At 44.1% G+C, this 61,595-nt stretch overlaps 4 protein-coding genes across 6 annotated transcripts; 1 reads left to right on the forward strand and 3 right to left on the reverse strand.

Annotated features, from left to right (window-relative positions):
- Nucleotides 1–24,136: 24,136 nt before the first annotated feature.
- Nucleotides 24,137–35,732, reverse strand: apeh2 (acylaminoacyl-peptide hydrolase 2). 2 transcript variants are annotated; one of them, XM_021615682.3, is made up of 22 exons: nt 35,583–35,732; nt 35,184–35,316; nt 34,533–34,665; nt 34,265–34,352; nt 34,075–34,150; nt 33,755–33,906; nt 33,424–33,558; nt 33,142–33,233; nt 32,973–33,010; nt 32,724–32,845; nt 32,147–32,207; nt 31,885–31,979; nt 31,750–31,801; nt 31,541–31,629; nt 27,083–27,218; nt 26,902–26,985; nt 26,619–26,699; nt 26,445–26,533; nt 26,077–26,285; nt 25,763–25,865; nt 25,564–25,670; nt 24,137–24,414 (listed from the first exon to the last, which is right to left on the reverse strand). In XM_021615682.3, exons 1-22 carry the CDS (start codon nt 35,592–35,594, stop codon nt 24,306–24,308), a joined length of 2,196 nt encoding a protein of 731 aa, XP_021471357.1. In that variant the 5' UTR covers nt 35,595–35,732; the 3' UTR covers nt 24,137–24,305. The 2 variants fall into 2 exon arrangements, with proteins under 2 accessions (XP_021471357.1, XP_090040433.1); XM_090184307.1 differs by lacking the exon at nt 35,184–35,316 and having other exon boundaries at nt 35,583–35,651.
- A 2,015-nt stretch (nt 35,733–37,747) lies between these two features.
- Nucleotides 37,748–51,059, reverse strand: LOC110532074 (interferon-related developmental regulator 2). Of its 2 annotated transcripts, XM_021615684.3 has the most exons (13): nt 50,567–51,059; nt 49,196–49,258; nt 44,616–44,732; nt 44,442–44,532; nt 41,805–41,929; nt 41,299–41,456; nt 41,127–41,180; nt 40,791–40,969; nt 40,474–40,582; nt 40,075–40,209; nt 39,772–39,900; nt 39,494–39,586; nt 37,748–38,539 (listed from the first exon to the last, which is right to left on the reverse strand). In XM_021615684.3, the coding sequence occupies exons 1-13, from the start codon at nt 50,604–50,606 to the stop codon at nt 38,459–38,461; spliced, it is 1,374 nt and encodes a 457-aa protein (XP_021471359.1). In that variant the 5' UTR covers nt 50,607–51,059; the 3' UTR covers nt 37,748–38,458. The 2 variants fall into 2 exon arrangements, with proteins under 2 accessions (XP_021471359.1, XP_021471360.1); XM_021615685.3 differs by lacking the exon at nt 49,196–49,258 and having other exon boundaries at nt 50,567–51,056.
- Nucleotides 51,060–52,647: 1,588 nt separating this feature from the next.
- LOC118965936 (aminomethyltransferase, mitochondrial) lies at nt 52,648–54,527 on the reverse strand. Its single transcript, XM_036986943.2, has 7 exons — nt 54,480–54,527; nt 54,236–54,367; nt 54,082–54,127; nt 53,636–53,781; nt 53,286–53,466; nt 53,019–53,146; nt 52,648–52,719 (listed from the first exon to the last, which is right to left on the reverse strand). Exons 1-7 carry the CDS (start codon nt 54,525–54,527, stop codon nt 52,648–52,650), a joined length of 753 nt encoding a protein of 250 aa, XP_036842838.2.
- Nucleotides 54,528–58,375: 3,848 nt separating this feature from the next.
- LOC110532075 (uncharacterized) lies at nt 58,376–60,672 on the forward strand. The gene is made up of 4 exons (XM_090184308.1): nt 58,376–58,682; nt 59,235–59,399; nt 59,521–59,724; nt 59,839–60,672. The coding sequence occupies exons 2-4, from the start codon at nt 59,240–59,242 to the stop codon at nt 59,973–59,975; spliced, it is 501 nt and encodes a 166-aa protein (XP_090040434.1). The 5' UTR covers nt 58,376–58,682; nt 59,235–59,239; the 3' UTR covers nt 59,976–60,672.
- Nucleotides 60,673–61,595: the final 923 nt, after the last annotated feature.

Below are 61,595 nucleotides of genomic sequence, written 5' to 3' on the forward strand. Positions count from 1 at the left end.
ATTGCGCCTTTGAAAAATAACACTGAATGAAAGATGGAGAGAAGGGTGGAGGGTGAAGGGAAAATGACATGGTATTGAAAGGAGTTGACAGAGACAACGTAGCAACCGTCAGAGTTTCAGTTGTTGAACTGATGGCTCAGTGTGTCACACACATTCGCACACACAAACAGACTCGCTCGCGCGCACACACACACACGCACTCGTGAAGTCTTCTGTTTGAGCATTCAAGAGAAAGCCCGACAGGCCTCTCTTTAGAAAGCAGATGCTCTTTTTTTTTAAACTCAGCCAGGTCTTTTGACAGTCCCCAACTTTGTAAATTAAATCATTACCAGCTTTAAAAAAGCATGCCTGGGGCCCAAGCTCATCACAACATGGAAACCAGCCCTTTTCTTTTTCCTCTCTTCCCTTCTTCTCTGCTCTCCTTTCATAATCCTTCCTTTTTCATGTCAGTTTCTGTGAAGCACATTGTGCTGACGTTAAAGGGGCTTTATAAAAAATACATCTGACTTGATTCAGTAGGTCTAGCCCCCCTGTCTGTTTTCCAGAGCTCTGTTTCTGACGGAGTCTGCTAATTGAGAACACATTCCGAGCTTCTTGCTGTCTTATTTTCTCCTCTCCACAGATTTCTTTTGCTGATGAAGTCCTTGTCGGGGCACTACGTGAAACGCCAGGTGTTTGTATGGGTTTTGTGGATGGAGGGTAACAATGATTACTGTTTTGTAATAGAGGGGAATGCTTAGGTGGCCTCAGAGTCGTTCCTCCACTGAACCCCCCCATTCTGCACTCTCCCCTGGGCAGCAGTCTTCCCCTCTCCCCCTCTCTCTGGTGGGGCCCAGACATCCTGTGTGGTGCAGGTTTAACCAGGTTACCTGAACCCGAACGTGTCCCTGCGTCACAGAGAGGTTGGAGTGTGTGTACCCAGAGGGGACATAGTCTGGGACGTAAAAGAGGGGGTCGAGCCTCACACACACAACTTCCTGGCCAGGTCCAGCGGGTGAGTGAGTGGCGAGGAGGAGAACAGCACACCCCGAGCTAAAAGTGGAGTGCTCAGCAGTCTAATCGAGCGTTTAATCATGTCCAATTCCTCCTCTGACACAGACAGGAGTTAAAGCCCCCTCAGGCCTTATGCAGGCCCTCCCCAGAGACACATACACTCGTCAAGTCATCACTAACATTTCCCTTCCCCTGCCGAGTACAGAGAAACAGAGCAGCAGAGGAGAGCACCGCACGCTAAAGAGCGCCCTGGACACCAGTAAATCCAGACCAGTTAAACAAGCCCCCATTTCAGGGACCCGTGCAGCCCACACAGGATAGGAGGAGCGGATAGCTGCTGGCTGCTCGGCTCGTCATACTTAGCGATGGAGACAGGGGAGGGCGGGTTGTGATTTCCTGGTTTTGTAATGATAAGGGAAACCACGAAGTCTACTCATCGCCTTCAGTCAGAAACATGACGCTACACAGCCTCAGGAGCCTCATTGGTTAAGCTCACGAGAGCTCATTCCGGAATGTGTGGGGTGATACACACACATACTGACATAGGGATGTATGGAGTGGGGGTGAGGTGTCTGATAGGGGGGGACTATGATTTGGAGGTTGGTGAATAGTGGTTGGTTCTCATATTAGGGGGTGAATGATGCATGATGTGATAGGACTGATATTGAGCGGTTAATGAGAAGAGGCCCACATGGATGATGTAAGCACAGATTGAAGGCAGAACACAAGGCGCAGCATAAGGCAGAACGTTTTCAACTAATGCAGCGGCTTCAATCAACGGTCCAACATTCCAATAGCCACTTCATTTAGACACCTTTACAGACACACCTTTACAGACACACCTTTACAGACACACCTTTACAGACACACCTTTACAGACACACCTTTACAGACACACCTTTGCACGGATAGGATTGAGAGTGTTGTTCTTGGTTGCAACTAAAAAAACATGAGCTATTTACTCACAACGACGCCCAGGGTTGTAACACAATGCCATTGTTGGTGGATTTTAAAGCAAACATGGAATCTAGGTAAGCATCGAAAGGGCCCAATGGTATTGATGGCAAGCAGACTCAAAATGATACACAACTTATAAGGGAAAAGTAGATGAATAGCTTTCAATCAAATAGTCAATCCAAAGACATAAATGCACAATATGAAATGGTATAAACGGCATTGGAACGAGGGTTGGAAACAAAGAAGGAGCAGCGGTCTAAGGCATTGCATCTCAGTGCAATCTCAGTTTGAATCCAGCGTTGTCTGGGTTTTGCCGGGGTAGGCAGTCATTGTAAATAAAAAATGTGTTCTTAATAGGGATAGCCCCCTTTTTTTCAATTTTCTCCTAAAATGACATACCCAAATCTAACTGCCTGTAGCTCAGTCCCTGAAGCAAGGATATGCATATTATTGGTACCATTTGAAAGGAAACACTTTGAAGTTTGTGGAAATGCAAATTGAATGTAGGAGAATATAACACAATAGATCTGGTAGAAGAAAATAAAACATTTCTACCACCATCTTTGAGATGGAACAGAAAGGCCCCAAATCTAGCCATCACTATGGTTAATTCCGATAGTGTCCACAAGATGGAAGCAGTGTATGGGAAAAGTTGCAGACGGATAACTTGAAGTATGAGCAAACTACATGACTTTTAGTGTGAAGTCACCCAGGTACATTAGGGTAAATTGTAAAGGAGACGTTCACATTCACATTATATTTTTTTCTGCAAGAATGTCGTCAAATCTGTATACTTGGACTTTGATTTAGCTTTTCCAGTATTAGTAGCAATATTATAAGTTCAAACACACAGTTTTCATAGCTCTCCATATTCTTATAATTTTTGTCCAAGGTTAGCAGCTACATTTGACGACAGATACAGGGTTTCCAGATACTCCTGTAAAGTCCAGCTCATTGGCTATCTAGATAGCTTTGTTTGACCCCGATTAGTGCTTATTTGACAAAGATACAGTCAATCAAGTCATCGGCGTGCCATGAAGGCGTCGCTCTCTGACCAAATTTGGTGTCCTATAGGATATAATACACCCCTAATGACATAGTGAAGTCTGGTTACGTTCTAGGATCTCTGAGGAATAAATACAAACGTGATTTGACTGGTTGAAACAACGTTTAGAGTTAGATTTTCACAGATTCCTTTCTTTGTAAATTGAATGAGTGGGAATACAAAATCGATTGTGCATGCTATATGGACCATTTCAGGATATGAAAAGGGATTTTATCTAACAAAACGACACTTCATGTTATCTCTGGGACCCTTTGGATGATAAATCAGAGCAAGATTTCAAAATGTAAGTACACATTTCACCTTCTGAGGTGAATTTATCAAACCTATCGCTGTGAAAAAAAAAAAATTGTTGTTAAGAGCTCTCCTCAAACAATAGCATGCCATTTTTTCACAGTAATAGCTACTATAAATTGGACAGTGCAGTTATATTAACAAGAATTTAAGCTTTCAGCCGATATAAGACACTTATATGTACCGACATTTGTTTCTCTAAAATCTGCGATCGTGGCACAAGGCGCTGCATGACTGTCCCGTTAACGGGACGCCTATCCCTAATGAACTGGCTTGCCTATTTAAATAAAGCTTAAATAAAAATAAAAACAATAGTATCATTAGGTATTTTCCAATAGAAAGCTCCTAACACCTGTTCTAATCAAGCTCAACTGAAGTCTGATGCCATCTTTTGAACTTCAACCCATTTACAGTATATGTCATTCTAATAGCAAACCCATAATTAGCCACGTAGGTGTCATTATAGCAATAATACACATTTCCATACACAGTACAATAAACAGTTTCTATACAATAATAAATTAACCAAAAACATTTGATTTGAACATACAAAATGTCACAAACAACTCCCATACAGTGCTTTACATGTGTAAACAACGTAGTGGGGCCAGAAATGAGGAAAAATACAAGCCAACAAAGAACAATGAATGAATGTACTCTCTCTAATATCCCAATCAAGCGCTACATCTAAATATCTGTACATCTCCAAAACACTTAATATGACACAGATATGACATCCACAAGTATATCAACTGCAGCTACAGGCCTTAAAACCAAGACGTGGGCTTGAAACCAAGACGTGGGCTTGAAACCAAGACGTGGGCTTGAAACCAAGACGCTTCTGTTCCAATTCAGCGCTGCAACGTCCAAGAAAAGCTCAGGTTGACAAATGATTCCAACACAACGTCAGCTGGTTGAATGAAATACCACATAAAAGGCTTGGGGTGCAGAGTGTGTCTGAACGTGTCATGTTTTTCTTCCTCTCCTTCCATGTGTCATGGAGAAACGCTGGCCCGGTGAACGAAACCTCATCTCAGCTACTAATTATCTCAATCCCAACCATCTTCCACTCTCCAACCAAAACAAAGCTCATGGTACTCAGCTGTCAAACCCGTGTCTGTTTCCATTGACTCAGTGAGTCTGTCTCGGAAAATGATTATTCATCGATCTAGGTTCTTCTGATGTGGTGTGGCTGGACGGACGTGTTTATTAAGAATCTGACTCTGATTCTTCATCTTGGGAGTTAAAGAACCCCCGAGGCATAATCTACCAATTACAGGTTGGATACTGCAACGTTACCAGGCAGACTGACAGTGTGAAGATTAGACCTTCAACATGGGTGGTCAGCCACGTAGTGTCTCTCTCTCTGTCTCTCTAAGGGGAATTATTGGCATGGGAAACATATGTTTACATTGCCAAAGCAAGTGAAATAGATAATAAACGATCTATTCCAAAATAATAAAGACATTTCAAATGTCATATTATGTCTATATTATGCAGTGTTGTAACGATGAGCAAATAGTTCAAGTAAAAAAGGGAAAATGAATCAAAATAAATATGGGTTGTATTTACAATGGGGTTTGTTCTTCACTGGTTGCCCTTTTCTTGAGACAACAAGTCACAAATCTTGCTTCTGTGATTGCACACTGTGCTATTTCACCCAATAGATATATGTGGCTAATATGGTCATACATCTGGCAGGAGGTTAGGAAGTACAGCTCAGTTTCCACCTCATTTTGTGGGCAGTGTGCACATAGCCTGTCTTCTCTTGAGAGCCAGGTCTGCCTACGGCAACCTTTCTCAATGGCAAGGCTGTGCTTACTGAGTGTGTACATGGTCAAAGCTTTCCTTAAGTTTGGGTCAGTCACGGTGGTCAGGTATTCTGCCACTGTGTACTCTCTGTTTAGGTCCAAATAGCAGTCTAGTTTGCTCTGTTTTTTTGTTAATTCTTTCCAATGTGTCAAGTAATTATCGTTTTGTTTTCTCATGATTTGGTTGGGTCTAATTGTGTTGCTGTCCTGGGGCTCTGTGGGGTCTGTTTGTGTTTGTGAACAGAGCCCCAGGACCAGCTTGCTTAGGGGACTCTTCTCCAGGTTCATCTCTCTGTAGGTGATGGCATTGTCATGGAAGGTTTGGGAATTGCTTCCTTTAAGTTGGTTGAAGAATTTAACGTCTCTTTTCTGGATTTTGATATTTAGTGGGTATCGGCCTAATTCTGCTCTGCATGCATTATTTGGTGTTTTACGTTGTACACAGAATATGTTTTTGCAGAATTCTGCATGCCATCTCAATTTGATGTTGTCCCATTTGGAGAATTAGTGGTTGGTGAGCGGACCCCAGACCTCACAACCATAAAGGGAAATGGGTTCTATAACTGATTCAAGTACTTTTTGCCAAATCCTAAATGGTATGTCAAATTTTATGTTCCTTTTGATGGCTTGTCTCTCAGATCGTTCACAGCTTTGTGGAAGTTACCTGTGGCGCTGATGTTTAGGCCGAAGTATGTATAGTTTTTTGTGTGCTCTAGGGCAACGGTGTCTAGATGGAATTTGTATTTGTGGTCCTGGAAACTGGACCTTTTTTGGAACACCATTATTTTTGTCTGTGCAGAAGATCTAGGTGCTGCTGCAGGCCTTCCTTGGTTGGGGACAGAAGCACCAGATCATCAGCAAAAAGTTGACATTTGACTTCAGATTCTAGTAAGGTGAGACCGGGTGTTTCAGACTGTTCTAGTGCCAATTCGTTGATATATATGTTGGGGGTTAAGCTGCATCCCTGTCTCACCCCGAGTCTGGTGTTAATGTCACGCCCTGATCTGTTTCACCTGTTCCTGTGATTGTCTCCACCCCCTCCAGGTGTCACTTATTTTCCCCAGTGTATTTATCCCTGTGTTTCCTGACTCTCTGTGCCAGTTCATCTTGTATGTTTATGTCAAGTCAACCAGTGTGTTTTTCCCGTACTCCTTTTGCTATTCTCTTTTTCTAGTCCTCCCGGTTTTGACCCTTGCCTGTTTCTGGACTTTGTTCCCGCCTTCCTGACTATTCTGCCTGCCTTGACCACGAACCTGTGTGCCACTCTGTACCTCCTGGACTCTGATCTGGTTTTGACCTTTAACCTGTCCACGACCATTCTCTTGCCTACCCCTTTTGGATTATTTAACATTGTAAGACTCCAACCATCTGCCTCCTGTGTCTGCATCTGGGTCTCGCCTTGTGTCTTGATAGTTAATGATAATGCAGAGGATTTTCCCACGGTTGCTGTTGACGCATATCCAACAGTAGTTATCGCGATTCAATTTGTCTTCACTTTTGTGGATTGGGGTGATCAGTCCTTTGTTCTAAATATTGGGGAAGATGCCAGAGCTGAGGATGGTGTTAAAAAGTTTAAGTATAGCCGATTGGAATTTGTTGTCTGTCTATTTGATCAATTCATTTAGGATACAATCAACAGGGTTTGTATTTTGTCCTGTACTTCCTTCAATGTAACTGGAGAATCTAGTGGGTTCTGGTAGTTAATAGTTCATTTTAAGATTTGTATTTCATCCCGTATATGTTTTTGCTGTTTGTTCTCTGTTACAGGGTCACAAAGATTGGAGAAGTGGTTTATCCATACATCTCCATTTTGGATAGATAACTCTTTGTTAGTGTGTTCCAATTTTCCTAGAAGTGGTTAGATTCTATTGAATCTTCAATTACATTGAGCTGATTTCTGATGTGCTGGTCCTTTTTCCGTAGAGTTTTTCTGCATTGTTTTGGTGATTCACCATAGTGAAGGCGTAGACTCAGGTTTTCTGGGTCTCTGTTTTTGGTTGGATAGGTTTCTCAATTTCTTTGTTAGGTTTTTGCATTCTTCATCAAACCATATGTCATTGTTTTTCATTTTCTTAGGTTGTCTGCGTTACATTTTTAGATTTGATAGGGAAGCTCAAAGGTCAAATATATTGTTTAGGCTTTCTACTGCCAAGTTTGCACCTTCACTATTACAGTCAATCAATTATATGTATTTATAAAGCCCTTCATACATCAGCTGATGTCACAAAGTGCTGTACAGAAACCCAGCCTAAAACCCCAAACAGCAAGCAATGCAGGTGTAGAAGCACGGTGGCTAGGAAAAACTCCCTAGAAAGGCCAGAACCTAGGAAGAAACCTAGAGAGGAACCAGGCTATGAGGGGTGGACAGTCCTCCTCTGGCTGTGCCGGGTGGAGATTATAACAGAACATGGCCAATATGTTCAAACGTTCATAGATGACCAGCAGGGTCAAATAATAATAATCACAGTGGTTGTAGAGGATGCAACAGGTCAGCACCTCAGGAGTAAATGCAGTTGGCTTTTCATAGCCAATCATTCAGAGTATCTCTACTGCTCCTGCTGTCTCTAGAGAGTTGGAAACAGCAGATCTGGGACAGGAAGCACGTCCGGTGAACAGGTCAGGGTTCCATAGCCGCAGGCAAAACAGTTGAAACTGGAGTAGCAGCACGACCAGGTGGACTGGGGACAGAAAGTAGTCATCAGGCCAGGTAGTCCTGAGGCATGGTCATAGGGCTCAGGTCCTCCGAGAGAGAGAAAGAAAGAGAGAGCATACTTAAATTCACACAGGACACCGGATAAGACAGGAGAAATACTCCAGATATAACAGACTGACCCTAGCCCTCCGACACATAAACTATTGCAGCATAAATACTGGAGGCTGAGACCGGAGGGGTTGGGAGACACTGTGGCCCTTTCCGACGATACCCCCAGACAGGACCAAACAGGCAGGATATAACCCCACCCACTTTGCCAAAGCACAGCCCCCACACCACTAGATATATATCTTCAACCACCAACCTACCATCCTGAGACAGGGCCGAGTATAGCCCACAAAGATCTCCCCCACGGCACAACCCAAGGGGGGGTGCCAACCCAGACAGGAAGATCACGTCAGTGATCCAACCCACTCAAGTGATGCACCGCTCCTAGGGACGGCATGGAAGAGCACCAGTAAGCCAGTGACTCAGCCCCTGTAATAGGGTTTGAGGCAGAGAATCCCAGTGGAAAGAGGGGAACCGGCCAGGCAGAGACAGCAAGGGCTGTTCGTTGCTCCAGTGCCTTTCCGTTCACCTTCACACTCCTGGGCCAGACAACACTCAATCATAGGACCTACTGAAGAGATGAGTCTTCAATAAAGACTTAAAGGTTGAGACAGAGTCTGTCTCTCACATGTGTAGGCAGACCATTCCATAAAAATGGAGCTCTACAGAAGAAAGCCCTGCCTCCAGCTGTTTGCTTAGAAATTCTAGGGACAATAAGGAGGCCTGCGTCTTGTGAATGTAGCGTATGTGTAGGTATGTACGGCAGGACCAAATCGGAAAGATAGGTAGGAGCAAGTCCATGTGATGCTTAGCAGTAAAACCTCGAAATCAGCCCTAGTCTTAACAGGAAGCCAGTGTAGAGAGGCTAGCACTAGAGTAATATGATCACATTTTTGGTTCTAGTCAAGATTCTAGCAACCGTGTTTGGCACTAACTGAAGTTTATTTAGTGCTTTATCCGGGTAGCCGGAAAGTAGAGCATTGCAGTAGTCTAACCTAGAAGTGACAAAAGCATGGATTCATTTTTCTGCATAATTTTTGGACAGAAAGTTTACGATTTTTGCAATGTTACTTAGATGGAAAAAAGCTATCCTTGAAACATTCTTGATATGTTCGTCAAAAGAGAGATCAGGGTCCAGAGTAACGCCGACTGTACAACCATCAAGATTAATTGGCAGATTCAACAGAAGATCTCTCTGTTTAGTCCAAGTTTAAAAGTAGAACATTTGCCGCCATCCACTTCCTTATGACTGAAACACAGGCTTCCAGAGAGAGCAATTTTGGGGCTTCACCATGTTTCATTGAAATGTACAGCTGTGTGTCGTCCGCATAGCAGTGAAAGTTAACATTATGTTTCCAAATGACATCACCAAGAGGTAAAATATATAGTGAAAACAATAGTGGTCCTAAAACGGAGCCTTGAGCAACACCGAAATTTACAGTTGATTTGTCAGAGGACAAAACAACCACAGAGACAAACTGATATCTTACAGTGAAATGTTTTGTCCAGGAAGTTGTCTAAAATGACTTGAATTTGTTGTTGCCTAATAATATTTTGGTAGGTTTCTACACGGCTTTCTTTCCATCTATAGCATTTCTTAATATTGTGCAGTTGCTTTGGCTTTGATGCCTAATGACTGAGTATTGCTCTGTTCAGGTAACCTGTGATTTTGCTGTGATCTGATAGGGGTGTTAATGGGCGGACTGTGGACGCTCTGATAGAGTCTGGGTTGAGGTCAGTGATAAAGTAATCTACAGTACTACTGCCAAGGGATGAGCTGTAGGTGTCCCTACCAGTCTCCTTAAAGCCTACCGTTGACTATGTACAGACCCAGCGTACAAAAGAGCTACAGGAGTTGTGACCCATTTTTGTTGGTTGTTTTGTCATAGTTGTGTCTAGGGGGGCATATTTGGGGGGGAATACTGACACCTCCATGTAGGTGTTTGTCCCCCTGTGTGCTGAGAGTGTCAGGTTCTTGTCCAATTCTGACATTTAGGTCACCACAGACTACTGTAGTACATGTCCCTGGGCCTGGAAATGGTTGATCTCCCCATCTAGGATGGAGAAGCTGTCATCGTTTAAGTATGGGGATTCTATTTGGAGGATAATAGGTAGCACAAGTGAGGACATTTTTCTCTGAGTTAATTTCCTTATTAATTTCTAGCCAGATGTAAAATGTTAATGTTTTGACTAATTGAATAGAGTGGGTTAGGTTTGTTCTATAATTAGCATACCCCCTGAGTCTCTTCCTTGTTTCACACCTATAGTTTGGTGGATGGGACTACCAGCTCTCTGTAAGCTAGAGGGCAACCAGTGGGTCTCTCTCTCGCTCTGTCTCTCGCTCTCTCATTGAATCATTTATTGTGTCTTTCACCACTCTGATTGACTATTATTGCTGTTATCCACCTCACAGACCAACACGCCTCATCACTGTGAAAGAGGAGAGAAAAACAGAGACATGAGATGAGCACTTGTTTAGCTGTCTCTAACCTATTCCATTCCAGACAGGTGCCGGGTTGATATACTGTCAGACCATAAACACACGCAACACATACATACACGCACACCAGTGGGCAGCTATCACAAATACTTACCACACACACACACACACTAAACCAGTCAGGAGGAAAGGTGGGACAGGGTGTCTAGGGTGTTTGAACTACGATTTGGCCTCTGTGCTGATGTGTTGGATTGGAGGTGTTCAAATGTGCTCTGCAGTTGGTTAGTTATTCCTCTCCTCATCTCTCATCTTTGCCATCTTTCAACGCTTCCATCTCCTCCTACAATCTCCTTCCTAATATTTCCCTAATTTGTACCTCTTCACCCCATGGTACAGTAACAAACCTACCTTCCATGCAGACCCAATCACTCCTGGCACAATTTTAAAAAAGAAATTTAACCTTTATTTAACTAGGCAAATTCTTATTTACAATGGCCTAGGAACAGTGGGTTAACTACCTTGTTCAGGGGCAGAACAACAGATTTTTACCTTGTCAGCTCAGGGATTTGATCTAGCAACCTTTCGGTTAATGGCCCAACTCTCTAACCACTAGTCTACCTGCCACTATAGAGTGCATTCAGAAAGTATTCAGACCCCTTCACTTTTTCTACATTTTGCTACATTACAGCCTTGTTCTAAAATGGATTAAATAGTATTTTTTTCCTCATCAATCTACACAAAATACCCCATAATGACAAAGCAAAAACAGGTTTTTAGAAATATCTGCAAAAAAAACTGAAATATCAAATTTACGTAAGTATTCAGAGCCTCTACTCAGTGCTTTGTTGAAGCACCTTTGGAAGTGATTACAAGTTTTCTTGGGTATGACGCTACAAGCTTGGCACACCTGTATTTGGGGAATTTCTCTCATTCTTCTCTGCAGATCCTCTCGAGCTCTGTCAGGTTGGATGGGGAGCATCGCTGCACAGCTATTTTCAGGTCTCTCCAGAGATGTTCGATGGTGTTCAATTCTGGGCTCTGGCTGGAACACTCAATGACATTCAGAGACTTGTCCCGAAGCCACTCCTGCATTGTCTTGGCTGTGTTCTTAGGGTTGTTGTCCTGTTGGAAGGTCAACCTTGGCCCCATTCTGTGGTCCTGAGCGCTCTGGAGCAGGTTTTCATCAAGGATCTCTCTGTCTTTGCTCCGTTCATCTTTCCCTCGATCCTGACTAGTCTCCCAGTCCCTGTTGCTGAAAAACATCCCCAGAGCGTGATGCTGCTGCCACCACCATGCTTCACCGTAGGGATGATTCCAGGTTTCTCCAGACGTGACGGTTAGCATTCAGGCCAAAGAGTTCAATCTTAGTTTAATCAGACCAAAGAATATTGTTTTTCATGGGCTGAGAGTCCTTAGGTGCCTTTTGGCAAACTCCAAGTGGGCTGTCATTTGCCTTTTACCTAGGAGGGACTTCCACCTGGCCTACCAAAAAGGCTATATTGGTGGAGTGCTGCAGAGATGGTTGTCCTTCTGGAAGGTTCTCCCATCTCCACAGAGGAACTCTGGAGCTCTGTCAGAGTGACCATCAGGTTCTTGGTCACCTCCCTGACCAAGGCCCTTCTCCTAACAATTATGGAGGTCACTGTGTTTTTGGGGTCCTTCAATACTGCAGAAATGTTTTGGTACCCTTCCCCAGATCTGTGCCTCAACACAATCCTGTCTCGGAGCTCTACGGACAATTCCTTCGACCTCACGGCTTGGTTTTTGCTCTGACATGCACTGTCAACTGTGGGACCTTATATAGACAGGTGTGTGCTTTTCCAAATCATGTCCAAACAAGTGAATTTACTACAAGTGGACTCCAATCAAGTTGTACAAACATCTCAAGGATGATCAATGAAAACAGGTTGCACCTGAGCTCAATTACGAGTCTCATAGCAAAGGCTCTGAATACTTACATAAGGCATTTCTGTTCTTTTTAATACATTTGCAAAATATCTAAAAACCTGTTTTCTCTTTGTCATTATGGGGTATTGTGTGTAGATTAATTTTAGAATAAGGCTGTAACGTAACAAAATGTGGGAAAAGTGAAGGGGTCTGAAGGGTCATCCCAAGCCAAACAAATCTAATCCCAAATAACCATTAACAGCTGAAAAATGCTTATGTACAGTAATTATGGAAAGAGAGGAAGTAATAAGAGGAGAGAGAGAGAGAGAGAGAGAGATAGATAAAAAGGCAGTGGGCGAGTGAGAGAAGGAATGAGAGATTTCTGGGCACCAGGCTGTGGTGAGGGAGCCAGAGTTAAAACACAGCTCATCTCACATCTGAGCCCTGCAGCCGGCCTGAATTAAAGGCCATTAATGAAATCAAGACAAGAAAAATAATCAACTACTGCATATAATTACACAGAGTCCTTCCTGTTATAGTGCTGAACTGGCCTCCAACATAAAGAACAGTGGATCAGTGTTCTTATTAAACCTCTTCTGTTTGTTTTAACCCCGCGTGGCTCATTAAGGCCCAATGCTGAGTGATGGCTAACAGTTAGCTGTGTTGGTCAGACCCAGAATCACAAGGCTGCTCCTCAAATCTACTGACGGAAACCTGGAAAGCAGGACAAACATTACAGACAGGGGAAGGGAGCTTCCTAAAAGTCAGAGATGATGTGCAGTGTGTGTGTGTGTGTGTGTGTGCGTCTCTCTCTCTCTCTCTCTCACACACACACACACACACACACACACACACACACACACACACACACACACACACACACACACACACACACACACACACACACACACACACACACACACACACACACACACACACACACACACACACACACACACACACACACACACACACACACACACACACACACACACACACCAGCCCCCAGTCTAAACTTGTCAGGGATACCTCAGGATCTTTTAAACATTTTTCTAACTTGATTCCCTGACCTGGAGACCTGGCAGTGACGAGAGAACGCACACAGCAAACCAAACCAGACCTGCTTCTCCCAGGGTTCTATTTAAGGTTCTGGCCCTGTATCGATGGGCGATCACGTTACCCGGGTTTGTTATGGTGGTCTCCTTTCGGATTCCCACTTGGCACCACAACCCCAAGACCTGCGTCGCTCTCAGCACCTACTTTTACAAAACACCTCGCTGCTGAAAGGAAATGTCAATTGTGTGTGTTGACTAAATATGCACGCTTATTTTCTTTCTCTGGTAAGTACAGTACTTCCCTGGAAAGAGGGAAAGAGAGGGATGGGTTGAAGGGGAGCCTCTGCACATTTCATCATGTGAAGTGAGGATGCTCTTAGAGGCGTGAGAGGGGGAAATTGGGAACCCCATTACCTAGGGTTTGGTGTGAGAGATTGCCTCCCCCACTGGTAATGTACTTATGTGCATTGAGACACAGTCCAAGTGGCGACACATTGTGTGTGTGTGTGTGTGTGTGTGTGTGTGTGTGTGTGTGTGTGTGTGTGTGTGAAAGTGTCAGACAATCTGTGCATTCCAGGTCAACGTTTTCAACACTTCCCTACGGAACACTAGCCACTGGCCACAGACGTCGGTTCAATATCTAGTTTTGATTTACATTTGGTTGGGTTGTCAACTATGGTGAATTCAATGTGAAAGAGAGAGAGTAGAGTACAATAGACTATATGATTACAGACATTGACCCTTTCTCTCTCAGCTCATTCACTGTCAAGCCACTAACACCTGTCTGATCACAGCCAAATTACCTTGTTCCTCAAAAGGACAGACATGGAAACAACCACACATTCACAGCCCAGTAAGCTGTACAACATCACAGCCCAGTCAGATGTACAACATCACACATTCACAGCCCAGGAAGCTGTACAACATCAGACATTCACAGCCCAGTAAGCTGTACAACATCAGACATTCACAGCCCAGTGAGCTGTACAACATCACAGCCCAGTAAGTTGTACAACATCAGACATTCACAGCCCAGTAAGCTGTACAACATCACAGCCCAGTAAGCTGTACAACATCACAGCCCAGTAAGCTGTACAACATCACAGCCCGGTCAGCTGTACAACATCAGACATTCACAGCCCAGTAAGCTGTTCAACATCAGACATTCACAGCCCAGTAAGCTGTACAACATCAGACATTCACAGCCCAGTCAGCTGTACAACATCAGACATTCACAGCCCAGTCAGATGTACAACATCAGACATTCACAGCCCAGTAAGCTGTTCAACATCAGACATTCACAGCCCAGTCAGATGTACAACATCAGACATTCACAGCCCAGTAAGCTGTTCAACATCAGACATTCACAGCCCAGTAAGCTGTACAACATCAGACATTCACAGCCCAGTAAGCTGTACAACATCAGACATTCACAGCCCAGTAAGCTGTACAACATCAGACATTCACAGCCCAGTAAGCTGTACAACATCAGACATTCACAGCCCAGTAAGCTGTTCAACATCAGACATTCACAGCCCAGTAAGCTGTACAACATCAGACATTCACAGCCCAGTAAGCTGTACAACATCAGACATTCACAGCCCAGTGAGCTGTACAACATCAGACATTCACAGCCCAGTAAGCTGTACAACATCAGACATTCACAGCCCAGTAAGCTGTACAACATCAGACATTCACAGCCCAGTGAGCTGTACAACATCACAGCCCAGTGAGCTGTACAACATCAGACATTCACAGCCCAGTAAGCTGTACAACATCAGACATTCACAGCCCAGTAAGCTGTACAACATCAGACATTCACAGCCCAGTGAGCTGTACAACATCACAGCCCAGTCAGCTGTACAACATCAGACATTCACAGCCCAGTAAGCTGTACAACATCAGACATTCACAGCCCAGTAAGCTGTACAACATCAGACATTCACAGCCCAGTAAGCTGTTCAACATCAGACATTCACAGCCCAGTAAGCTGTACAACATCAGACATTCACAGCCCAGTAAGCTGTACAACATCAGACATTCACAGCCCAGTAAGCTGTACAACATCAGACATTCACAGCCCAGTAAGCTGTACAACATCAGACATTCACAGCCCAGTAAGCTGTTCAACATCAGACATTCACAGCCCAGTAAGCTGTACAACATCAGACATTCACAGCCCAGTAAGCTGTACAACATCAGACATTCACAGCCCAGTAAGCTGTACAACATCAGACATTCACAGCCCAGTAAGCTGTTCAACATCAGACATTCACAGCCCAGTAAGCTGTTCAACATCAGACATTCACAGCCCAGTAAGCTGTTCAACATCAGACATTCACAGCCCAGTAAGCTGTTCAACATCAGACATTCACAGCCCAGTAAGCTGTTCAACATCAGACATTCACAGCCCAGTAAGCTGTACAACATCAGACATTCACAGCCCAGTAAGCTGTACAACATCACAGCCCGGTCAGCTGTACAACATCAGACATTCACAGCCCAGTAAGCTGTTCAACATCAGACATTCACAGCCCAGTAAGCTGTACAACATCAGACATTCACAGCCCAGTAAGCTGTTCAACATCAGACATTCACAGCCCAGTAAGCTGTACAACATCAGACATTCACAGCCCAGTAAGCTGTACAACATCAGACATTCACAGCCCAGTAAGCTGTACAACATCAGACATTCACAGCCCAGTAAGCTGTACAACATCAGACATTCACAGCCCAGTAAGCTGTTCAACATCAGACATTCACAGCCCAGTAAGCTGTACAACATCAGACATTCACAGCCCAGTAAGCTGTACAACATCAGACATTCACAGCCCAGTGAGCTGTACAACATCAGACATTCACAGCCCAGTAAGCTGTACAACATCAGACATTCACAGCCCAGTAAGCTGTACAACATCAGACATTCACAGCCCAGTGAGCTGTACAACATCACAGCCCAGTGAGCTGTACAACATCAGACATTCACAGCCCAGTAAGCTGTACAACATCAGACATTCACAGCCCAGTAAGCTGTACAACATCAGACATTCACAGCCCAGTGAGCTGTACAACATCACAGCCCAGTCAGCTGTACAACATCAGACATTCACAGCCCAGTAAGCTGTACAACATCAGACATTCACAGCCCAGTAAGCTGTACAACATCAGACATTCACAGCCCAGTAAGCTGTTCAACATCAGACATTCACAGCCCAGTAAGCTGTACAACATCAGACATTCACAGCCCAGTAAGCTGTACAACATCAGACATTCACAGCCCAGTAAGCTGTACAACATCAGACATTCACAGCCCAGTAAGCTGTACAACATCAGACATTCACAGCCCAGTAAGCTGTTCAACATCAGACATTCACAGCCCAGTAAGCTGTACAACATCAGACATTCACAGCCCAGTAAGCTGTACAACATCAGACATTCACAGCCCAGTAAGCTGTACAACATCAGACATTCACAGCCCAGTAAGCTGTTCAACATCAGACATTCACAGCCCAGTAAGCTGTTCAACATCAGACATTCACAGCCCAGTAAGCTGTTCAACATCAGACATTCACAGCCCAGTAAGCTGTTCAACATCAGACATTCACAGCCCAGTAAGCTGTTCAACATCAGACATTCACAGCCCAGTAAGCTGTACAACATCAGACATTCACAGCCCAGTAAGCTGTACAACATCAGACATTCACAGCCCAGTAAGCTGTACAACATCAGACATTCACAGCCCAGTGAGCTGTACAACATCAGACATTCACAGCCCAGTAAGCTGTTCAACATCAGACATTCACAGCCCAGTAAGCTGTTCAACATCAGACATTCATACAGATGGGCCCAAAACAGCACAGAAGAATACCAGAAAGCAACCTGTAACCAAAATGTTCAAACACTCTTAGATAACTTTCTGGAGACCACATTCTCTCACAGTAAATAAGGCATCAATCAGAACAAAACACCAACTACATCTTCACGCAAACGGCAAAAGAAGCACAATTGAAATGGATAACAAACAAAAGAGAAAAGACCACAGATGACAACTGGTTTGGTTGTAAAATTATAAGGAAAAGACCACAGATGACAACTGGTTTGATTGTAAAATTATAAGGAAAAGAACACATTCCAACCAAAAGGATAGAGACCCACATAATGGTGAATTACACCTTCATTCCTGTGAGACTTTAAAACTATAGACGTGCACTCAGAACTAAAAAAAAGCACAGTACAACAGCAGGCAGCTGACACTAATTGAGGTGTCCATAAACACAGACAACTTGTGGCAAAATTGTAAAAAAACGTAAAAAATCTAAACAAGAGGAAGGAGCGATACAAAATGGTGACATACGGACAACCCATTTTAAAACACAACACCATTCAAATGGACACAAACGCAGAACAACGCCAAATACAGGCTCAGTGAGCACAGCCTTGCCGTTGAGAAGGGTAAGACACAGGAAAACCTGGCTCCCTGTAGAGGAAAGGCTGTGCAACCACTGCACAACAGCAGAACCTGAGACATTCTGCATTTCCTGACAAAATGTCCAAAATATAAAACAATTAGTCTCATGTTCCCAAATTTGAAACCCTTATTCAAGGTTTCAAAGACCTCTCTGATGAGAGTAGGCTACCCGTCCTGTTGGGGGAGGACGCAGAGAGCTGTGGGTTGGCAGCGCACTACATTGCTGCCTGCCGTAAGTTGAGGGACAGTGTCTGACAGACCAATCAACCTGCACATGTACTCTACTGTATGCCTATTGTTATTGTTGAATGTATGGTTATTTTGACCCTTGGTTATTGTTGTTACTGTTGTCCCGTTGACAATTTAGATTCTCATTTTAATTTATTTTTTATATTGTAAATATCCAAATAAGCTTTGGCAATATCTACATTGTTACGTCATGCCAATAAAGTGAATTTAATTGAATTGAGAGAGAGAGAGAGAGAGAGAGAGAGAGAGATACAGAGAGAGGGGGAAGTGAGAGAGAGGGAGAGAGAGAAAGAAAAAGACAGAGAAAGAGAGAGCGAGAGAGAGAGAGAGAGGGGGGGAAGTGAGAGAGAGAGAGAGAGAGAGAGAGAGGGAGAGAGAGAAAGAAAAAGACAGAGAAAGAGAGAGCGAGAGAGAGAGAGAGAGAGAGAGATAGAGAGAGAGGGAACAGAGAGAGAGAGAGAGAGAGAGCGAGACAGAGAAGGATATTGCAAAGATTAAAGAATAGAGAGCTCAACTGCATTCCCTCTGGTTGTGACCTGAGTAACAAACTGATCTCTCAACCAGAGGTTGCCTGTGACAGGGAACAGTATATGTAATGGTATATGTTTCTGTTGATCTCAACTAGATGAATTACAGCATTGATGTTTTTGACTGTCTCTCACTCTCTCCTCTCGTCTCCCCTTTCTCTCTCTCTCTCTCTCCTCATCCAGTCTTTGCGTGTGGAGAAAGTTATGTAAATGAAACTGAAAAAAGACCTCGCTCCCTTAATATGCAGAAAACATGCATGAATGTGTGACGGCCGAGCACAATGGAGATATGTGTTTTTATGGGATGAATGGAGTGAATGAATCAATGGAGGAAGGAAGGAAGGAAGGAAGGAAGGAAGGAAGGAAGGAAGGAAGGAAGGAAGGGGCGCCTCTCCTCTGAGGATGCTGAGGGCCCCAGGATTAAGAAGGAACCAGAGGGGTCTCTTTGAGGCGAGACCTGCAACCCACAGTGGGGCACTGAGGGCTGGGGAGGTGGATGAGACATGAGCTTCAGGACAGCAGAGCGTTACGGAAGGCAACCAGGCGCCACGGAAAGCCTCCCCACACAATGCAGAGGGCAGGCCAGGGTCAAGTGGAACTCAAGCCCCTGGTTGTGACCAGGCCTGTGGGTGTCTCTGACCCTCTTCTCTGGGCCTGGGGAGGTCCTGGGAGCGGACAGGCTGTCTCTCTCAGCAGACCCTTTCTCTCCTTCAGCCAGAGGTCTTCATCGCTCCTCCAGGATCCAATCAGGGGTCTGAAAGTGGGGCCTTGCCAAAATGAACACAGTTTTCACATGTGGTTGCTCTACATTGAGTTATATGACAACTCATGCTGAGATACCCATTACGTCACCATGCGATATTGCGTTCTACAGCACTTCATCACCACTACCTTTACTGACAGCTCAGCTTTTGCCACTGGATGTTTGCCTGTGATGGTAATATGGCTATTGAGTAGGGAATAGGCACTGTATAACCGCACTGTGTCCATGTTGTAGGGACAGTGTCTGACAGACCAATCAACCTGCACATATACTCTACTGTATGCCTATTGTTATTGTTGAATGGTTATTTTGACCCTTGGTTATTGTTGTTACTGTTGTCCTGTTGACAATTCTGATTCTTATTATTTACATATTGTAAACAATATCTACATTGTTACGTCATGCCAATGAAGCGAATTGAATTGAATTAAGAGAGAGAGAGAGAGAGAGAGAGAGAGAGAGAGAGAGAGAGAGAGAGAGAGAGAGAGAGAGAGGTACGTGACCCATTATTGACCTACTGAACACAAAGCTGAGAATCTCTCGTTCTCCGTCTGGAAATTCTTAACACATGACTCTCGCTCTTGCTGTTAGAAACCTTATATGATCCTTATTCCTATCCTTTATGTCCCTCAGATGAAAGATGCTACATTCAGGTCAGAGGAAACACAACTACCGTGAGGCTGGCACTCACTGGTCACTGGTCATGCTGACCACCTGGTGACCCTGGTCAGCTAGACCAGAGGCTGCGTGGGTTCACAGGCATCCTGTTTATGTATGACCTCTGACCTCACAGTGGGTAAGGCCTCAGATGTGTGGATGAGCTACAGGGAGCTGGTCAAAGGTCCAGTCTTCACAGAGCAGTGCAGTGAACCTGAATTAAACTGGGTAGCTGCTGCCCAGTTCCCATCACACTGGCTTTTAAGGCTTTATGGTCACACAGGCCCTTCGGCGAAGCCCACTCTCCCAGACACACACGCAGGAGTGTCTGACTCTACAGTATCTCTGACAGCGGGGTTGGTGTATAAGTAGAGAATACAATGGAACAGATTACTGTGGTGTGGAGTTGTGTAGGGAGACCCTGTGGTCATTTCCACAGATTTCTGCCCAGCTAGCATATAACATTCTGTGAACCATATGTTTCTTAGGTGGGACTTTCAGTACATTTCCTACAGGCTTGCTCGTGATTGTATTTCAGGTCATGCTCTCAAATTGTTCCTGAGAACATTAAGAAACAATCGTTTTCTGTGTGAATTTCAGTACTTGTGTACTTCAGTACATGAAGTCATGTCCTCAGAACATTAAGACAACGTTCCATAAAAACCACAAGAAAACACTAGTAAGAATCTTCTACGTCCTCATAGTTGTGTTCAGGTGTGTTGGCCGCGCGCACTAATTGGCCACACCTGATCTTAATGAGTGCGTGTTTCCTTTGAAATGGGGTCTATTTGAATTGACTAAAATGAACAGCTTAGTATGAATAAAAATATAAAAAACACAGAATGCTAAGCTATGTCCTGGTGGCACAGTGGACTAATTCCATGAATAGAAAACAGAAAGTAATAGGTTCAAATCTCACTGCCTCAATACAAAAAGTGTTTGCATGATTAATGCCTAAGCAAATTCATTTCCAAGGGTCCTATCTGCGCTTGGAATTAAAAAGAGTCAAACTAACCAAGCAGTGTTATTAAAACATGTATTTAATTTAATTTATGTTATTATTATTGTTTATGTTTAATTTATGTTATTTAATTACCTTCAAATAACCTATCATTTCCATTCTCGGAAGGTTAATAAAACATCCCATGAACACTTTCAGGGAACCATAGTAAAACGTTCTCAGAACCTCCCTGCAACCTAAAAATGTACGTCGCCAGAACAGGAGAAATGTTCACTTCCGTTCTCAGAACATTTAAAAAAAAGTTACGTTTACCCGTCAGGAAACGTATGGCTTCGTTCACAGAACCAATGGGAAACCAAAAACGTTGTTCCCACAATTTCCAAGGAACCAAATGTGTTAACTGGGTACAGACTAAGATTCTGATAAACAATGAGTAACAGGTAGGGAGGTACACAAACAGACACTATGACATCAACACGGGACACACAACAGACAATACGGAAACAGCCCTCACACAGGCCACAGGCCACCATTGAAATACAGAACCGTAACACAAAGGCCAGTGTATAAAAGAGCCATATTTCTACAGATCGGCCCACTTCTCTCGCTCTGTGCCACTGGGTCCACTCTTGCCCCCCGACAGTGCTTGTTTCCTTCCTTCCGCCTGCCTCTCTCTCTCTCTCTCTCTACTGGGTTCTGATCTTATGTTTTAGCCATCAGGGTACTACTGTTACCTCTCTGCTCAGTATTGACACCAGCCAACATCAACAGCAGAGGTGAGGACACGATGATGACTTAGCCATGCTGCCATGGTCAAAGATAGAGTCGTCTCAGCCAACAGCACCATCACCCACTACTGCTCTCTGGTGGTGGATACCAGAACTGCACTGCACTCCACAGGATGGTAAATTGAGATCCGGTTGGATACATCAGATTAACTAGAACCACATGTTTACAGATGACCATGAAATATGGTTAAACGATGGCGGCTTGGGTTCAACCCATCATAAATTATAGTAATCTAGAGGTATTGCTGTTTTAGCCCTACAGTAACAGAAACATTCATATTCAAATAAATTTGTCATGAGGAAAATTTAAAACAGGAGTACATTTTTGAAACTGCATTTTTTTCCCCCTATCCTCAGATTCTCTCTCACATTTTGGGTTCTTTCAATCTCACCAAAGGAGGGCTGAAGTATTGGATTCTACACCATCTGCCTGAAAAAGACTACTTTACCATGGAGAGATCGTCAGTTCTACCTTCATACCGAGTGTGAATGGTATCTATGAAGGTGTGGTTGTCCCCCTGTGTATGTTACGTTATCTGTAGAGGTGCCATTGTTCCCTTGTGGGAGTGAGTGTTGTCTGAACATGGCAGGTAAGTGTTTTTGTCTGCAGTTGACTATGGTGTTTTGCAGTGTTGGGGAATAGGGAACTAAATTCAGTAGTTAATTACTTGTTGTGCCATGTAGTGGTGTTGCTAACTACCGAAGCTAACCTATTTTTTTCCACAAAAATAAAATAAGCAAAAATGTTGTTTCTTTTTCGGCATCAGACCTACCGGTAACACTTTACTTGACACCTAGTCATAACACTTTGACAGTCATAACTGCAGACATAACTTGTCATAAGCTGTTATAACACGGTCATGACACATTTAGACCGGTTGTGCCATATATTGCGTGTCAGGCCTGTTGTGTCTCAAACTCACAAAACCTACCACACAAGGCAAAGCATTACGTAATTTTTTTAAATTGACTATATTAAATTGTAAATTGTCAGACATGCACCTACCCTAAAGCTCAGTTGCTGATGACCAGGATGAATGCAGGAGTAGGACAAGACTCTTTTTGACTGACGTCTGATAGAGGGCATGTACCTTGATAGGCCTATCAGGCTTATATGATTCTGATGGTCACAAGGCTTCTTGACAGTGTCATAAAGTGTATTTTCTTAGTCCAAGTCAAGTGACACGGGATGGTCAATATGCTTCACAAAAGTGTCAAAGTTAATTTCCTACAAGCTGAATTAAAATATGAGAGAAAAAAAAATAAAAATCAGGATTATGACAAAGGATTTAACAAACTTTCAAATGAAAAGAAACTTATTGGCAGGGAGAAAACTAATTTGAATGAATGTGGATTGACATTTAGGTGTCAGTAAAAGCCACAATACAATATGTCACACCAGGTGTAAACATATTGGTCATATAACAAGTAATATCAGCTGTTATGACATATGACAGTGTTAAGTAAAGTGTTACTGACCTGCCTAATTCTCACTTGAAACATAGTGTTTAATAGAATAAATTACATTATTTTAACATACGACCACAAAGTGATCAGTCTTGCAATTTGTAGTCTATGACATTTCCAATTTTCATATGAACACAAAGTCATTTGGATGCAGTGAACTAACCAGCTAGCACATAACATTCTGAGAACCATAGGTTTCTTAGCGCTTGGTGAGAACGTGGTTTATTTGCACACAACCTTCCCACAACTTTCTGGGAATGGTGCAGGATAGTTGCTTGGCTTTTGAACATTCTCAGCACATTTAAGGGACTTTACAAAATAATATGTAATTACTTTAATAGAACGCTCCTTAAAAGTTCAAACAAGGTCACATTTTAGGTCATGTTATAGGAACGTTCTCATGGTTCTATGTAAAGTCCAAGAACATTAAGAAAACTTCCCATAAAATCCACAAGGAAACTTTAGTAACGTTCAGGTGTGTTGGCTGTGCCGACTAATTGGCTACACCTAATCTTAATGTGTGTTTGTTTCCTTTGAAATGGGGTTTGTTTGATTAGACAAATGAACAGCCTCGTATGAGTTTTAAAAAACCATGACACGCCATCTCCATTCTGGTTGTGCAGTAGACTAATTCCATGGATAGGAAACAGAAGATCATAGGTTTGAATCTCACTGACGCCATGTCACAATAAAGAAATGTCTTTGCATGATTAATGCCTAAGTAAATTCAGTTCCAAGGGTCCCATCTGTGCTTGGAATTAAAAACAGTTAAATCAGCTATGTCTCGCTTCAGTATAGCTTAACGTCTTCCAGTGTGAAGTAATGGGTAGCATGGCAAACTAGATTTTTAGAGAAGCCTCCCCAACACTGGTGTTTTGGATGCTTTCCAGACAACTCCACAGGAATCTCACATCTGCAGTTCAGTAAATCATCCATTGCGTCATGGAGCTCACGGAAGGTTGTGCACAATTTACAATCAACGCAAAAGGATGTCATTTTTCAACAAAACATTTATTGCTGGCGTAACATGATGCAACCATAGAAAACCAACACCAGAAGAACCTGGTAACAACTGAAATGTACAAAGGGAGTGCAGTACACACACGTGTGGCTGTCTTAATTCCACAGTTCTTTGTGCGTGTCCCCAGTCATACCAGTAGAGGCTCAGTGCAGGTGGAGGTGCTGCTGGAACCAAAGCACCACGTTGAGAAAGCAGTCAGCCTGAGTGTCCACACGAGCCAGAGAGTGGGCGTCCTCCGCAAACCAAAGCAACCTGCAAGGGGGGGAAGCACACTTGTATTTATGAGCAGCCAATGTAGGAACACAAAAACAACAAATGTCTTATTGGACAAGTTCAGGTAGTCCCGCCCTGTTTCAGTTTGTTTTGCTTCCATCGGGTACCTAACAAACACGGCCCAGAGTTCACAGGTCAACGAACCGTCTAATAACATTGCTAAACTAGGACGGCGCTGCATAGCTGCCGTCTTACAGGCTCCTGACCAAATTCTGCTATTTTGTGTGGATTTTTCCTCCACTGAGCTTAAACTTCATTTGTACATAATGTTTCCGACGTCATTTCCTGTGACAGAAAACAGCTTCTGGACATCAGAACAGCAATCACTAACCTCGATTCGGATATAGATTTCTACTTCAACGAGTCGGCAGCTCTGGTTGTTGACCCCTATGTCAGCCTACATCTAGACCGCCATTGCCGTCTGTTTTGTTGGCGAACGTACAATCACTAGAGAACAAACTAGACAAGCTCTGTGGGTGACTATCCTATCAACGGGACCTGAAGAACTGCAATATCCTATAAGTCGAGGAGTCTTGGCTGAACAAGGACAATACACCTCACTGGCAAGATCAAAAGGCAGCGTCGGGTAAGCTGAGAGGGGTAGGAGGAGTGTCAACAATAGCTGGTGCACAAACTAATTTTAAGGAAGTCTCAAGTTTTTGGGTCACCTGAGATCAAATACCTCATGATAAGCTGCAGACCATACTATGTACCAAGAGAGTTCTCATCTACAGTACCAGTCTAAAGTTTGGACACACTCATTCAAGGGTTTCTTTATTTTTACTACATTATAGACTAGTGAAGACATCAAAACTATGAAATCATATAGTAACCAAAAAAAGTGTTAAATCAAAATATATTTTATATTTGAGATTCTTAAGAGTAGCCACCCTTTGCCTAGATGCCAGCTTTACACTCTTAGCATTCTCTCAACCAGCTTCATGAGGTAGTCACCCGGAATGCATTTCAATTAACAGGTGTGCCTTGTTAAAAGTTCTATGGGGAATTTCTTTCCTTCTTAATGCGTTTGAGCCAAATTCTATAGTAAGTACTGTGGTATTCTATAGTAATCTGTAGTTATTTTTTCATGTGGGCAGGATGGTGGATAATATAACAAGCGGTTGTCACCTGACGGGGGAGCCCCTACTCTTCAGAGAGCGGTACAGCTCCAAACCTTGGTGAGGGGACACTCTCCTGTCTTTACCCCCCAGCATCAGGAGCACTGGGGACTTGATCTGGACACAGACAGAGGAAACCAAATGATATGCTTGTTTCATTGACAGCTTATAAGGGAGCGTGCTTGTATTTGTGTGCATGAACATCAAACCTGAGGTGCGTAGGATATGGGGGATTTCTGGAGCATGGTGGTGAGAGCTTCTGGGGTGGGCAGCTGGTCATAAGAGTACTGCAGCCCCACACAAGAGTAACGCCTGAGAAAGGTAGAGGGAGACAAAGGACAACTATCCATCAACCAACCAATTAATCACATTGTAAAAATAACCATTTAAAAAAATACAATTACTATGCAAACACAGTCTTAAATATGCAGTGCACACACTTTCCATCCCCCAACTAGTGCACTTTAATTAGTGTTTTACAGTCTCCACTCTCCAGACAGGGACAGAGAGTGTCAAGTCTCACCAGTCCACGATGTCACTGGTTCCCAGTAAGGTGGCAGCGTTGATGACTGGGTTCCTGACGGCACACGCCTTGTAGAAGTCTGGGTACTGGCCAATCAGGTGGCAGGCCAGGAAGCCCCCGTGGGACCCACCCATCACCACCACTTTATCAGGGTCAAGGGTTAAGAGCTTCTCAGCAGTTTGGTCAGCAAGGGCAGTTAGTACAGCCCTCTGGGAATGATAGTTAGGTTGAGGTTAGTTGCACAAGATGTGTTAGTAGTATTGAGTTAGAATACAAATTAGCAACCTGACTAGCACCATGGGTTGAGAAACACAGTTGTATTGAAGGCTCTGGCTGTAGATATTTTCAGCTGAGAGCTCACTCGGTACCTGCACATCCTTGACGTCCTGGCTCCCAATGTTACCGGCCAGAGAGAGGATGCTGTCCTGGCCAAAGCCAGTGGAACCCCGGTAATTCACTACAACACAGAGAGAGAGAAACAATATTCTATCAGTGGATACCAGTGTGTGGGTCTGAGCCAAGGAGGAAGTCCACTATCTTACCCATGAGTACAGCAAAGCCCAGTTTGACCAGGACTGCTGTAGTGACATTCCACTCTGCAAAGAACTGGGAGTGCGGCCCGCCTGGGAAAGAACACAAATAAGCTTCAGTGAGTCCGCCGTGAGCTCTTTCATAGATCGGTTCCAATATACATAAAAGCATCTAGGATCAGTTTTTATACAAATTAAATATACAGCAAAGATTTGATCCTAGACCAGCGCTCCTACTACGAGACACTTTATGAATATGGGCCCAGGATCTAGATTGTCCAGAGGTTTCTCTCACCATGGATAAACACCACCAGAGGGACCTTGGTGCGTGACGGAAGGTGGTTTGACGTAACCAGCAGGGCACCGAAGTCTAGGCCAGCTGCGTAAGAGACACACAACTTAACATTATTAATTTTTTTCTCGAGGACATAGTTATGGCAACCAGACAAGTTCTAAACCACCATTGACTGACTCACAGTACTCTGGGTTCTCCTCCTGGGGCGTAGGGATGATGTCCAGAACATTGACGATGGCGCCACGTAGACACGACTCACCTAGAGGGTCCCAGGACACCTCCCCCTCCCCCCCGGCCAACGGAAGAAAAGCCACTGCCTGCAATTACACAATGCGTATATGATAATGTACTGCAACTGTACATGATGGGATATGACCAGGTAACCTAAAGGACCACAGTGTGGTATAGGGGTAACCTAAAGGACCACAGTGTGGTATAGGGGTAACCTAAAGGACCACAGTGTGGTATAGGGGTAACCTAAAGGACCAGTGTGGTATAGGGGTAACCTAAAGGACCACAGTGTGGTATAGGGGTAACCTAAAGGACCAGTGTGGTATAGGGGTAACCTAAAGGACCACAGTGTGGTATAGGGGTAACCTAAAGGACCACAGTGTGGTATAGGGGTAACCTAAAGGACCACAGTGTGGTATAGGGGTAACCTAAAGGACCAGTGTGGTATAGGGGTAACCTAAAGGACCAGTGTGGTATAGGGGTAACCTAAAGGACCACAGTGTGTTATAGGGGTAACCTAAAGGACCACAGTGTGGTATAGGGGTAACCTAAAGGACCACAGTGTGGTATAGGGGTAACCTAAAGGACCACAGTGTGGTATAGGGGTAACCTAAAGGACCACAGTGTGGTATAGGGGTAACCTCAGTGTTTCCCACAAGCACATGGAGTAGCTAACCAAATATAAAAAAAGTAACCAGGTGGGATCACCCAGGCGGTTAATCATTTTCTGGGAAACAAGCTCAATTTTGGTGGCCTCTAATACAATCTAATGCCTTGATTCCAGCCGAAATAATCAAATGATTGAATACTTTGAGTTTACCTCCTAAATTAGATTTTTTTCTGGTATTGTGTTTAAAATTAAAGACTGAAATGTATGAATCCAGTGTATTGTTAGTTTTTATTAAATATCATCTAGGCTTAAATGATCAGGACTAGTTTTTATTAAATATCGTCTAGGCTTAGATGATCAGGACTAGTTTTTTTTTTTTAAGTAAGCAAAGAAACCTTTATAAAACATTTATCCAGTCTTCTCTTGAGATTAAAGAATTTTACTGCAAGATATGAATTGCCACAATGTTTGTTCTTCAAATGGTATTTTATTAAAGACAAGATAAGACAAAAAAAGCTACCAGTATGCGAAAGATGAAGCCAAATGAGCTCTTACCGATGCGATTCGGTAGACTACTGACAAGTCACTCACTTTAACGTCACTGTCTGGCAAGTCCTGATCGAGTTCATATCGAAAATACAAAACAAGATCTTTAGTTTACTTGTCCCGATGCGATACTATGGCCGTACAACGTAGTTGTATGATTTATGAAATGGTAAGGATATGAGATCGACTTTTTCTCAGGTTAGACAACATTTGAGTCAAGCTTGTTTGTCAATCAAATCAAAGTTCTGCCCTACCAAGCAACAGAGCAGTAAATGCTCAGAGTGAAACAAAAAAACAAAAGGACTTGTTTTATTGTCCAGCCAAATGAATTGTAGGCAGATCATTGGAGATGTGGTTGTCTTACTAAGAGGTCATTTTTTATTTACATTGACATGATCTTTGACCCTAGATGGCAGTTACTGCCTTGCTTGATACAGCAAATTAAATGCCTTTCCATGACGATTTTGTTACACACAAGCATGTGTTCCCTAGTTGCGCCGTGATTGGCTGTGTTCTGTCACTCACGGGGACATTAGGTCACGGCAAAATCTACAGGTAGAGTTCGAAAACTCAAGCCCCTTGGGTGCTGTCATAGGCTGCATTCCAAACACTTAAGACGCATCCTTTCTCCTCAGCTCTCAAATTAAGTGGACACTTCTGATGACGTATCATGACTTCTGACGAGTATACACTTGCAGAGCAAGGGGCGAAAGAGGAAGGAACGATTTTTAAATGGACCGCACTTGACCAGAAATTCATCACTCGTTCATCCTGCGATGATTGTGTTTTCAGCCACAGGTGGCTTGTGGGTGCTTTATATGCGCTACAGTCAATGAGTGCCTGTCTATTTATATTAACTATATATTTATTAATATACGCCAACTGTATGATAGCTAGCGTTAGCCTGCCTAGCTGGAACTTTGAAGGAACATTTTTTTATTCTACAATTTCCAAAAGCTAACCAAACAAAAACATATTTATGAGACGTGTTTGTATTAGCAGCACCATTTCTAACTGATTTACATTCGTTTTTACTTACTGTTGACTCCATATTGACCTTGAGGTTTTACGTTTTGGCTGACTTTTCTTAGCAGATGTACAATAATCGCGAACTGAATTATGGGGCGTTTCAGGCCCCGAAGTGAACATAATTGCACACCCGCAAATTCCATTAAAAACGAGGGCTGAGGGGCTTACGTTGGAAACTTCCCTTGCTTGGCTAATCATTTGGACCGACGACAAATATGGCAGCAGGGATTCCCCCAAGGGCATAAGGCGAGGGTAAGTGGACGAGGGCGTCTTTTATGTTTGAAACGCATCCATTGAGTTACATTAGCAGTGCCCATCCAAGAAGGCTCAAGGTCATTGGCCACAGATAAAATGACGTCAAATCACATTATAGCTACCGTAGTTTTGATTGTACTGACCATGTCAACGTCATACATTCAAAATCTTAGCGAGCAGTCATGAATTAAGTCGACAATCTACTGGCAAATCGTTGTCATATGAAGAGAAATGACGACAAAACTTGTCGGTGCTCGTCGGCCGTTGGACATCAACATTACACACCAAGTTGGAAATCGCTAATTCAACCATGAGTGATTTGGAAGGAATCAGTGGCTAACTGCAAACGTTGCAAAGCAATTACTAGCCTGCTATTCAGTGGAGTGGGTGTTGAAAAGGATAAACATTGAACACGATGGACCAGAAAAGGTTGAATACATTAGCCGTGCTGTCAATCCAGCATGACTTCTGCAGCATTCAAAACAACTGGAAACTCGGAACTGGGAAATCTCAAGACACATTTATTTAATCAAGTCAGCCATCAGCTATTATTTTTTAAAGGCAGCAAATGTGGCTGAAAGGGTTTCGCTGCCAGACAAGGCTCCGCTGACAGGCAGGTGTAGCAGTGGTAAGGATTCACTCAGGCGCTGAAAAGAAAGCTCTATAGCTGGGACAGCTTTATGTAGGTCTTAGCCGTTTTGTGGGCACTGTTGGTCACCGTTATAGTGCAATTTAATGTACTGTTTAGTGTTGTGTAGTGGATTTGCTAACATGCACCGAAAAATAAAACTTGGAGGGAGTTTGTCCCACCAAGATTTACATGCTAAAATCACCATGGAGAAAATAAGTTAATGTGCCAGAAAAGAATGTACTAAATGGATTTCGACTCATCGTTACCACATTATTTGGGACGTGCAAATAGACTTCAAGCACAACGTACACAACACACACACCCAGGAGGTAGAGAGGCGGGACAGACAGCAGACTGTCAAACCAGCAGCGTCTCCCTGTCATCGCTCACTTACTGACACACGCTATAAGATGCATATCATTCATTTTAGTGGGAGAGGGCTCTGTGGACTTTCTTTCCACCAGACTTGTGAATTGTAAAAAGTAGCATAGTTCATTTAAGTGGAAAAAGTACCCGGGTGAAAATGAGTGTAACCGGCTGTATAGCCGACAGCCAGTGCTAATGGAAAATACTGTAACCTAAATGATCACAGCGTTGTATAGGCGTAACCTGAATGCCCAGAGCTCTGTATAGGGGTAACCTGAATGCCCAGAGCTCTGTATAGGCGTAACCTGAATGCCCAGAGCTCTGTATAGGCGTAACCTGAATGCCCAGAGCTCTGTATAGGCGTAACCTGAATGCCCAGAGCTCTGTATTAGGCGTAACCTGAATGCCCAGAGCTCTGTATAGGCGTAACCTGAATGCCCAGAGCTCTGTATAGGCGTAACCTGAATGCCCAGAGCTCTGTATAGGCGTAACCTGAATGCCCAGAGCTCTGTATAGGCGTAACCTGAATGCCCAGAGCTCTGTATAGGCGTAACCTGAATGTCCAGAGCTCTGTATAGTGGTAACCTGAATGTCCAGAGCGTTGTATAGTGGTAACCGGAATGACAGGAGCGTTGTATAGTGGTAACCTGAATGTCCAGAGCGTTGTATAGTGGTAACCTGAATGACAGGAGCGTTGTATAGTGGTAACCTGAATGTCCAGAGCTCTGTTTAGTGGTAACCTGAATGTCCAGAGCGTTGTATAGTGGTAACCTGAATGTCCAGAGCTCTGTATAGTGGTAACCTGAATGTCCAGAGCTCTGTATAGTGGTAACCTGAATGTCCAGAGCTCTGTATAGTGGTAACCTGAATGTCCAGAGCGTTGTATAGTGGTAACCTGAATGACAGGAGCGTTGTATAGTGGTAACCTGAATGACAGGAGCGATATACGAATGACCACAATACTGTATTACCAGGCGTGGGGCCTCGTTCAGATGGGAACAGTGGACCACCATCAGGTTATTCTGGATGGTGAGCAGCTTCCAGCTCCCAAATTTCTCAGCTGAGGGGAGAGAGAAAGATTGAACGGTTTGCTACAGTTCGGACTAGTTTCAGTTTGAGAGGCTCGAGATGAAAACCTAACATACTAATAATCATATAAAAGAAGGAGAGGAGAGCTTACGGTCAGAGATGCGGGTTACTCTCCTAGTGGTCCTGTCCACTACAAAGAGGTCCTGGGAGAGAGGGAGAGATGGGAAAGTGAGATCATGGAGTACAAAGTTATTTGCGTCCGCTTGTGTGCATGTTTACACTATACCCTCCAGTTCCTCCGGGCGCTACTGAAGACCACTCTCTGGCTGTCTGACGCCCAGCAACGAGGTGGCAGAGCCTCATACAGCCCAGCAAACTCATCTAGGGACAGACAAGGGGGAGGTCACAGGAACGGGAGGGAGAGGGATTGATAGATTGGTCCGGGGAAGGAAATGGGTGAGAAGCAAGAGATGGAAAGTGCAGTAGGAATGAGGTGCCATTCTATGTCAAGTTCAAAATGTTGCGTTAAAGTTATTCAATTTCTGTACCTTTCTTTGGCCTATTGACTACGTCCACCAGCAACGAGATACTCCTCATCTCCAGGTCATACTGTGGACAGAGAGAAGGTACGGATATAACAGTATAATAGTGCAGAGTACCACCAGCGAAGCATAAACAGCACTCCCCACTGACCTCCAGACCATCCTTGCTTCTTTCTGATAAGGCGATAACAGTTCCTTCATGAAGGGGCTGGGAGCGGGGGTCTGGAGGTAACGTTGAGGACTAGGGGCTAGGCTGGGAGCGGGGGTCTGGAGGTAACGCTGAGAACTAGGGGCAAGGCTGGGAGCGGGGGTCTGGAGGTAACGTTGAGGACTAGGGGCTAGGCTGGGAGCGGGGGTCTGGAGGTAACGCTGAGAACTAGGGGCAAGGCTGGGAGCGGGGGTCTGGAGGTAACGTTGAGGACTAGGGGCTAGGCTGGGAGCTGGGGCTGGAGGTAACGCTGAGAACTAGGGGCAAGGCTGGGAGCGGGGGTCTGGAGGTAACGTTGAGGACTAGGGGCTAGGCTGGGAGGGGAAGGGTCTGGACTGAGGGTCTGGGAGTTTGGAGGCTGGGCTGGGGACTCACCTGCTGCATGGTGAGACACTGGCTGTGGGGGCCAAACACCTGTCCCTCCAGGTACACCAGGTAGCGTCCATCAGGGCTCAGACGGGGGGACGAGACGGAGCTGGTGTCCCCAGACAGACACTCTGTAAGGATAGACAAAGGGTTGGAGGTTTGAGGCTTTGTTACAAAGATAAGCTTTGTTGTTAATTCACTGCGAATTAACAAGTTGTTTACCATGACAATGAACCAATCAACACATAAAATACTCACCACAGTTTCCTTCCAGGTCCAGACAAAACAGAGCTGACCTGAAACCAGATGTTTTCATTTTAGTCTTTCTAAAATAACACACAAGGGCATCTCTTGATCAGTCTATTACTCTGGAATATTGATTAGTGAGATGACGTAAACATGGTAGACTACACAGGCTGCTCCTTACCTCCTATTGGAGCAGAACCTCAGGCCCAGTCTGAAGGGCTCATGCCACCAGCCCACAAAAAACACACACTCACCATCATGGGCCCAGAGAGCCTGTGTTAACCAGACAGACAATCAGCATGACAACAATTACTGTACATGGCATAACATGATATTACATAGACTTACATGATTACAAGACATGTGACTAGTGATCCTTCCAGTGAAGTTGCAAATACCATATGATGTTCTGCTAATACCTTCATGGGTGTGTGTGTGTGTGTGAGGCCCTGTTTGCGCTCACCTGGCCTGGGGAAACATGTGAAGGGACACCCTGCAGCACTGTTACCGTGCCCTTGGCCACGTCGGCCACACACAGCACTGGGACACTTTTACTGGTCAAGCCTTCCCCCCAGTCCTCCCAGTACATACTCCTGTCCTGATGCACAACAGGGGAAAGGAAGGGTGTTGAAGCCATGAAAATAAAATAAACACTGGATCATGTTTACGCAACATAGCAGCCATCCAAAGAGTACTTCCAGAACCACCCAAAAGTCACAGACTGCATCCAACTGAATGTATGGCTAAACATAAAAAGACAATTAATAGAGGAGTGATCAGGGTGTTTCGGATACCTTCTCAGAAGGGCTTCCCAAGGGTCTTGCTGTTGACTCTCCAGCTGATGGGCTGGAGGCTGAAGTGTATGACTCTCCTATAGACCTTTTCCCCTCAGCTACATACAGCAGCCTGCTCTCACATGTAGACCAGGCCAGGCAGCCAAACTGAGCTGCACATAAACAGACGGCGAACAAGAGACAGACCGACATGGAGAGAGTGACTGGCTGATGAATTCAAGCAAATGGCCCTGATTAGGTCCACAGTGGAAAATGTCTAGCATCGGACAGAATACTCAGAGCACCGTAGGCATTAAAACCACCCAAGAAAAGGCCTTTACCATCCTCATACACTCTCCCATGTTTGTTGAGAGCTGTGAGATGGATGATCTTTTTTAAGCTGCTGTTGCTCCACACCTGAAAATGAACAGACCCTATAAAAGTTCAAGCAAACCAGTATGCACCGTATCCGGATGGGTGAAGGAATTTAGCCAAATGATGACCGACACAGCCAGACCACTCCATCCTTACCTCTAGGAACTGTTGTCCAGCAAACTGACCGCTGGTTTCCCTGACAACCGCCTTCAGATCTCCAGACAGGGAATAGGAACTCAGCAATCTATTTGAGCAGAAAGGAAGGAAGAAAGCATGGAAAATGGCAGCTTAGAGAAGGACCTATCGTACCTTTAAATATATACCTACACTACACACATCTTACACACATTACTTCATCAACACCAGACACTGGGATGGAGAATGAGTGGTGGGGGAGTGTTAATCTGCCCGCCTGTCTACTTACTCGCCGTGTAAAAGGCTGCAGGGGCTTGGTGGTTGGATGTCTATGTCGGTCTCTTTACTGTAGTTTTGAATCAGTGTCCACTGCTGGGCATAGTGCAGTCTGGTTCCCTGGAAGGTCTCACTCTGACTCCACTCTGATAGGTGTAGGCAAAGGAGAGGTTAATAACTATGATTTATTTTTATTTTTATCAATACATTTAAAAAAGTAATTCAAACTATTTTTTCCAACCAAGCAAACATAATAGCGTACGTGCAGTCAAAAAAAACAAAACAAAATACACTTCCAGGTTTATGGCACAGACACAAAGGTGAGTCCTCTATGTAACTCTAAGGTAGCAGCAGAGACCTAAGAGGAAGCGAGAAACCCCACACCCTTATTGTTTCTGGTTACATTACAGTGAGTCATTGTAAATAAGAATTTGTTCTTCGCTGACTTGCCTAGTTAAATAAAAGGTTCAATTTAAAAAAAAAAAAACGCCCTTTCAGTTTGTTAAACAACTCAGAAGCAGAAGAAAATTGACGACTTCAAAATGGTGATGGCCTCAGGCGCTACCGGTGGGCTCACAGACACCATAGTGGGACAGTTACAACGTTGCGATCTCTATACATTTCTATTGTGTGTGTGTGTGTATGTGTATGCGCAGTGTCTCACCTGCAATTAAAGTGAAACTCGTGCCGTTTAATAGTGCCATGTAGTCATTCGCCGTCACGAAGGCAGAAATAGGGGTGGGATACCCACTATATTCACGGTACAAAGTGCTGATAGCATCGGGTTCCATTCGTGCCTAGGTGCAGTAGCGTTAGTTAGACATGCAGCTGGCAACGGTTTTTGGAAACACTTTTACAGTGCATTAGCTAGCTAACTAATCACTTCCATCGATTACAGGTGATATTAAAGCATGTGACTGCATGCATTCAACCAACATTATGTATCAGCTTCATTTTAAAGGCTAGAGAGACGAATGTTAAGATAAACATAGACGGAACACAAATGTCCATTTTGAGCTAAAGTGGTACTTGTAAAATAATAACAACAACAGTTGTCTTTTACCAGGAACTCCATGTCGACACGACGGCCGATACCATTTCATACAGGGGCTGATGGAAGAGACCAAACGCAAGGCGGCAGCAGCAACACATTTTGTAGGATTTCACAAAGGAAGTGATTAATGGCGCTTTGGGATTTCACCCCAACTCTGACGTCACCCCAACTCTGATCCAAAGAATCCCAGATAGCACTAACCATAAAAATAATAAAAATCTCCTGCCCCATCCAATCCCACAGTGATACATAAACTCAGCAAAAAAAGAAAAGAAACATCAATTTTTCAGAACCCTGTCTTTCAAAGATAATTCGTAAAAATCCAAATAACTTTACAGATCTTCATTGTAAATGGTTTAAACACTGTTTCCCATGCTTGTTCAATGAACCATAAACAATTAATGAACATGCACCTGTGGAACGGTTGTTAAGACACTAACAGCTTACAGATGGTAGGTAATTAAGGTCACAGTTATGAAAACTTAGGACACTAAAGAGGCTTGTCTACTGACACTGGAAAAACACCAAAAGAAAGATGCCCAGGGTCCCTGCTCATCTGCGTGAACGTGCCTTAGGCATGCTGCAGATGTGGCCAGGGCAATAAATTGCAATGTCTGTACTGTGAGACGCCTAAGACAGCGCTACAGGGAGACCAGACGGACAGCTAATCGTCCTCGCAGTGGCAGACCACGCGTAACAACACCTGCACAGGATCGGTACATCCGAACATTACACCTGCGGGACAGGTACAGGATGGCAACAACAACAGCCCGAGTTACACCAGGAACACACAATCCCTCCATCGGTGCTCAGACTGTCCACAATAGGCTGAGAGGCTGCACTGAGGACTTGTAGGCCTGTTGCAAGGAAGGTCCTCACCAGACATCACCTGCAACAAAGTCGCCTATGGGCACAAACTCACTGTCGCTAGACCAGACAGGACTGGCAAAAAGTGCTCTCACACGAGTCGCGGTTTTGTATCACCAGGCAGGGGTAATGTTTCCATACCCTACATTACTCATATACTGTACTCTATATCATCTACTGCATCTTTATGTAAAACATGTATCACTAGCCACTTTAAACTATGACACTTTGTTTACATACCCTACATTACTCATCTCATATGTATGTACTGTACTCGATACCATCTACTGCATCTTGCCTATGCCGTTCTGTACCATCACTCATTCATATATCTTTATGTACATATTCATTATCCCTTCACACTTGTGTGTATAAGGTAGTAGTTTTGGAATTGTTAGGTTAGATTCCTCGTTGGTTATTACTGCATTGTCGGAACTAGAAGCACAAGCATTTCGCTACACTCGCATTAACATCTGCTAACCATGTGTATGTGACAAATAAATCAGATTTGCGTTTATCTTCGAAGGAATGATCATTACAGAGGCCTGTACTCTGGAGCGGGATTGATTTAGAGGTGGAGGGTCCGTCATGGTCTGAGGTGGTGTGTCACAGCATCATCGGACTGAGCTTGTCATCATTGCAGGCAATCTCAACACCATGCGTTACAGGGAAGACCTCTTCCTCCCTCATGTGGTACCCTTCCTGCAGGCTCATCCTGACATGACCCTCCAGCATGACAGTGCCACCAGCCATTCTGCTCGTTCTGTGCATGATTTCCTGCAAGACAGGAATGTCAGTGTTCTGCCATGGCCAGCAAAGAGCCTGGATCTCAATCCCATTGAGCACATCTGGGACCTGTTGGATTGGAGGGTGAGGGATAGGGCGATTCCCACCAGAAATGTCCGGGAACTTGCAGGTGCCTTGGTGGAAGAGTGGGGTAACATCCCACAGCAAGAATTGGCAAAGTCCATGAGGAGGAGATGCACTGCAGTAAAATGCAGTTGGTGGCCACACCAGATACTGTAACTTTTGACCCCCCCCCCCCTTTGTTCAGGGACACATTCAATTTCTGTTAGTCACATTTGTTAAACTTGTAGTTTGTCTCAATTGCTGAATCTTATGTTCATACAAATATTTACACATGTTAAGTTTGCTGAAAATAAACGCAGTTGACAGTGATAGTAAGTTTCTTTTTTTGCTGAGTTTAATTGGTACCTTTTCATGCCTTGCCTTTGGTATCTGCAGTACAATGTCAACATTCAAATATATTTTTTAAACCCACTTAAGGAAAATAATCAAAAAAATAGTCTTGGTGTGAGTGTTTATTACATTTAATTTATCCATAATCAATTAATTTGCCGAACCCTTTCGGTTATTACATAGCATTGCTTGTCAAAATACATCTCCATTCTTCAATGCACTCCTTGAATACATACATATGCATTTGTATATACATATGCATTATGCACAACCAACCTGCATAAAAATATACATGAAAAATTACACCATAATTCTCTTAGTCCTCTTCCCATATTTGAAGTCTAAAAATAACTTACTTTAAAAATCATACTGTTCTCCCACTTTCAATAAATTAGAAAGTAAAATACATGACCAAAAACGGTTTTAGATGTTCTTCCAAAATACTAATTTAAAAAAAGGTACAATAAACGACCTTTTTGTTTTATTTTCAGGCATCTCATAGGTCAGTTTTAATGAGGTGTTAAATAAAATAAAAACACACGTTTGCACTGTCTGCAAAGTCCCTGGTATGGCAGCAGCCACTGGGTCCTGTGAGACGAAGAGTAGGGAGCAGGATGACAATGCAACGTTACAGAAGGTTCACTATAGAAATGTACTGTGTAGAACAGATAGGATTGTCTGTCATTTTGACTAGGAAATCAAGTCAGCTCTATTCATTACATTGGTCTCCAACATTCCAGACCTTTCGCTTCAATGAATACACCCCAGTATTCTTCTCAGTCCTCGTCCTATATGGCTACGGCACTTTCATCAATTCCTCACATCACATCTGCTCTCTTGTCCCTCACTTTGTTCCTTAGTTTAGTCCTGGCTTTGAATGCCGCGGAGTTGAACAGATGCTGTGAGAGGAAAATAAAAAACAGGTTAGACTTACACCCTTCAAAATAAAGAATGCCAATATGGATGGCAGTCCTGTGAAGACTAGGCAAACTCATAACATTTCATGGTACTGTTAAATCAAAACGGACCAGTACATTTGTGTTTAACCGACATGCATTTACACTGAACAAAAATAAACACAACATGTAAAGTGTTGGTCCCATGTTTCATGAGCTGAAATAAAAAAGCGCAGACATTTTCCATTCGCACAAAAAGCTTATTTCTCTCAAATTTTGTGCAAACATTTTTTTTTTTTTTTTACATCCCTGTTAGTGAGCCTTTCTCCTTTGGCAAGATAATCTTTCTACCTGACCGGGGTGGCATATAAAGAAGCTGATTAAACAGCATGGGCATTACACAGGTGCACCTTATGCTGGGGGCAATAAAAGGCCACTTTAAAATATGCCGATTTGTCACAACACAAGGCCACAGATTTTTCAACTGGCATGCTCACTGCAGGAATGTCCACCAGAGTTGGTGCCAGAGAATTGAAGGTTCATTTCTCTACCATAAGCTTCCTCCAACGTTTTAGAGAATTTAGCAGTACGTCCAACCGGCCTCACAACAGCAGAGCATGTGTAACCACGCCAGCCCAGGACCTCCACATCCGGCTTCTTCATGTAGTGGATCGTCATGTGAAATCCATAGATAAGAGCCTAATGAACTCATTTCAATTGATTGATTTTCCTTATATGAACTGTAACTCAGTAAAACCTTTGAAATTGTTGCATTCTAAGCTGATATTTTTGTTCAGTATAATTAGACGGTGCATTTCATGTGAGATCTCCACTATGTGGTTGTTGAACAGGTGTGTCAGGTTAAGTGGGTATTTGTCAGTGGTCGTGGTTTCATGACGAGTGGTTATGTGCTGGTGGTAGGTGTGTTTGGAGACAGTCATAGGCCATGGGGGTCACCTTCTCGAAACGGGAGATCTTGCTGGATTTGACAGACGAGTCCAGTATCAGGGGGGGTCCCAGGCCAAATATGTCCCTCAGCAGCGGGTTAAACTAGAGACAAGACCAGGCACACCATTTAAAACTAGCTATTTCCAAAGGATATATAAGAGGCAAGCATCAAACACATTCCAGAAAGGTTTGATTAGAACATGCTGGTTGCAGAGATAGTCTTTTTATAGCATAGATATCAACTATATCCTACAAACACAATTATAGACCTAGATGTTTGTTCAAACCTGAAGATGGTGTCTCACTCCAGACTCCAGCACCTCTTTGAAGGCATCGTAGACCCTCCTGCGCATCCAGCTGTCGATGTAGATGCCCTCCACACCAAAGCGGATCTTCTCCTCGGAGAAGTCCTCATTCTGCACAACGTTGGGCAAAAATGTCATAAAATAAATAAAAATAATCAACATGACATATTTCTCTGACTGACCGACCAATGGTCTCCAGTTACAGTGACTGGCCTGGTGTGATTTAAAAACCCTCAAGCAACGTTAGAACCTTGCACCGGTTCAGGGCGACTCGTGGTTCCTCACCTCGATGTAATGTAGCACCTCTCTGAATATGGTGCGCTGTTTCCTCCTGTCGTTCTTGGCACGGTGCTTGTTGCCGTCGGTGGCCAAGCCCTTCAGGGACTCGCACAGCGTGTCGCTGTCTTCAAACTCAAATTCCTACACAGAAAAACAAAGATCAGCAGGGATTTCCCCCCCACTTCCTCTACATTGCCTGCATATTGTGTTTGAGCTGCCGAGGGAGTAGAACCAGGGCCTGTATTCACAAAGTGTTAGAGAATGTCGGTGCTGATCTCAGATCAGCCCCCCCTCCCATGTAATCATATTCACTGTGATCGAGAAAGCAAAACTGATCAGAAATCAGCACTTCTACTCAGATGCTTGATACATACAGCCCCGGGTTGTTCATTAGGCAAAACATACCCTGTCTATATCTCTTCCCAGTTCAACCAGCAAGGCGATTGTCTCCCCCACAGCTATCCTGTAGTTCACGTCGCTGCTCTCCAGACAGGCCTGTAGCTTGGGTAGATGTCTGAGCACAAGAGGAGACCGAGGACGTGAGATGAGCAACGTGGCAGGTTATATATTCAGATCCTGGTTGTGTCTCAAATGGCACCCTAGTCCCCATGTCGTGGTCATGCAGTGCACTTCTTTAGTCAAATATGCAGGATAGGACTACGGCACTAAATGGGGAACGGGGGTGTCATTTGAGACACTGTCGGTCTGTGTGTGTCACTCACAGGTCCAGTAGCACAGTGAGGCGGGAGGCGGGGCAGAGGGTGACGAGCAGGGCCCAGGCATGCAGGGCGGCGCCGTGGAGCCCAGGGGTACCGGCATTGGGGGTGGGCAGGGTGCCCTCGCGGTTGGGGTACGACATGGTGAACACACTCTCCAGGTGACTCATGGATTTCACCAAGTCCTGCCACAGAAGGAAAGAGGAAAAAAATGACAGAGAAAAAGTGAGAGAGAGAGTTAACCATGCATTCAGACTCAATTTCTGGATCTTGATTTTCCATACTACATCTCTTTTCCAGCTACAGAGAAATAGGATGAAAAGGATTTCTAGAGAATCTCACCTCTCCGTCTTCCGCAGCAGAAACGTAGCAGCACATACCCAGCGCTCGGGCACACTGCAAGAGGAAGAGGGATGAACAGCTTTTAAAAAACGGTGACTTACACGAAGGCCCTCTTAGTGGGAAAACTGCCGTCGACAACAGGAGTGTGACGAAGGCCAACGGTGACACTCACGCTCTGGCGGGCGGCCACACTGGCACAGCCGTCAATCATGATGGCGCTGAGCACGGGCCGGAGGATCTTGAAACCCTCCTCACCCTCGTCCCCCCCGCCGAGCTGCACACACAGCTGGGCACACACGGTGGCCGCTGCAGCCTGCTCCTCTCCACCACCTGAGAGAGAGGAACGGAGAGAAGGGACAGAAACAGAGTAGAGGGATGGAAAAGGGGTCAGATCCCTTTTTACAAGCTCGACAAGAGAAGTCCAGCTATCGCGGGACTTGGTCAATCAGAAGATTAACTGAATTCGTAGAGCCTAAATTCAGACTCGATGAGGGTCCATTTAGGATAGAAATGGTTACATTTCAAGCCAAATAAAAGGTATGGTAGAGCAAGTGTAAGTCCTAATCATCTTTTCAAGTTTTTACTCAGACCAGCACCACCTAAAGTGATGTATGTTTGACTATATTTACCACCGTAATTCATAGACCACAACCCACACACAGTGCTGTGGCGTCTCACCCTTGCGCAGGCTCCTCTCCAGGCAGTCGCTGACGGTGAGGCGTCTCTCTAACAGGAAGTCATAGAGCAGCTTGGAGGAAAAGGCCCCTCCCAGAGAGTCTAGGGCTGCCAGGCGCGTCTTTGCACTGAGCGGGACGGGAGGAAGGGCCACGTCAGTACGTCGCTACACATCTCTGCCTAATGCTGTTGTTACGAGAGGACAACTCTTACACCATTGTTGGAAGTATTCGCACCACTTGACTTTTTACAGAGTGGGATTTGTGTAGATTGTTTGTCAACGATTTAAACAAAACTCTCTCTCATTGGAAGATTTGTATAAAAATTTAAAAAATCTACATATCATGAAAAATAAAACACTAATATATCTTGATTAGATTAGTATTGAGTCAATACATGTTAGAATCACCTTTGGCAGTGATTATAGCTGTGAGTCTTTCTGAGTTATTCTAAGAGCTTTTGCACACCTGGATTGTACAATATTTACACATTAGCTTCACAATTCTTTAAGGTCTCAAGTTGTTTGTTGATCATGCTAGACAGACATTTTCAAGTCTTGCCATCGATTTTCAAGCAGATTTAAGTCCAAACTGTAACTAGGCCACTCAAAAACATTCAATGTCATCTTGGTAAGCAACTCCAGTTGATATTTGACCTTGTGTCTTAGGTTACTGTCCTGTGGAAAGGTGAATTTGTCTCCTGGTGTCTGTTGGAAAGCAACAGACAACCAGGTTTTCCTCTAGAATTTTGCCTATGCCTAGCTCCATTCCTTTTTATCCTAAAACCTCAGTCCTTGCCAATGACAAGCATACCCATAACCCCATGCAGCCACCACCATGCTGATGTGTTGTGTTTGCCCCAAACATAATGCTATGTTCAGGACAAAGTCAATTTCCGTGCAACATTTTTTTGCAGTTTTACTTTAGTGTCTTATTGCAAACAGGATGCATGTTTTGTAATATTTTTATTCTGTACAGGCTTCCTTCTTTTCACTGTCAATTAGGTTAGTATTGTGGAGTAACTACAATGTTGTTGATCCATCCTCAGTTGTCTCCCATCACAGCCATTCAACTGTTTTAAAGTCACCTTTGGCCTCATGGTGAAACCCCTGAGAGGTTTTCTTCCTCTCCGGCAACTGAGTTAGGAAGGACACCTGTGTCTTTGTAGTGACTGTCCTTACAGTCATAGACTGTTCTCTCTACTACCGCATGGCAAGCGGTACCGGAGTGCCAAATCTAGGACAAAAAGGCTTCTCAACTGTTTTTACCCCCAAGCCATAAGACTCCCGAACAGGTAACCAAATGGTTAGCCGGACTATTTGCATTGTGTGTCCCCCCCTCCCAAACCCTTTTACACTGCTGCTGCTACTCTGTTTATCATATATGCAGTCACTTTAACTATACATTCTACCTCAATTGGCCTGACCAACCAGTGCCCCCACACATTGGCTAACCAGGCTATCTGCATTGTGTCCCACCACCCACCCCTCTTTTTACGCTACTGCCATTCTCTGTTCATCATATATGCATAGTCACTTTAACCATACCGACATGTACATACTACCTCAATCAGCCCGACTAACCAGTGTCTGTATATAGCCTTGCTATTTCTTTACTTACCATCACACACACACACCTTTTTTTCGCACTATTGGTTAGAGCCTGTAAGTAAGCATTTCACTGTAAGGTCTACACCGGTTGTAAGTAAGCATTTCACTGTAAGGTCTACACCGGTTGTAAGTAAGCATTTCACTGTAAGGTCTACGCCGGTTGTAAGTAAGCATTTCACTGTAAGGTCTACACCGGTTGTAAGTAAGCATTTCACTGTAAGGTCTACGCCGGTTGTAAGTAAGCATTTCACTGTAAGGTCTACACCGGTTGTAAGTAAGCATTTCACTGTAAGGTCTACACCGGTTGTAAGTAAGCATTTCACTGTAAGGTCTACACCGGTTGTATTCGGAGCACGTGACAAACACACTTTTATTTGATATTGATACACCATTCAAAATGTCATTAATAACTTCACCAGGCTCTAATGGATATTCAATGTCTGCTTTTTTATTTAAACAATGACTTGTACCCATCTACCAATAGGTGCCCTTCTTTGCAGTGCTTTGGAAAACCTCCCTGTTCTTTGTTGTTGAATCTATTTTTGAAATTCACTGCTCGACTGAGGAACCTTAAAGATAATTGTATGTGTGGGGTACAGAGATGAGGTAGTCATTCAAAACTCACGTTAAACACTATTATTGCACACAGTCCATGCAACTTATGTGACTTGAAGCACATTTTTACTCCTGAACTTATTTAGGCTTGCCATAACAGAGGTTGAATGCTTATTGACTCAAGACATTACATTTTTTTTGTATTAATTTGTAAACATAATTCCACTTTGACATTACGGGATATTATTGTGTGTAGGCCAATGGCAAACAATGTAAATGAAATAAATTTCGAATTCAGGCTTTAATGACAAAACGTGGAAAAAGTCAAGAGGTTTGAATACTTTCTGAAGGCACCGCATGTTCCTATTGTCCATTTAGCCAGGTACTAGCAGCATCGGTGGCTTTCCTTGTTTGTGCAGTTAGAACGTGTACAATAAGTCCTTTCGTAAAAACATTTTAAAACCTGTGAGACGCACCTTTTGTCCATCAGGTTATCTATGCATTGTTTCAGCTTGTCCTCTGTCTCCTCCTGGGCAGTCTGTTCATCTACTGGCTCACCACCTCCCCCTGCGGTGGACCAGATACACAAGGCAATGATGCTGTCCCCTGTCTGTCTGTGTGTGTGTCTGTGGGTGTGTGTGTGTACCCACCAGTGGCCTCGTCCACGACTGAGGCGCTCTCGCTGGCGCTGCTGTAGTGACTGAGCACGTCAGACGCCAGCTCATCATCACTGGCACCCGACTCACCCTTCACCCCATTCCTCCCGCCTACGAGAACGAGAGAAAGAATTGAGAACAGAGAGGAGAGGAAGTGAGAGCAGGACAGGAGGACCGGGGTGGGGGAGAAGAAGAGTGAGCTCGAAGTGAACCATGTCGCTGTCAGTGGCTCAGCTGTTGGTGTCCGTCAGTAATGATATCCTAGGAACCGCTCCTTATAGAGAGCAGGGTCTATTCTGCCCACGGAGCTGACACGAGCACATCCACGTAGCTAAACTGGGAATGCTGGCCGCGTTGTTCCTGCGCCCAAGACAGCGAAGGTACCTGAACTAAATGACTATCGCCCCGCACAACTAACGTCTGTCACTATGACGTGCTTTGAGGGGCCATATCACCTCCTTACATCCTAGACCTTAAACTTCTTCTTAAACTTTTTCAGCTTGATACCCAAATGAGAAACTAACAGTCAACCCATGACCCAAATCGTCCTCCATAGAGCCAAACTAAGAAATAACTGTGTGATTATAGATGTATTCTCACAACTCGTGACCCACCTCTAACATGCCCAGGGCTCACTTTGATTCCCAAACCATAGTTTATGAAATCGCCATCACACTGCCCTATCCCACTTGGACAAGAGAAATACCTATGTACGAACGCTGTTCATCGACTATAACTCAGCCTTCAACACCACAGTACCCTCCAATCACGTCACTTAGCTCAGGGCCAATGGGTCAGAACCCCTCCCTGTGCAACTGGGTCCTGAACTTCCTGACACCAAGTGGTGAAGGTAGGCAACCACACTGATCCCCAACAGAGGCCCCTCCAGGGTGGCGTGTTCAGCCCCCCTCCTGTACACCCTGTACACCTTGAGACTCCTACCCTATGTACATACAGTCACGGAACACTGCTCACTTAAATGGTTACATACTACACATAATATACTGTATTCTAGTCATGGCTCATCCTAGGTAACTTAGAGAATTTTTCTGGATTATGTGTGTTTTATTTGTTGCTAGGTATTACTGCATTGTTGGAGCTTGACGCACAAGGATTTCGCTGCACCTGCGATAACATCTGCAAATCTGTGAATGCAATAAATGAATAACCTTTGATTTGAATCGACTGGCACTGCCAGTAGCACAGCTACCGGACTGTGGCCCTGACCTGACAGGTGGCAGAAACACCATAGTCTCCATTACATTATTAACATTTGACTGGTTCTGCACTGTCTGCTATTAAAACTACAGATCCCAACTGTTGGGCAAATGTTGATTTCCTGCCTTAATTCAAAGTGAGGGACAGCTCTTCAGGACAACCTCTCACAAGTCTTTCAACTTGTACATGTGTTTCAATTAAATCAACAGTATTTCTGGTCAATTGGATAACATTTGACTTGAATTTTTCCATCTTGATTTGACAGTTCGTCTACCATGGAGGGCTTTATGGATTTCAATGAGATCCATGACCTCAGTGGCCCTGACACAGGTATGACCTTTCCTCTTACTACAGTACTGTTCCCTGTAGACGCCATAGTTTCCATGTTCCACAGTGAGGTAGTACCCTCTGGGTCACACTGGCACGACCTGCCTGACCCCCATCCCACACAATGACCGGCCGGCTCACTGCAACGACTATGTGACTGGCCCACGGTAATCCTGACAACATTAGAAAGTCCTGAGCCAGCATGGGATCCTAACCCAGTCCTGGCCAGGCTGACCCCCCCCCCCCCACAGCCCAACCCCGCCACACTTCTACCTATATCTCTGTCCCACTAGCCCAGCCAGTCATCTGGCCTGCCCTAGCAGAGAGAGCTTTACTGGAGGAAAGTTCACCGGGCTGACAGACCTGTTCGGAGGGAATCCAGCGATACAATCCCCTTCCTGTTCAATACAACAGTATTGTAGTGTCCTCAGGCTTGTATAATAGTATGACCTCCAAGCTTATGTAATATGGGCTCCCAAGTGGTGCAGCGGTCTAAGGCACTACATGTCAGTGTAAGAGGCATCACTACAGACCCTGGTTCGATGCCATGCTGTATCACAACCGGAATTGATTAGGAGTCCCATAGGGCGGCACACAATTGGCCCAGCGTCGTCCGAGTTAGGGTTTGGCCGGGGTAGGCAAATTTGTTCTTAACTGATTTGCCTAGTTAAATAAAGGCTTAATTAAAAAGTATACATAGTATGACCACATTTACTATGAAGTCCAAAGATAAACAATGGCTTCCAGAAAACATGTCCATTAATTTAGTCTCTATTCTACAATGACTGCCATTGATCTAATTCAATAAGTGTCACTCATCTCACCACTCTGTTACTAGTGATCCTGAGTGGGCCTTTATCAGTCACGTGACTTACTGGTGAGCAACCTTGACCCCCCCCACCCCATAGCGATCACTCAACGTTGCCACAACTGTCTACAGTGCACCTCAGTCATGCCAAGGGGAGGAGCTTGAGTGGCAGGGCTTCTCTTCTCTCCATACGTCCAGTGAGAGGAAAAGGCGGGACCTCATTGTCGTCACCCCCCCCCTTACTGGGGACTATACTGTCTCTCACATACCAGCATGGGCTTCCTGTGCTCACATATAGACTTAGTCTTGGCCAATTGGGTCTTTAACACAGATTTTCATAAGCAATTTCCCAGCTGCTCAAGGTTAAAAACCTAAGTCAGATTCTGGCACATCACAACATGACTGGAATTACAAACAGATTTCACTGAGGAAAGAACGTGAACCATAGAGCATCAAAACAACACAGGGTGTATGCGATAGGAAAGCTGACGAATGGTAATGCTATGGTTTTGAGAGAGTGCCATGCAGCATTCTGAATGAAGCCTCTATGAGAAGAGTGAGGTCAGTGAGTTGGCTAACATGGCATCACAATCAGGAGAGGGGAGGGTGGCGCTGGGAGTATCCATCTGGTGATACAGCGTTAGCAGGACAGAGGGGGAGAGAATGCTGGGAATCCTGGGACATGAGACCAGCTGAGGTGATGTGAGGCAGGGGAAAACATATGGCAGTCAACTCCCAAAAGACAAGAGCTGTGTACAAATACTCAAACGAATCACACTATTTGTGACATAAATTGAGTATGTAGTACTCAACTGGTCATAGTACGGATATAGTTAGTACGCCAAAAGTTCCCGGATGTCGTTCTAAATTCGCCAAAATATGAAGTATACAAGCAAGTGGACACTATTTCCATGCTTTTTGGGCCCATAATGCATTTCTTCAGCAAATGGGCATGGCTTCACAATTCTCCGATTTGAAGTAAACGGCAGAAAATATGCTGCCAAAGTCCGACGAGAGAATGGATACAAATTCATTGCTTTAACTAACTATGACAAATGTTAAGAAAATGTTGAGCAATGTCATAAAGTAAGGACTTTTCAAATAAGTTACGTTATGAACCACATCGCATTACAGCAGAAATATGTACCGGTATGTTGTTAACTAGTTACCTAGCATTAGTTGACTACTAATACTTTGAACTTGCCAGGCAGTATATTAATTACAATCCAACGTTTATTGAGTTGATTATTCGCGTCATTCTTAGCTAAGTGTCATTGTGCGTTCTCAATGGACATAGTTAATTCTGTCTATCTACTTGGATTTCAGAGCACTCTCGTCTGAGTGTGCCAGAGTGCAGAATAACAGATGGATTTATTGAACGCTCAACACCCATTGAATATATGTCAGTAAATGTTGGCAAAAAGAAGCGTAATTAAATTGTTGTCAGCAGCACAGTTAAGGTCACCAACACTCTGGATAACAAACAGTCTAACCAGCTCTGCCAGGGCGAGTAAAATGGTCAGAGTGAGTTCTGTTCTCTCATTTGTGTCTGGAAATAGCTAGCAAGCTAGCCAATGTTAGCCAGGTAGCTTGGGTGCTTGACTGCCGTTGTGAGGTCAGAAAGCTCGGATCAACCCTACTCCTCAGCCAGAGAGCGAAACATTCTGAATTTACGAACGGACAATCTGACAACGCTCTGGATTTACAAACACCCAGAGCGTACTCTGGCACTCCATTTACGAACACACCCAAAATCGTAAAATGTCTAGCTAGTCATTTGTTATGCTAACAAGCTAGCAAGAGGTTGCAAAGCAACAGCATCAACTTCCAGGTAGACAGGCGAAGCGCTAGTACGCTCAACTGAAATGATACCGATGGTTTACAGTATACTAAAATGACCTAATAGTATATAGTATGTTGTATATACCCATTAAGTATGTAGTATACACTATGCTAGTATGGGTATTTGAACACAGCTATCTATGGTTAGGAATGGTTGAAAGCAACTATTACACCTGCAACGTCATGGGCCATGCAAGACCATGTTAATTGTGACAATGACGTCTAATGGTAAAGAGGAGTTAAGTGGGTGGGGAAGTATTGGAATGCGATGGTCAAACGGGAATAGTTGACAGATGGCCATAGGCATAAAATGGGTCCAGGTGACAAATGAGGAGTAAGGTTTGAAGCAGGCCAAGGGGTTGGAGCTCTGCTGTGTTACCTTTGAGAGACAGGGGGCCCTTGGCTGACAGCTGCAATTGTAGAACCTCATGTCGGAGAGAGCCTGTAAAAGGAGTTCAGGTGGAGAGGGGAGGATGGATAGCAAGTTGGCCATGGGTGGAGGAAGAGACTTAGAGAGAGACTAAACCTCCCCATGTTGCTTTCAGAAATGTATCGCTTGCTTCCCCCAGACAGTCTTCTCTGTAAACCCGTCAGGACATTTTCTACAGTTGGATAATTCTCATAAATGGAACAAGATGAATTCTGCCATCTTTAGTATTGTCATATGGAGAGTTGTGTGTAAGTGTAAAATCTACTATGAGATTAGTCTGTGGTTGTGATAAATCTGGATTTTACTTGGAGACAGCTAGCTAATGCATTCTAGTTGAGCAGAAGTTCATTATGATCCATAATTTGGAGGTTTCTGCCACACTTCTGACATTTGGCCACCTGTACATCTGGCAAAACTGAGTTTCAGCTTCAGCAATCAGACACAGAGAAGAACCCAATGGCATGCTCCTCTTCTCCCCTCGTCATATCCTTCTCAAAATCCATTGGATGAGAAAGCCAGAGGTCCCTCCCCTCTGATCTTCTCCTCCAATGGGTTTTGAGAAGGAGACGAAAACGTGAGGAGTACGCCATTGAAATGTCCACGGGAGATGTGTTGCGTCAGCATGTGATGTGCACTACTCACATCAAACCACAATTTACCCAGGGGCGGCGAGCAGAACGCCCTGCTAGTTATATTGCTACAAGCTCTGGCAAACCTGTGGTCGGCACACAATAGGTATTACGAAAAGCGCACACACAATCATTGTAACTGTATGTCCCGCATTCCGATCTAAACGTGTGGAATTTGACAGCATTGCCGGTCAAAGGACCAGGCTCGAGTCGTGATGACATCACTTGAGACATTTTCAGAGACTGACACGAACCCTGCTAAAAAAGAATCTCGGGGACAAGCGTTTTACCGTTCATGCTTGTCTCGCTTTAGAGCAGACTTGCCACTAACGTTATGTTACACTATGTTGTCATGTCACATTGAATGATCAAGTGGTAAATTATACAAACCAAAGTTAGCTAAGGCAAGATGAATTGGCTAGCTAGGAATACAAAAATAAAACAATGCATAGCATACAGTTTTGTCTTATAGCCGTTATAATATTAGTATCAAAGAAATTGACATTCAATAAGGAAGTACTATAATAGCTAGTAACTTTGTTCCATATGCAGATCAATTCTGGCAGTTGCACAACACTTAGCTAACTAGCTATGCCATCTTACTTTGTCCAGTATAGAAGATATTACTTCTACTACACATGATCGTGTGTTGGTATAAAAAATAAAAATAAGGGGTTAGCAGTTAGCTTACACTTGTTTGAACCACGTTTCCCTTTTTTAATCCTTGGCATGTCGCCAGTCAGGTTTCTTCACCACTTCCCTTCCAATTGTCAGCAGGGCACCACCGGTGTCAGTCTTTTGAACACAATCCCAGAGGATATTCAAGTTCTCAGTTTGTGCGATGACACCAGATTTCCAAAACAAATATAGCCAAAACTTGGCTAGCCAAACTAACAATACACCCACGTCGCGTTTTCAGTGGCACCACGCTTCAGCCACCACGGCAGACAATATCATTGAGTTAGCTTTACAACTCGATGAATCTCGTTTTCTTCAACGTTTCAGAATATATTATCTGTGATTGTCTCCGGGTAGCCGATATCTAATGCCAGGTTGAGATAGAAAATATTTGTCAAAGTGTTTGGGACAGAGTATCGAGCACATTACTGTTTCAAATTCCACCATCTTCTCCTCAGTAACCGCTTTCCAGACCGGACATGCTCCACCTCTTTTTAGATATTGTAGGCGAAGTTGGGTATTGTAGTCATAGGATGATTCTCACTCAAGTGCCCAAAGCATGAATTCATCGAATCAACCTGTTTGGGTTGTCTGTCTGAGGATTTGTGTGGTGAGGAACGGAAATAACACTAGCAGTTTGAAACTAATTAATTGGTTTATTTTGTGCCTTTTATCGTGTTTAATTATTTATAGAATCATTTATAAACAACACAATCTCAGTTAAATGGACAAAAACACAGGGCATTAATCAATCTCCATTGACTAATGCACGAATAAACAGTGACTATAGTCCATACAAATATGGCAATCGTACTCGCAGTTAATGAGCACATTTGAGCAAATGAGATCAGTGAAAGATAATATTTAACTTCGATCTAGTGGAGTCATGATGCCATGAAAATAGTGACCTCCAAAAATACAAAGCAATTTCTTCAAAGTTAAGGCATTCCACAACAAAGGGAAATGTGTATTATATTGTGAATTACACCCTATATGACTAGGAAAATAGAAGAGTGCTAGATACAAAAACGACATAATTACCTAGCTATACAAAATGAAGGCATTCACACGTCAATCCCAAAACACTGAGACAATATTTCAGTCGTACAGGGGAGATGCGAGACCCCGAACACCTCTAAGTTACTTTACAATAGTCCCACTTCTAGTTTCTAAAGCTTTCTTGTAAGATTTTTTGGCCACATGTTAACGCATATCATCAGTGATGTAGTAGTGGGAAAAAATATATAGTTGTGTAAAACTGATAGCCGGTCACCTGTGAAAAAAGTAAAGGTCTCTATACTTTCGACGAATTTCTCCGTAAAAGGTGGGTCATTTGTTGAAGGTTAAAAAAAGGGGATGAGCTGCACTTACCCTCCACTACACACCATGTATTGTATTGTTAAGTTTCACTTTGTTGGGAATGTTGTTGGGAACTAAGATCACTGTACAAGCCTAACGACATATAATATCACTATTTGGAATCATATGGAGAGTTTGGTCCTGTTGATATATAATATTAGGTTAGTAATTAGTGAACATTTATGTAACACACACGTCATTGGGTCACGAAGCCTGCAAAATGCACGTTTCTTAAAATTCAACGTCTAATTGGTATTAGAAAGGAGAAAATAAGTTTTGCACACTAGTCCTGTTCAAGCGACATCCTGCTTTGTCTCTTGGTTTACCTAGCACGTTACGCTGCTTTTGAGGACCAGTCAGCGAGTCAGCGATTTCCCTGTCCTGTCCTTCCAACCGTATGGCTCATTCATACAGCTCACTGTGGTCTGTAGACCATTAACACGCTTCAGATAACAGGAGTGAAAAGCCTCATCATCAAGGGTTCAGCTGTGTTTATAGTTGTGTTGAGCTGTGGCTGCAGGCGAGGCCACACGCACGCACGCACACACACCGTTCTCTGTTGCTAAAGAAGCCTCGCAGTCCTTCAGCTTTGAGTGTCAATGCTCGAGGTAAACACAAGGGGGCAGAATTGCTCTGATAAACTGATATCTGGTGGGAGAAGGTATGTCTGGTCAGGTCACGGTCCACTGGCATGCAGGCTGATCGCATAAACTGGGTGTCCATTGAGAGACAGATCTACTGGCCAGAGTAGTAGTTCGTAGGCATAAAGGGCATCTTGGTTACCACCGGCTTCTTCCTCACCTCCACCTGAATGGGAGTTCCATTCTTGGCGTATGGCGCATCCACGTAACCCATGGCAAAACACATGAAATGAAAGTTGAATCTAATCTCAACAGCTGCATTTCAACGGAACAGTGGGCCAGTTGGGCCTAAATAACACTACAGTGTAGGCCCACTGAAAGATAACTGAAATAATCAGGCGTGGCATCCTGATCCTAAGTAGGTATGATAAGATTTTTACATATGATTATTCAAACCTCACCACAGTGAAAATACATAGATTGTTCTTGTATTTTGTCATAGCTAGTAGAGATCCTGTAACTGACCCTGGGGATGGGGGTGTGCTGTCTGACAGGGGGTCCCGAGGACACCAGACCCACACGCTTCCTCGCCTTTATCTGGGGGAGAATGATCTCCGCACTGGGGAAATCATTCGCCTGACGCCGCCGCTTTCCTGCAAGTCCATCAAACAACCCAATTAGCACAAACAGAAACACAAACGCACACATAAACCAACACAAACACTGATGCATACACACACACACACACACACACACACCTCTATAGGGGAGTGTATAATTTTGAGGAGTCACCTATAGTCCACAACAGGGTTGCCTCCACAGGGGTAGTAGACTCATCAATGTCGTTGCCATAGAGACAGAGGCCTGCCTCCAGCCGCAGACTGTCTCGCGCCCCCAGTCCGGCCAGCTTGACCTCACTGTTGGCCAACAGGTGCTCAGTCACGGCCACCACGCCAGACTTAGGCACTGAGATCTGAGCAGGAGGAGGAGGAAATGTCTAATACTTGACATGTTGCTTCACAGGGAAATAAACACATTCTTGTTTACAAAGGCCTACTGCTTTCAGACAAAGGATACTTGAAGGAAATGCACACAAGAACATCCACCTCTACTGAAGTACTAAGAACGAGTGAAAGAGACACCTCCACTCCATCCTCTCCGGTGTAGCCACAGCAGGTCAGCCTGCAGCCCTGGATCCCAAACACTGTGGCCAAGGTGCTGGTCATGAAGGTCAGCTTGCTGAGGTCATCTGTCAGACCCGACTGGAGCACCTGGGCCATGGAGGCACCTGAGGAGGACATGTACAGGGTTGTATTCATTAGTGCACACTGTAGCCAAATGTTTTTCAAATGGAAAACGAAAACAAGTGTTTCTTTTTGGACAAGATCAGTTACTCGCTCCCTGTTTCAGTCTGTTTTCTTCCATTTGGTGCCTAATGAATACGACTCAGGTCACACACTACTTTAACGCAGGGCCATGTTCAGGAGGGCACAACGTTGTGGAACCTTCCGATATATAAACATATCGAGTAGAACTGTTGCCATAAGAGAACTTCCCTTGAACGGCAATCAAACATTCCTCCAGAAACTCTGGATCCACACCATGGCCAGCTGCTTTAAACTCTGCCAGTCTAGCTTACAGCAAGCACAGAAAGTCTCAGATAAATGAAACACATACAGACATGACATATTATCAAACCATTACAAATCCATCCAAAACGTGGATGTCTGCGGACTACTGACCTTCATGTTGGCGGTGTCCTTGTCTGCACAGCCAGCGTTGGACACCACGTAGAGGTAGCCTTGGTCTGTCTTGGTGACGATGAGATCATCATTCATTCCTCCCTTGTAATTGGTGAAGAGGGTGAGCGTGCCCTTGAGATTTAAAAAAAAGTGGGAGGAGAGATGTGTGTGTGTTATGTGTGCTTGTGTCTGTGTGTGGGCATGCACGCACGTGTGTGCCTTGGCTTTCAGACATTTTTCTCACCTGATTGTCCGTCAGCTCTGCTACGTCTCCAACAATCATAGACTCCATGAATTTCCCTCGGTCTCTCCCCCATGGACTTTGCTCTGATGGAGAGACACAAAATGGACGCTATAGCCAATACAATGACCGCCGGATATCTGACAGTTCCCAAATCTGCATAGTGAAATCCCTCTCACCTGTAACACGTGGCTAGACGTCGAAGATGGAGTGGTGCTGGCGAGTGCTTGATAGGTACGATGTGTTCAGTGTTCCCGGATGCCTACCTACCTACCTATTCTTATTAATTTACTATAGAGAGTGAACGACAGTCCTACATACATTCTTTACAAGGGTAAAAAGCAGTGAGAGGTGTTAACAAGGTCTAAACAAAATATAACATGCCACTCTTAAAACTGATTAGTACTCAACCCCTCATTTTTCCACAGGGATACTATAAATCGAAGGAAGATTTCAAAGAAGGACCCTGTGACTTGCAGTGGGCTAGTGTTGCCTTGGAGAAAGATATTACATTCTATTAACATTTGGCAGTAAATCTCCAGCAGCGTAAATTATGAAATGAAATCTCACGAGAACTGAGAATCGGGACTATGAATGGAATGGATTGTTCATTCAAATAGATTAGTTCTCGAGATAATGGTTCTGAGGCAGGGCTATCAATAATCCCCTACTCTCATGCTTTTAATTAAAATCCTCATCTGTAGCAGCCAGTCAAGTGAGGGCATCGGTGCAGGTGCGGAGGCATTCTGCTGGGACAGATGTGGATTTGACTTGCATGACCAAGTGTGTCACAAATAAGAGAGGGAAAAAACATGGAACATGAAAAACATGATCACTGTTCTGTCATATTGCAATGGTTTATGCATCAAAATAAGAACAAAATCAAGGTTTGATAACAAAATATAGCGAAATCGTATACAGTTGAAGTCAGTTGAAGTCATAAACTATAGTTTTGGCAAGTCGGTTAGGACATCTACTTTGTGCATGACACAAGTAATTCTTCCAACAGTTGTTCAAAGACAGATTATTTCACTTATAATTCACTGTATCACAATTCCAGTGGGTCAGAAATTAACATACACTAAGTTGACTGTGCCATTAAACAGCTTGGAAAAGCTTCTGATAAGCTAATTGACATCATTTGAGTCAATTGGAGGTGTACCTGTGGATGTATTTCAAGGCCTACCTTCAAACTCAGTGCCTCTTTGCTTGACATCATGGGAAAATCAAAAGAAATCAGCCAAGATCTCAGAAAAAAATTGTAGACCTCCACAAGTCTGGTTCATCCTTGGGAGAAATTTCCAAACACCTGAAGGTACCACGTTCATCTGTACAAACAATAGTATGCAAGTATAAACACCATGGGACCACGCAGCTGTCATACCGCTCAGGAAGGAACGTTCTTTGGTGCAAAAAGTGCAAATCAATCCCAGAAAAACAGCAAAGGACTTTGTGAAGATGCTGGAGAAACAGGTACAAAAGTATCTATATCCAAAGTAAAACGAGTTCTATATCGACATAACCTGAAAGGCCACTCAGCAAGGAAGAAGCCACTGCTCCAAAACAGCCATAAAAAAGCCAGACTACGGTTTGCAACTGCGCATGGGGACAAAGATCGTACTTTTTGGAGAAGTGTTCTCTGGTCTGATGAAACAAAAATAGAACTGTTTGGCCATAATGACCATCGTTATGTTTGGAGGAAAAAGGGGGAGGCTTGCAAACCGAAGAACACCATCCCAAACGTGAAGCACGGGGGTGGCAGCATCATGTTGTGGGGGTGCTTTGCTACAGAAGGGACTGGTGCACTTCACAAAATAGATGGCATCATGAGGCAGGAAAATGATGTCCTGATATTGCTTCAATATATCCACATCAGTCAGGAAGTTAAAGCTTGGTCGCAAATGGGTCTTCCAAATGGACAATGACCCCAAGTATACTTCCACAGTTGTGGCAAAATGGCTTAAGGACAGCAGAGTGAAGGTATTGGATTGGGCATCACAAAGCCCTGACCTCAATCCTATAGAAAATGTGTGAGCAGAACGGTAAAAGCGTGTGTGAGCAAGGAGGCCTACAAACCTGATTCAGTTACACCAGCTCTGTCAAAAGGAATGGGCCAAAATTCACCCAAATTATTGTGGGAAGCTTGTGGAAGGCTACCCAAAACGTTTGACCCAAGTTAAACTATTTAAAGGCAATGCTACCAAATACTAATTGAGTGTATGTAAACTTCTGATCCACTGGGAATGTGATAAAATAAATAAAAGTTGAAATAAAATCACTCTCTACTGTTATTCTGACATTTCACATTCTTAAAATAAAGTGGTGAACGTAACTGACCTAAAACAGGGAATTTTTACTAGGATTACATGTCAGAAATTGTGAAAAACTGAGTTGAAATGTATTTGGCTAAGGTGTATGTAAACTTCCGACTTCAACTGTATTTGAAAAAATAATCCAAAAGTAGGTTCAAATGAATATACCATATTTCCAAGCACAAGGCCAACTGCATATACAAATCTTTTAGAATTGTTACGTTTTGGGTGTCTTTTAGTGAGCTGCATACATTTGCCCTGCAGGTTGATGGAACAGTACCTCTGAATTTGAAGCATGCCTCTCCTGCCTCGCGGCTAATCCGAGTCCAGCGCTCTGTAGACACTCCCTCGGGTCTCGGAAACCGAATCCGAACCCGCGGCCGCCAGACAGCATCCGAGCTCACATCGTATCTTCCTTGCAGACGAAAACACGTTCCATAAACACCTCGCCGTCGCCAACTCTTTCGACTCCGTACTCGGAATTCTGCTTTCTCTGCAAAACAGCGACCATGGTCAGACCAAGGAATTTTGGGAAATGTAGTTGATTAAGGTACACATTCTTCAAACATTTGGAGGAAACACACTACACAGGCTGGGATTGTGTATCAACACTAAAATGTTGCTGTCATGAACAAGGAAAGATCGTACATGATTTGTTTCTACACTTCTCTTTCTTTCTATACATAAATAGTATGCATATTGTAATAATTTATGATTGTATAGGAATGATGACGTTATAACAACATTTTCACACAAGCTCTGTCTTACTGTCTTTGCCTATTTTTAAAAACGTGAATACGCCTACTGTCAGGACACTTTCAAAACACAACCATCTCTGTCAGGAGGTCTGGACTTTCACGGCACAGATAGTAGGCCTACACTGAAGTCTCGCATAAGATACTGTAGCCCAGGGAAGGGCAACTAGTGGCTGAGGGGAATTTCAAAATAGGGTTCCGCATCAACAGTTTTTCTCTTGTTATGTCAGTGACTGATCGTCAGGCAATTAGCCATATGTCAGCAAAACAAAATGTGATTGGTAGGTTACTCTAGCAGCCAGCAGAGAGGCTCCCATTGCTCTTGTTTGTCAGTCTCACTCAGCTCTCACATTAAAAACTACAAACGTCTTTTTCCACCCCACGGCAAAATGATTAGAATTTCATCAAATGTGTTATGAAATTGCTAAATCGTATCTCTGCATGGCAAAATGTGTAGAATTGCAGCAAACTTGCTTAAAACTGTAACATTTCTGGATCTGGGGTGATGGTACAGTAGCCTACCTCTCAAGCAGTAGCAATGTGTTACACTATATTGTGTCTCCTCATCCACTTCAATATAGCCTGATGTGTCTCACATTGAATAGATAAACCGTTAGCTTTACACTGTCATTGGATCACTTGTTGAATTGCATATTAATAACATATTAACACACTAAAAAGCAGTCTATTCGAGGACCTTTCACTTTGCTCTGGGTTCTGTTGCCTACTGTGTCTCCTCTGCCCCTGTTGGATAATGGAATGATCCTATGGCCCAGTAGCAGCTATTAATACCACCTTAGTTCCAGCTTCTATTTTAGGGTCGAAGCTGTTAGGGTAGGGGCTAGCAGCAGGGAACAGGGCAGGGTTAATGGTCACAAGACACAGACTCAAAACACTGGGACTGGACTCACTTCCTTGTGACGAGGCAGTATTTCAACCTGGACTCTATTCAGAAGGCTAATACCGTGGTGGATGAATATTCTGTTTGTGTGTATCATGGTCCTGCATTCACCTCACCTTTTCCATCATTTGTTGTCGACACGTATCGGGAACGTATTGAAAGCAGCTTTCTGTTCTTGTGGAGACACTCAGAGACACGTGAATTCAGTATCTTTCTCCTGTCTCATCATTAACAGAAGGTAAGAACAGAGAGAGGGAAGAACGCGAGGTGGCTGATGTTGGTGGATGGCACTAGCTGGACACTTGATTGATTGTGTGGATATTGTGTCCCGAAAGTTTTTGGGTGAAGCCCGGATACCAGAATAGAAAAAGGGGTAGACATGCTTGGTTTGATGAATCATCCATGTGTTTTTGTGTGTGTGAAAGTATTTTGTGTCCCTTACATCATCAAAATAATAGTGCCTGCCTATCAATGCCATCATGCCAATATGTAGCAGCTTAGTGTGCTTATAGCATTGTTGTACAGTGCATTTGTTCTGATATCAACTAGGCTGCATGGCTAAAATGGCTTCTTATTTTGGCTTGACGTGGGGGAGAAAATCACAGCCGGACAAAAGGCCTGTTCTCAAATCAACTCTCCACTGGTCTTAGCCCTGAGTCCAAATTCCACGTTTCAGATAACAGTTTTATATAGATTTTCAGCAGTAACATTTAGAAATCTGGTGTCCATGACAGGCCATGTGGGTTCAATTTTGTTGCCCTCTTCTCTCTCTCTCCCTCCTTCCCTCAAGGGGAAATGGCAAAACCCCCTCCATCCCCTATCACTTCAGTATCATCCCCTACCACTCCAGTATTTTTTACCCGGATCAGTGATCGGGACCTAACTGAGATCGAGCTACATTCAGTGGAGTCCATCAACGACCTATACCGAACCCACCCAGAATACAACCACAAAGGTACTAGACATTGCCGTGCCATTTATAGACTTGCATCCAAAGGCACCACTGAAATGTGCTGCTCATTGCTCCCCATTGGTTATAGTCGCTATAATCTCCACTGTCTCTATGGTCTCTTCAGGCAGCAGACGACCTCCTCTTCCTCCTGCTCCCTCCACCAATGGAAACCCCCATCTCAGGGACAGACCAGTGGTCTGTCAGACGGGGCATCCAATGACAAGTCGATGGCAGAGGACGTTCCGAGACCTGTTGACGCCCACCTCGTTTCGATGCACCGTGATAGCACTAATACTATTGATGCTACTTCTTATCTTCTATTTCTTAGGTAAAGCTATTCATTTTCTCTTTCTCAATCCAACGGTGCCTGCACGTTTTGCCTTGGTGCCCCCTCCCTCCCCGTCCCCCTCCCCCCTCCCTGTCCCCCCCCCCCCCCCTCCAGTGCAGCAGGGCAGCACTCTCCGGTCCCTAACTAAGGCAGTGAGGGAGAGACAGGCTGCAGCCCTAGAGATCTCCCAACTCATCCAGGAGCTGCAGGCGCTGCGCCATAACCTCTCAGCCATCACAGGAGGAGTCTGAGGAGCAGAGGTCAGAGGTCACTGAAAGGAGAGGTCACTGAAAGGAACACCATTCACCCCCTGGCCCCTGAGGGACCTGTCCTACAGGCCCCATGGATAATGAGACTGTTACACCAACATCAAGTCAAATCCCTTCCCTGCACATGGTTTTGGAACTTGGGCCCATCCAGAAACAACTCCTAGCCCCTACTCCCATATGAGCAGAGCCCAGGTGCTATAAAACCCACAGAGAATGTTTCCTTATACTGGATATTTATACGTTTGATTTGGTAGACATATAACACAAAGAAGAGACTCATACAGTATGAATGCAGGGTTCTGAACACTTTATAGCATCTATAGGAACCACACTCTTGAACTGACAATGAATGTACTCACACAACTGCACTGGGATACAGACATGGTTCAGGTTCGATTTGATCTAACTTTTAGAGGTGGTATTCTTTTGCATTTATGCATTTGACAGGAAATGTATTTTGAAATGCCACACCCATTTTGTTACTGAAACACTGTGCCGATTTGGGAAATTCTGTCTGACTATCACAACTTCAACATGTCACGAGTGGAATCGAATTGTGTTTAATGAGTACGCCGAGGAAGTGCCTTAACATGGCAACTGCCACTGTTCTCAATTTGATACACTTGGTGAATTGCAATGAGGCCACTGTACTAAATAAACAAGAGGTATTATTATATTATATATTGGTGATAGAGGCTATCCTTTCCTGACACTCCTCACCTGCCCAGTCCTGATAGCACTGGCACAGGAAGTTAGCGAGTAGGCGACAGAGGTCATGACACGGGTCAGGGAGGAAGTTGGAGAAGGGGCCAGAAAGGAGGATCATGTGGTCAGAGTATAGGTCCTGTCTGGCACAACAATCGTTGCCATGGCATCGCTCTTCGCTGCACCCCTCTCTCCAGGGTGCTGATGTACTCTCACAGTTCAGAATGAATGTCGTCCCTCAGTATCACACACTGACACTGACGAGAGGGAGAGAAAGGTTCATTTACAAATACAAAAAGATAATCTAATAGAAACTGAACTGCATACACCGTCAAGGTAATAATGGCTGTAGAGGTATGTATGGGTACAATAAATGTACATTATAGTGGATGTGCATGCACAGACTGAGGTCTTTAGGATCTGATCTTTGACTTAGCGAACCTCAGCTCCCCCCACAGCACTGCTCCTGCTTTCCCCAGCGCTGCACTCTCTCCCAGTGTGTGCTCCAGGTCCATCTGCACGCACACACACACACACGCACACACACCACAGGAGGTTGGTGGCACCTTGATTAGGGAGGACGGGCTCATGGTAATGACTGGAGTGGAATCAGTGGAATGGTATCAAATACATGATTTCCAGGTGTTTGATGCGAATTCATTTGCTCAGTTCTGGCCATTTTTATGAGCCGTTCACCCCTCAGCAGCCTCCACTGACACACACACACACATCTTTCCTGGTGTGTGCTGGCATCTCCTGCCAGGTGTGCCCATCTGGGCACTGTCAACATGCCCAGATTAATGGGAGACCAACTTGATTACTTTACCAAAAACTTAGGTTCATATCATCCATGAGAATAGTACATTCTGCCAGATATTATATCAAAGACGGTATAAT

This window comes from Oncorhynchus mykiss, chromosome 9, assembly GCF_057628025.1.
Source record: "Oncorhynchus mykiss isolate SJ-2025 chromosome 9, ASM5762802v1, whole genome shotgun sequence".
NCBI classification, from domain to species: domain Eukaryota; kingdom Metazoa; phylum Chordata; class Actinopteri; order Salmoniformes; family Salmonidae; genus Oncorhynchus; species Oncorhynchus mykiss.

Bases quoted from the DNA above. Each gene is read 5' to 3' on its own strand.
- LOC110532074 (XM_021615684.3), bottom strand. From the start codon at position 50,606: ATGCCAAGGATTAAAAAAGGGAAACGTGGTTCAAACAAGT. The intron at 49,259-50,566 runs GTAAGCTAACTG...CTCCTTTTACAG, and splicing joins GAAACGTGGTTCAAACAAGT to GCTCTCTCCGACATGAGGTT. The intron at 41,930-44,441 runs GTGCGTCTCACA...CGTCCCGCTCAG, and splicing joins GATAACCTGATGGACAAAAG to TGCAAAGACGCGCCTGGCAG.
- apeh2 (XM_021615682.3), bottom strand. The intron at 31,802-31,884 runs GTATAGTGTAAA...CCTCTCTCCCAG, and splicing joins GCGCCCGGAGGAACTGGAGG to GACCTCTTTGTAGTGGACAG. The intron at 26,700-26,901 runs GTGAGAGAAACC...GTTCTTTCCCAG, and splicing joins TCTGGTGGTGTTTATCCATG to GCGGGCCGCACTCCCAGTTC.
- LOC118965936 (XM_036986943.2), bottom strand. From the start codon at position 54,527: ATGGAGTCTATGATTGTTGGAGACGTAGCAGAGCTGACGGACAATCAG. The intron at 54,368-54,479 runs GTGAGAAAAATG...TTAAATCTCAAG, and splicing joins CAGAGCTGACGGACAATCAG to GGCACGCTCACCCTCTTCAC. The intron at 54,128-54,235 runs GTCAGTAGTCCG...GCTTGCTGTAAG, and splicing joins AGGACACCGCCAACATGAAG to CTAGACTGGCAGAGTTTAAA.
- LOC110532075 (XM_090184308.1), top strand. From the start codon at position 59,240: ATGGCAAAACCCCCTCCATCCCCTATCACTTCAGTATCATCCCCTACC. The intron at 59,400-59,520 runs GTACTAGACATT...TGGTCTCTTCAG, and splicing joins CCCAGAATACAACCACAAAG to GCAGCAGACGACCTCCTCTT. The intron at 59,725-59,838 runs GTAAAGCTATTC...CCCCCCCTCCAG, and splicing joins TCTTATCTTCTATTTCTTAG to TGCAGCAGGGCAGCACTCTC.